This window comes from Pempheris klunzingeri, chromosome 7 (assembly GCF_042242105.1).
Source record: "Pempheris klunzingeri isolate RE-2024b chromosome 7, fPemKlu1.hap1, whole genome shotgun sequence".
NCBI classification, from domain to species: Eukaryota; Metazoa; Chordata; class Actinopteri; order Acropomatiformes; family Pempheridae; genus Pempheris; species Pempheris klunzingeri.
In genome coordinates, this window is record NC_092018.1 from 3,231,157 (window position 1) to 3,287,077 (window position 55,921).

The following is a 55,921-nucleotide window of genomic DNA, read 5'->3' on the forward strand; positions in this document are numbered from 1 at the left end:
TCATCATCATCATCATCACATCCGATAGCTCTCGTGTGTTTGCTGTGACATTTTCAGAGTCAGCGGTTGACAGAAACTGTCTGTGTCTGAGTTCAGAGATGGAAACGAGAAGCTGCAGTGTGTTAAAGAACATCTCTAAACCTCCTGGCTCCACACAAACAACAACTTTTGAGAGGCCGAGGGGCGGCGGTGGTGTTGGGATGAGGGAGGGGGGGGGATCAATCATCTCTTTGAGTTTAACACTCGTGTATTTCTGACATTTTACAGAACATCAACAACTATCGTCTCCGTCTCCGGGGCCACAAAGTGTTTGAGCCCACTGTCAATTACAGAGGCAAATTAAAATAAGACACCAGCTTACTGCAGGTTATTCATGATTTGTGCTCTGAGTGCGTCGGCCCTCCGGGGACAAACAGTGTGAAGGCCAAACAAACACTTTAACAAGGTACCGCTGCTGTTTTCATGCTCAGAATCAACAAAATCGACTGTGTGACAGAGGAGCTAAATGCCAAACGGCTGCTTAAGAGCAAAACTGCTGCTGCTGCTGGAGGTCTGGTCACTTCCTCAGCAGCAGGGTACAAACTGCACTGCTGCCCCCAGCTGCCCCCACCAGAGAACTGCACACCAGAGGAACACAGCAAACGTCTCAGCTCTCTCACTTCGCAGGAAAAATACGGCCAAAAGTCACTGTGGTGTAAAGATGAATCCATCCTGACGGGACGATGGAGCTCAGTCAGAATAATCTCTGACATCTGTCATGGAAGCAGATTTTTTTATTGATTTGTTAGATTCTTTTTTTTAAAAAAAAACGTGATTGTGTGTTTTGATTTCTTTTATTTTATATTTCTGGAATTGGTTTTTACTTTCTTTGTTTTTGTCCAGTTCACGTATTTGTCTGCTGCTGTAAAAACATTTGGTTTGATTTTACAAGTGATTCTAATTTGGTATTTGTTTAAATTTGTAGTTAAAATAAAGCCAAGAGGGTAAAATCTATTCTACACAACCGACTAGTGCAGCGTATGAAGAGCTTAGTGGGTAAAAACATGTGAATTATACGACTGAAGCAGCAAAAACGCTGAGAAAGATTTGTGAAAAAGGCAAAAACGTAAATATAAAAGTGAAAACAGATAAACGGAGTAAATGTTTAGAACTTTTCATCTTTACTTGTGTGTTTATGTTTCATTTTACTGCCTGACTTTAGTCACAATTATATATTAAAAAAAAAAAATTATTTGTGTTTTTGCATTCAAGCAGATGCTAAATTAAGTGGAGATTGTTAATTTGAATATAGCACAGCATAAAATAGTACAATATAATAACAGTATAATATAATATATATGTATATACGCACAGGATATATATATATATTTATATTTATGTATGTTACATCTATGTATATGTTAATATATAATAATCATAACTTCATACACATCAGACATCATTTCTGTCAAACTCTGGTACAGAAACACGTATTAGGATTAAAACACCTTTCATAACTCTATCTGCACTAATTCACACTCTTTATTTATGGCTATTTATGTGTGTGTGTGTGTGTGTGTGTGTGCTCTCAAAGAAAGAAACACAGTTTTAGGTGAGCTGCTGTATCCATTGTCGTTGAATATCAAAGCTCTGACTTCTCTTTTGGTCCCAACAACAGCAGAGTTATGTTGAAAAGGTTAGAATAAAGAACGGAGGGATGAGGAACACCAGTCGGTTCTGTTTCCACAGACTGGTGATGATCAACAGTTTGGTCTTTTCTCTCTTCATCTCTTTTAAGTGATCTAACTACAACAGATGTTCAGCTTCCAGTCCTCCGCTGCCTCTCAGTATTGATGTTATCTGTTCACCTGCCAATATCGCTGCTGAATTATAAACACTGGGCTCACAACACCAACACTGAACTTCACTAACAGTCGAGGGGCTCAAACAGGAACAAAAGATCTCATCAAAAATACAATAAAGGCCGTTTGTGTAACGACTTCAGATCCTCTTATACATGATACACCAGATAACAGCTGAACAAGTCATTCTCATTTTCTCATCATAAATAAATGCAGCATTATTAAAAGCAGCAGGTTGGTGATATGATTGGCTCACAAACACAATAAAAATCTACTTTACTATCCAGAATATCTTATATTATCTTAATTTCCTGCACATCTTCATACCAAACTCACAGAATAAGTTGATTTCTGAAGACTCCCAATGCGTTTTATCTATCTATCTATCTATATTTAAACATATATATATATCTATATATATATAAACTGCAGTAAAGCCACAGTTCTATCAGCGCCCTCTACAGGACGTCAAGCAAATAGCTTATCTTCCTTCACATCTTTTACTTTAGTAAAAACAGCCATAAAACTGTCTAAAACTAAAAATACTCTGTTACAGGTAAATATATCTATATTATAGCACAGGATTCTAATTATTGATGCATTCATATGTTCGTTTTAAGGACTTTCTACACTTTATTCTGGGTGACTGAAGTTGTAATCACATTAATAATGATGATAATAATGACGGACGACACTGTGAAAACAAAACGCTGATACATCGTCTGGACCGAGGCCAGATCTTTATTTTCATTTTCAAATGTAATTCATCACATTTCTCTCTATGATCGTTCACAAAACGCCCTCCGCTGCAGGTAAAGGCTCAGTGCCACAAATGAGCTGCATTAAGTTTGGAGGATTTGTGCAGGTTCATAATGTGAATGAGAATATTTCAATGTTTTTCCTTTTTAATTTCAAATCCGTCCCCTGGAGCTGGATCAGCAGGTCAGCTCGACACATTTTTGAGATTTAGTGGTTGTGCAAGTGGGCTCCTGTGTTATTACCCATAACACCCTTCTCTGTGTGGGCCTGACATTTATCTGCCTGATCTAAACTGTAAATCTAAGAACAAGGAGGTGTCAGGAGCATCCAGGCAGACGCTCTGAGCTCTTGAGCTCCAGGAGGCGCTACAGAGTCCCTGTGGCAACTAAAGCTATATGTAAGAAGTCCTTTATCCCAAGTGCATCTCGATTCAGCAGGAGACCGAAGAGACACGGACCTGAACTGTTGAATGTGTCATTTAGAAGTGTTTGTTTTCTTACTACCTCCTAATGGAGGATGGTTTTTAGCAGCACCAGTTAGGTTCAGTTGGTTCCAGGGTTTTTTCCTCTTTTCACTTGAAGAAAAATCCACGTGAACGAACCTGCGTCTCTACAAACCACGTGAGGACACTCACCTACAGGGAGGAGGTCCTGCGTTCTGTAGGTAAGTTAACATGGACACGCTCTGCCGCGTCCCACAATGCAAAGCGCACCTGGCTCACACTTGCCACCGCAGACAAACTGCTCCAGAGCTCGTCGGAGCGAGACCCCCTCCTGAGAAGGGTCGTTCTGGTCGGCACCCACAGAGAGAACGACTGCTGTGGTCACACCTGCAGCAGTGAGGAGAACACGTGCTCGGCTGTAAACACCCTTAAAGACGAGGTTCTGATCCTAGACTGAGGCCTGTGCTGGACCACCCAGGTTCTCCTTCCTGGATGAATCCTGTTCAAACTTCTAGGCCGCCTTTAATCTGGAACCTGAACCTGAACCTGCGCTAAAGAGAAGGACACTTACTGAACGAGAGAAGATCAGGGAGGTTGAAGTTTTGGGTCGTGACGCGATGAAGAACGTGGAAAGGCAGAGTTTTCGTTCGGAAAACAACCTGAAAGACTTCCTATCGATGTGCCGCGCGCTCTCTCGTCTTCCTGTTGAGGCCAAAATGCAAATGCTGAGTTTGATCTGCATGTGAATGACGTCTCGTGTCCGTCTGAAGGCCTCCGTGGAAGACGAATGGTGTTTATCAGCCAGTCTGGACTCAGGACACCGTCTAATTACTTTTTTTCTTAAAGGTTGTATTTATTAGTATCCATCATCGCTGTTGTTACATCAATTAATGCTGTTGACGGGCTGAAGAATTGTCACCCTAAACCTCCTCTCCTTGCCTCCCCCCCCCCCCCTCTCCATCCTTCACAGGCAGAAGAACCTCCTCTCCTGTCTTTGGCATTAAAGGCCTGTCATCCCAGCATGCCGCCGGGCCCCCGGCCCTCGCCCAGCGGTGTCAATTAAATTTGATTGACTGAGTAAAAGAAGCACACAAATAAGCCAAAACAACAGACACAAAAATCTATACATGACTCCTCCATCCCTCCCTCTCCTCCCTCTCCTCCCCCTCCTCCCCTCCACTCCGGCTGTCAAATCAAGCGCTTGTCTCGTCCGTTTTCGTGGCGTGTGCCGCGGACATCCGCCGTGAGATAACCGCTTCTGTGTGTGTGTGTGTGTGTGCGGGTGTGTGTGTGTGTGTGTGAGCATCAGCACCGGCCAAACGCACCGCTCATCCCGCCCGCCCCGCCCGCCTCGCCCCAACACCCCCTCCATCCACACAGAGCGAACCAATTAGCGGCTGTGGAGCCTGGACCACGCTGCAGAGCAGAGGCCCCTGGGTATCGACTCAAACTGTTGTCCAATAAATGAGGTCTAATTTATCAGTTTAACTTCACCCCCCCCACAAACACACACACACACACACACACACACACACACACACACACACACACACACACACACACACACACACACACCCCCCTGAAAGAAAGGCAGGAAAGAGGAAAAGAGAGGGAGGGAAAAAGATAAAACAAATAGCTCTTGTTTTTCTGTTTGGAAAACGCTGATAAATCCTGCACTCTTCAGATATCAGCTCCTCCTCTCTCTGTGGATTGTTTTAATAATGGTGATCCAGGAAGCTCATGTTTCATATTCACTGCAGTGATTGAGGGACACTATTAGAGCAAAGCCCATTAAGCTCCGTGGGGAAGCAGCAGACCCTGCGTGGGAACCATCAAAGGCCAATTTGCTGCCCAAACACCATAAATCCTGCGCTGTTAAGTGACTGTTTTTGATGCCACTGAGACGCGCTGAAATAAATATACGCTCCGTTATGTATTGTCCATTAAATTACCAGAGAGCACAATTTACACGCAACATCCATCTCGATCAGCGGTGGTCAAAAATGGGGTCCGGGGACCTGCAGAGGGCCTCTGGCGCGTCGGAAGAGGTCTCAGTGAAAGTGAAAACCTCCTCAGTCGTCACTGGACGGGCCTGAAGTTTACAAAACTTGGCTTCAAACTTTCTAATCAGTCCAGTTTACTAGAAGTAAAAAAAACAATCTGAGCTTATAGGAACCAGCATCTCATCTGGTTTTTCATCTTCCAACACATTTGTTTTTTGGTTCGCGATCCGTCTCGTCAAACGTGGCATCTGACGACACGCTGAATATGTCAGCGTGTCGTCAACACCGAAGCCACCGGAAGGCAGTTTTATACATTCAGCACCTTTCAGACACGAGGCAGGTCAGAGTGCTTCAACAGGGACGTAAAACACAAGAAACACAAGACGCAGAAACATTAAATTTACATGTAAAAGATAATAAAAGCGCAAGAAAATGAACAGTTAAAGCTGAAGAGAAGATGCATTAAAAGGATAAATAACTATAGATTACAAGAAAGTTATGTAGCTCTACTGATGGACAGCCACAGTAAACAGTGATGTTTAACAGTTCCAGCAGAGCTCAGGTGTTCCACAGGTATGAGCAGACCTGCACCAGGTGACCTGAGGCGTGTGGACACCTCATGACGTAGTCGTTTGCTGAGCTACTGATCTTAAACACAGCATTTGTTTTTTTACTGAAGGGAATAATTTCAAGACACAAAACCAAAAGTTGTTTTAGCTAAAAAAGAGGCTGAATATTTGCTCTGATTTGAATCAGTGAAGTGATTCCTAAATACTTCTACCGAGGACCTTTATCAGCAGAATTGAAGACAAACTACAGGTCGGACTCTTGGTGAAACCTGGTGGAGCCTATAAATGAATAAGTGACTGATGTGGTGCAGCTGAACAGACTTCTTATATAAACATATCCAGACATTTAGAATGGTTGCATCTTCAGATTTGCTGTTTTTTGACTCAAATGCTTCCTGAAAAGATCAAAACTAGTGAAGTAAAACTAATGAAACCATAATGAACAGGAGTATGATGGATGCTGCTTCAGGGTCAAACAACAAAGATCTCCCTCATCGTGAAACTCTTCATGCAACAAGTTCAGTTTAAAAGAGACGGATCAACATTTGTTCGCTCAAGGTAACAATTTATTTCAGTTTGACTTCACAACAGCTTAAACAGCAGAAGAGCAGCCGTCTGTCTCTGTACACGCTGGTTAGTAACGTTAGAAAAACAGATTCAGGTCAGACAGACGCTCTCCAACATTCACTGACAGTTTCTGTTTCTTCGTTTGTTTGTTTGAGAGCGAACATCCGCAACACCGTCCACCTCAAGAGTTCATTAAATACAACCAAACAGGTGGAGTTCAGTTCGACGGAGCAGTTATAATGAAGACACTTCAAATAAAATAAAATAAAATTAGAAAAAACATTCTCATCAGCACAAACTGACCCACAGACACAAAAACTGATTGTTTTGGCAAAGAGCAACATTTGGAGACCACAACTGTTCTTCTGGGAAGAACTAATTAAATAACTGATTATAAAGGAAAATATGCAGAGTGCTTTTTTTATTTTAGTTTGTTGTGTTGAGTTTTTTTTTAAAAAACTGAAAAACAGCTCTATTTTCCAGGTTAATATTTATTTCTATTCTTTACTATTGGAAAAGTTTTACATTTTCTTTAAATATGTTAAATTATTTGCTTGCTGGACGACAAATTTGACAGTTTTGCACTTTTAATTGAGCAGCTGTTTCCTGGCTGGAGGTCTGTATTCTTACAATGATGTGTCACCAAACTGCTGACTGGGTGATGATGGTTTCTGAGCTGGGACCAGTTGGCGGGGAGTAAAGATGGAAGACTTATAACACAGCCCACGTGTTTTCTTTCTCCTCAGCTCTTGGAAGTAGTAAAAAGTGACAGCAGTTTAAAGGAACAGTCCAACATAAAGCCACTTTCAGAACCACCTCTGTCAAAGGCGCTCACTCTGAAGCGCCTGTGTCCTCTGACAAAGTTTTATTCATACGAGACCGGCCAGCGCCCCAAGATGAGAATGAAACAGAAGAAGAGTAGAAGAACAATATGGAGGGGAGGATGGCTGGGGAGATAATGTTCAGTAAAGTCTGACAAAACAATAAAACGTTACTCCAGAAACAGCCAGAAATCGGTCAGCTGCAGTGGACACTGCTAATCTAGACAACAGTCAACACCTTGTGTTTGTCTCTTCCCTGTTTCAACACGACAACGTCACAAAGCTGGGTTTGGGAAGAACAACACATCCGACACATTTAGGATAAAGCGGAACACCAGAAGTGGCCGACCGTGTCGTGCATGTGTGCTGAAGGAACTACTGATGACCTTCTCATCCGACTCCCACAGGGACACAGACTCTAGAACAAGAGCAGCAGCAGCCAAAGAGTGTGAAAACCTAAAAACAGCTCTTTGTAAACCAGGTGAGTCGCCTGCACTGCAGAATCTCACTGATCCAAACTACACGGACTGATGTGTCCCGTACTTCAGTTTGGATCGGGAACATTCTGCTGCATCGAAACCAGGAAGAAGTATTTGGTATTAATGTAAACACACATCAAAACAATGGCAGATGTGATCCGGTTTCTCCCAAAGCGGGACATTTCACCTCTGGTTTTCATTCTGGGAAATGAAATTAGGTGTGGATATTCTCCTAATGATTCTGGAGAAACATTTTTATTGCCAATACCATATAAGTCCTACCTAAACTGTCCTGCCATGTTTGTTCTAGTAAACTGCAGGGTGTAATAAACCCTGCTGCCTCTTGGGGTCGCTAGTGAGGCTTTAGTGTTTGTATTCACCATCAAATCTCCAGAAAACACAATTACAATCATGTCTTCAAACCGATCAGTCGATTACAACATGAAAACGTATAAAGAAGCTTTAATAAAACTACAATGAACAAGACTGTAACCATGTGCACCTTCTGTCTGACATTATCTTCCATAACGACTCTTCTGTCTCTGTGGAACTACTTGTGCGTCAAATTACAGTAGATCAGTTATATTTAATAACCGTGATCGTCTCTCCTGCCAACACCTTCTGCTGACGGGACCAATAAGCTCAGTTTACCGGCCCCAAATGTGGCACTAAGTTTTACGTCTCTTTCTTTTGCTGCACGAGGTGGCAGGCAGCTAGTAAACGCTCTCTCTCTCTCTCCCCTCCACAGTGACGCCACCCATAGTTCTAACTAATTAACTTTAATTAAATGTTTGAACCTAAGGAGAGTTCATCTGCAAACACGAGGCTCAGAAAATCAGCCATGAAACACTTTCTGCTGTGGAGGATTTAGTCGTTTCTGCTAGATTTCAATTCACACATCAGTTCTGAGCAGCATGAATTTGTCCCGCTGGATAAGAGCATCAGATAACAGCCGTAGTCTTCTAGTTTCAAGCTTTCAGACAGTTTGTCAATGTTCAAAATCTCCTGTAAGCTGCAGTAAAATCTCTGGAATGACAAGTTTAACCTCATGTCTCTACTCCTCCTCCTCCTCCTCCTTCTTCCTCTTAAAGTTCATATGATCGGCCGGCTCGTCGGCCGCTGTAGAAGGTGCATACTTAAACCTTCCCGTCTCAAACACGTCACACGACTAACATCTACTTCATGCCAAAAATACTGCATAGATTAAAAAAAACATGGAAATGAAAACAAGGTGTGGAATATGATGTAAAAAGAAGAAAGACAAATTAAATACTACTATATATACAGTGGTTCTTAAACTATTTGTTGTGCTGGTGCACGTCAACCACGTGCATGATTATAACCACATTTGTTAAATTTTAAATCATATAACTGTGTGCATAAACATAAATACTTCATCTTTAGTGTAGTTCAGAGTACAGTAACAGAGCGGCAGAGAACTAGAAACCTTTAACCTCCACGTGGAAACACTTTTAGCAGACTGGGAAGGTTCTGTCATCAAACTAAACGTGACGAGACTAAGAAGATGTACAAAGTCCTATTATGGAGATGTGAGGTTTCTGCAGGACGGCGGTTATTAATACACGTTCATCTTTCAACAAAAACAATTGCATCATTACGCACACAGGTTGATTTTGTAGTTGTTCTCGGCTCTGAATGACAGCATCCAACGCATTTTTTTAACTAAATGACAGACAATAACACGGTCGAGATACTTTTGCTTTTGTCTTTCAGTCCTTCAGTTGTATAAAAACCATCAAAGGTCAAACGTCTGAGGCAGAGAACGTGAGAAATCTTGTGGGAAGTGTGGCGTAAAAACGTCGGCACTGTATTTAAAACACTGGACAAACAAAAATACAACTTTTGAGTATGAAAGTTTCTTGCTGACAGTGAGAATTAATCTTAATTCACAGGTACATTTTTTTTTTTTTTTTTTCCAGAGCTGACACTCAATGACAACTGAGGAAACTACAGCGATTCATAAAAGCTGTCAAACTCCAGACGTTTATTTTACTGACTAGTTTAATAGAAAACCAGTGGCAGTAATGTGAACTGAGGATTGGGGATAACAGAGGACAGATGCTGACTTTTCTCATCCTGAGTCAGATCAACAAAGTCTCCTGCTTCAGTGTGAGCGGGACAAACTGGCAGGACGACAGGCCGTAAACACTCGGTCCAATTAAGCACACTTTGTGTTTACAAGACCTGGTCCACTTGTAATCAGCCGGGGGGGGGGGCTGCATCCAAACTAAACACTAAAATTAGACAAAGTCAGCTTTTCCACCACTGTCATTTGGACCAAATAAAGTAAATGGAGCTGGAGGTATAACTTCAGGTATTTTCCTGAAACGATCAAAGGCTTTTTTAAACATGTTGGAAATAAACTCTCGTCTAAAACCTACTATGAATAATGGATGGGATTTTGGGATTAATAGGTTTTGACTTTTGGCACTACAGCTCCCATGATACTTTGGGTGATGTAAACAGGAAGTATGTCTATAATGTGACACGATGTGTGTGTGTGTGTTCAGTTTTATCAATCAGGTAAATTCGCTGTAAGTTTCTCACGTCCGCTGCCTCGGATCATCTCGTGCTCTCTGCCCTTCAGTAGGCACTGGGTGGTCAAACGTTACTGGTTTTGCTCTTGCCCCTGGCTCCTGCTCCTGGGCTGCCTTTACTCTCCGGCTTCCTGCCAGGTGAGTTCTGACAGGTGGACAGTTTCACAGCAGAGCCCGACGGACCGCTGCTGCTGTTGTTGTTGCTGTGGTTTGTGTTTCCGCTCAGTGTCTCCATGATGGAGCGGAAAGCCCCAAATGGTCGCTTGCTTTCAGAGCTTCCTGTTGGAGTCCTCTCCTTCCCATGATGCCCTTTGGTCTGCTCCGCCTCCTGATTGGAGCTCTTGTGGACCTGCTCGTCGAAGGTGACCCTCAGTTTGAGGTTCTGAGAGGTCTTCCTGCGAGATGAGGGTGACTTCAGGGCGCTCTTGGGGCTGGTGGCAGCTTTCTGGCCATTAGCGGCATCGTGGAAGTCGCTGGAAGCATCTGGTGTTTTACCGTCCGCGGCCTCAGGGTCGCTGGAGGTGGGCGAGGGGTTGTAACCGATGCTGTCCACCGACTTTGACCCGCTAAAAGAAAACGCCAGCTTCTTCTCAGCTGTGGCAGAGGAGGAGGAGGTGGGGAGGTGCTTCTTCATCATCAGGTTAAGGTGGTTGGACACTGGCTCCTCCTCTGTGATCGGCAGGTGGGACGGCCTCTCAGGTCGTAGTGCATTCGAGGCCGAGGCCCCTTGATTTTTACCTTCCTCTGGTGGATAACCGTCCGAATCCGATTCACTAAGAGAGCGCTGCATGATCTGTTTGAGTCTCGCTAGTTTGAGCTCTCTCCTCTCCACCAGCCCCGTCCTGCGGGGCCCCGTGGCCCCGGGGACACAGGGGCCCTCTCTGCCCAAACCACCCGCCGGAGGCGGCCTCTCCCTGGAACACAGCGTGTCCGACATGTCCTTACCCAGCAGCTGCCGCAGCACCGAGTCTGGACCCGGTGCCACCCCTCCCTGACGAACCAACCACTGGCCATCGCCCGGAGTCCCCTCTGCTGTCAACATCATCTCTGGCCACGCCTCCACTGGGGGCTGATGGGAGCTGGAGGCCAAAGATTGAGACACAAATGATCCTTAACTTTTGCATGTTTAGCATTTATCTTGTCTTTAATCAGTACTACTGTTACTATCCAGAAAACACTCACTGCACACTACCTCACCTGGAAACTGCTGTAAATGCTTCTTTCAATGTCTTTGACTGCTGCTGCTCATATCAGAGGCTCTGAGTAACAGTTCTTCTCAGTGGACGTTCACATTATCGCTCTCAGAAGCTCAGATTAGCGTATTCTTGTGGGGAGTGACAACTATCGCTGTGGTAACTATTCTATCAGACTCACTCCCCTGATCTCAGCTCCTCTCATTCTGTGGTCTTTTAGTGGTCACAAAGGACGGGGGGGGGGGGCATATCCACATTTTAAGCATCATAAAATATCACATCTCAAGACTCCTGAGAGCCATAGTTGTGCTGGTAAAATACCAATTCAGAGACTGAGTGTGTAAAGTGTGTCAGTGTGTGTTACCTGGGTGACCTGGAGGGTGTCCCCTCTGCCTTGTTGGGGTCCATCAGTCTCTGCAGTTGTTTCTGCAGAGCCATCCTCTCCGTCGCATGTCTGCGTGACAAACAACACACACGACAGGATTAACTCTAACTAACGCTGACACACCTCCACCTGAATCAGTTCCGGTGTAGACGGAGGCTGTTCTGCAAAGTGTGCAGGTGGGAGGAGAGGAGCGAGCAGGCACGGCTTTTAGTCAAATTAGTTCCTGTTACTTTGGTTTAAAATGAACCATAGACATTTCAGAACTTCGTCTGTTTATTATTCATCCACCGACATGCTGCGACTACGTGTGGAAGCTAAAACAAATCAATATTTACTCCAATAACTTCATAAAATCAGAATGAGAAATGACGTAACCACACAATCCAAACTAAAACAGCATCTGTAACTTAAATACTGTTACTCACTCATTGAGCTGTTTGGTGAGTTTAACAACCTGCGAGGCCAAGGACATGCACGTTTCCACGACGACCAGGTATCGAGCGCAGGTGGTGTGTCCCTGCCGCTCGGCACTCTGGGAAGGCCTCTCCCCCTGCTGGTTCTGGACCGTCACGTTGGAGCCGTACTCCACCAGAGTCTGGAAACAGACAAAGGGACTTAAACCTTTACTGCGCTGACATGCTGATGCTCGTTTCTACGTCAGGATCCAAAACAGAATCATCAATATTTCCAGGATCAGCTCCGTTATTAGTACTTCTCCATCTGTGCGGTCCAGAGCGGTCCCCACAGTGCAGACTTGGCTCCGCTGAGAAAAAAGCAGCTATTTTATCTGGAACAGATCATTAACTACTAGTATTTTGATTGTCGGCCCGGCTAGCCAACAGGAAGCAGACAAGACTGATAACATCCGCCTCTCCTTCAGCAGGGTGTGCCGCCGAGCAGGAATCAAAAACACTCAGCTTCCACTGCAGGAAAATGAGCTTCAGATTGTAAAACACATATAAAATAAATTACAAGTAGGAGCGGAGCAACCGAAGCAGGATGTTCCTGAAAAACGGAAAGTCTCTGTTATTCCACCAGCCTGGAAAAATAAGGGTATAAGAGCTGCCATTTACATTGTGTGACACATAGAAATAATAATAATAACAGTAAAATCATGTTCTGTATTACTGAGCGGGGCTCTATCGGCGCTCCATTAGTCTAAAAACTCGAGTGGATTTATGTGACTTGATGATTTCCTCCACAGGATGTGTGATGGGAGATCAGCTGATGTATAAATAAGCAAACACGCCATAATTAGGAGTTCAGAGCTTCGAGCCTTTTTTTTTTTTATTTGTCACTCAAAACGATGAGACTGATCAACAGTTTCTCAGAAGGTGACAGTGAGTGTGAGTGTCCAGCAGCACACACCTGTATACAGGTGAGGTGTCCGTACTGAGCCGCTACGTGGACCGCCGTGTTTCCATTCTGGTCGACCTCGTCCAGAGAGATGGCCTGTTCCTGCATGAACTGAAGCAGCCACAGCAAGACTTTCTCCTGGAGACAGACAGGCAGACAGACAGGCAGAGAGGCAGAGAGACAGGCAGAGAGAGACAGACAGAGAGAGAGAGAGACAGAGAGAGAGACAGGCAGACAGGCAGAGAGAGAGAGACAGACAGAGAAAGAGAGAGAGACAGACAGAGAGAGAGAGAGACACACACACACACACACACACAGACAAACAGACAGACAGGCAGACAGGCAGAGAGAGAGAGAGAGAGACAGACAGACAGAGAGACAGACAGAGAGAGAGACACACACAGACAGAGAGAAAGAGACAGAGAAAGAGAGACAGACAGAGAGAGAGACAGAGAGAGACAGACAGACAGAGAGAGAGACAGACAGACAGACAGAAAGAGATGGAGAGAGAGAGACAGACAAACAGATGGAGAGACAGACAGACAGACAGAGATTGTTTGTCAAACAAGTCGCTCAGCCTCTCCAGTCTTCTCCAGTACAGACACTCATCAGTACACTTTTTCCTTCATATTCTATCGGGTTTCAACTTTTCCAGACTTTTAAAGGACCAGTGGATATTCTAGTGATTGTTGGTATGTTTGTACTTACATGAATGAGTGTGTGAGTGTGTGTGTGTGTGTGTGTGTGTGTGTGTGTGTGTGTGTGTGTGTGTGTGTGTTACCTGTCCATAGCGGGCAGCGTAGTGGATCAGACTGGGATGTTCTCTAGTGCAGCTCAGCTCTGCAATGGCCTCGGTCTCACTCACCATCCACCTCACACACTCTAGATGACCGTTCTGCAACACACACACACAACACACACACACACAGTTGACATGTTTCTGTAGGGACCAGGTGGTTGGAAATCTACCAAGCCATTAATCTGAGTGAGTAAACAAGAGGCTTGTTGATCAGAGCCAGGCAGGACTCGGCTGCCCGGCTTGTCTCTAGATAACACACTTCCTGTCTGGCAGCCAATCAAGAAGCTGCTTTCCACTGCAGGGCAAACAAAGCAGCACCTCCTCAGCATTCACAACGTCCACTTTGCTCAGTTTCAATCCAGGACTCTAACGTAGCTAATGTAAATGTTAGGTCATTTTATCAAAAACCTCCATCTTGATCCTTTATGACCTCACTGACCAGTTTTCTGCATGTCCTTGTTAGCTTGCAGATGTTTTCTTAAGGCCTAATTGTTCCACCTGTTGGTGCAAAATGGAGGAAATTAAGCAGCCGTTTTGCCATTTTAAACTGCACAGGAGCCAGTATATTCAAATGAGGTCAGGTGAAGGTGAAGCACAGTAAATATCTACTGAATTTTTTTAATACTAAATAGAAAAAGATTCCTCGTGGATTTAGGATTCCAGAGACATTTTAAACTTCCCAGTTTCTCTTTATCTGATACACAGCCCGACTGTTTCACTACATAATAATACACTGGAGTACTTTATACCTTTCAACATAATGCAATTTGTAATTTTTGTAAAAATATCACTGATGGCCGATCTGTTATATTGGATTGGATCAGATGGTTAAAAAGGCCAGTGAGTGCAGCTGACAGCATCTATGGTCACTCAAAAATGGGATTTGGAGTAATTTGGAGAGATTGTCTTTGAGTTTAAGTGACTAAAATACTGAGTTACAAACTAATTCTTGAGTAAGAAACAGTTGTATACATACATACATCCCTTTTTTTGGGTATCTCCAAGATCAAGGCTGAAATGATTAATCTGAAGCCGAAGTTTCTGAGGCACACGAGTTAAAAGTAGAGAAGCAGAGCGAGGAACTGGTTGGATTTCTCCCATATTATTTCAAAAACGTCAACTATTATCATTCAGTTACACCATTTATCATCACGAGGATCTGCAGAGTATTCAATTCTGATTTGTTTTTAGTTTAGAGTAACAGTTTTCTACAGACAGACCTTGACTCCCAGACCGGCGGGGGTGAGCTGCTGGTTGTTGCGCTCGTTGAGGCCGTCCTCCCCCATCAGAGAGGTGAGATGCTGCAGACAGTCAGCGTGACCCTGACAGGCCGAGATGTGCAGAAGGTTGTTCCCGTCCTCATCTCTGATCAGCTCCAGGTTGTCTGCCGCCAGGTGAGGCTGCAGGAGGAGGAGAGGAGGTGAGGAGGAGAAGGGAGAGGGAGATAAAGCGTAAGATGATGACCATCCGCTCACCAGCAAAGAGATCTGTCCTTCTCTGACGATGTTGATGATGTTCTGGTTCTTCTTGGTCTCCTCATCCACCTCCACTCCTGCTCCTCCAAACCCCCTCGGCCCACCGCCTCCACCTCCTCCACCTCCTCCTCCTCCTCCTCCTCCTCCTCCGGGTCCAGGGGCCCAGGGCTTGGAGGCGTCCTGTCTGCCAATGCTGCACCCTGGCAGGGGGTAATTCATCCCCGGGCCCCCTGGAGGCTCCACGCTCGGCCTCTGGCTCTGGGAGTCTGGGTAGACGCGCGCAGACAGCAGCTTGTCTGGAAGCAGCATCACATCACATCACATCACATCGTGTCATACCTCTACACAACGTAATGACAGTGTTTTTGTCCACCACAAAATTGTAAGAAGAAGAAAAGCGGACGGTATTTTTAGATCCTACCAGCGTCAGAGAAAGAAGAGAGGGAGGAGGAGCAGCTGAGGAGTCCGGGAGAGAGCAACTCCGACTGGTAGCCTCCTCCAGCCGGTGAGCGATGGAGGTGGTGGAGGTCTGGATCCATAGACTTGGACTTCCTCAGGTCAGACCACTTCACCGGAGACAGAACACAATACTGCAAAACACATGAATTATACCTGAGTGTCATAACATTACAGCTGATTAAATAACACACTAGTAATTATATTTATTAAGGAAGCCAGAGGAAAACTATTGACATGTTTATCAGATAAACCATTTTATTAATTATCGTAAATCTCATTATTAAAAACGTGTTTGTTGGAGCGTTACGACCACCTGTGGGTCAGCGGGTTAGTGTCACACCAGTGGAAGCCTAAAAGTTCACAGAGAACTTCTTCTAGTAAATAGAAACACCAGAGGCAAACAAAAAGGTTCCATAAACATATAAATACACTATCAATATACTTTATACAGTTCAAATATATTTTAATATTTCTGGAAAATGGCCAATTGCAATAGTTCACACTAGTATTACAGTTGAAATTGCAATTCTTCTTCTTCTATAGACACTTCTACCAATTTAGCAAGATATCACTGACAGTATACTCGACAGTGAGACACTGTCAGGCCTTTACGTGCAGCGTAACTGGTGCACTGGTGGTTTCAGCGGCGACATCACTACTAAAACCACCAATCAGCATCGGGCACAACAGTCTGCTATGATTTTAGCAGCAGAGGGACCCACAAAGTGTACCTGAGTCTGTGAGCTGCTGCTGCCCAGGCTCAGAGGCTCGTTGTGGGATAAAGTGGAGCTCTTCAGCCCTCCTCCCCGGGTCCTCTCCAGGGTGCCTCCACCCAGGTTGCTCCCCGTCGCTGAGCGCTTGTCGTGGGGGACGCGAGGCAGCGTGGACATCTGCTGACTGGACTTGATGTAAGGCACGTCCAAGATCTCGTCCATGTCCAGATCGTAGTGCTCCAGCTCCCCGAACAGAGCCTGGGGGTTGGTCCCTCCGACACCACCACCACCACCACCACCACCACCACCACCACCCAGGCCCTTCGCCTTCCCTCCCGGCCCGTCAGAGGAGGTGGAGGCGTGAGTTGGTTTGTCAGAGCTGGTGTCATCTTTACTGCTCTCCCCCAGCTCCCCCAGCCCCTGGCTCTGGACTTTACCGTCAGAGTCAGAGTCGGTGGTCTCCGGTTGGTGTTTGAGAGGGGAGACCCTCTTCACCGGCCGGAACTTACTGTGGACCTCAGCGAGCCCCGTGGGTTTGATTCCCCCGCCGCTGTGGGAGGAAACTCCACGACTCCAGTTGATGGCTGGAGCTGCAGGAGGAACAAAACAGGTGCGTGTAAATAATAAACCCAGCTGAAGCTCCCATGTCTAACAAGCAGAAGAGGATCCAGTATTCATTGTGTTTAACAGTAATGAAGCCACCTGGTCTCTCCTCGGCCGGGCCATCACTCCTCCTGGACAACTCTGGGATGCTTTTCAGAGACGTCACAGAATACTATTGGATGAGAGAAAACGGCACAAAAAAAGAAAGAAAGATTGGGAGATAATTGAGAGAAAATTGCACACAGCAGTTGAGCAGCTGTGCGAAGCAGTTATATTTAGATATTAGTTAATTACTGTTCTACATACAGACAGATTGTAACATGAAGCAGCCGTACAGCAAGTTACAGCTCTGTAGATGAACAGTTTCCATGTTCCTCTACCTTCATGAACATTTTATTAACTTTATGTTCAAACTGAACAGAACTTTCTAAGATTTATTCTTCTTTGATTTAAATAGGGTTGATAAAATATTAATATCACCACAAAAAACTGGACATTAAAACCTCAGTGTAGGTTTATTGCAGGACTGTTTTTTTAGACAGCCTCATTCAGATTGTTCCATTTAGGCTGTTTGTTAGATAAATGCATGCAGCTACTAAAGCTGTGGTTTTCCACACATTATTCTAGGTAGCTGTAAGATGCCTCCTAGAGACTCTAAATTAAAATACTCCTTCACTGATCCATAGGGTCGGGCCATTTTCAGTGGGCTCTATTATCAGTTAGGGAGGTGTAGTATTTGTATCATACTGACCACTGAATCATCAGAGAAGTCAATCTCATCCAGGTCCAGGTATTCAGGAGCCTCCATCTTCACACCACATCATCAGCCTCACAACCAGCTGCAGACAACAAACACATAACAACTTTATGGGAACAGGTTACTTGGAATAAATCTATGACATTCAAAAAAGTGTAACTGTAAATCATTTGTAGCTTCTGAACCTGAAGACGTCAACAGACACTTTGGTAACCTCTGAATCACTAAAGCCTTAAGAGCCTTTGTTTGAACCTGCTCTGTAGCAGCATCATATCCATAAATATGAGGAAGAAAACACACTTTTGGGTCTTAATGTTGCAGTGATATGATCAGCAGGAATAAAACACAGGAAGTAGCTGCAGGAAACAGTCCTGGTAAAAACTTAAAGCTTTTTCTAACTGAGATAACAAACTGCTGCTCGCTGAAGAAAAGAGGAAACTGTGGAAATAACAAATGTGACTCTTATTTTAAAAAGGAGGATTTTCACTCTCGCCTGCAAACAAAGGCTGCATGTAAAAGTCAAATCCTTCTCTGCTCAGCCCTCAAACTGGGGGGGGGGGCTTATAAGTGTTGAAGCTGTGGCTGAGCTGTGATCAAAGGCAACAAACAGCGGGATAATCAGGACTAATCAGAGGGCAGCGTGACTCGCAGCGCGCGCAAGGATTTAGAGATGCAGTGTGCGACCTGAACCAACACTGGAGCAGGAACGGGCCGCGCTGACGGACGCCGAGCTCGGAAACAAAGTTTGCAAATCACTGAGACTACTGAGCGTCTTTGTTGTTATGAAGCTGCAGATAATAGTGACACAGTAGAATGAGTGCCTCGTGGTCGTAAGCCTCCGCCAACCAGTCAGCAGTCAACAGCTTCCATTGATGTGTGTGAGGACCAGACTATTCCTCTACTGAGTTATTGAGTAGATATTTAGGTTTCCTATTTTGGGATTTAGATATTATTCTGTTTTTTTTGTAACATTTTATCAGCACATTCTTCTGATGTATTTCTGCTTTTTAACTGCACTGTTAAAATCCCTCTGACTCACAGCCGTGAACGTCAGCAGCGTTAGTCATCTTAGTGTGCTTACGTGTATTTAGACACTCCACCACCATAAACGTTCCCAACCTGGGGGTCCCGGCCGCCACCGTGGGTCGGCAAAGCCAAATGGGGGGGGGTTGTGAGACCTTCTTGATTTTAAGGGGTGTGAGAAAACGTAGGAAATATACAGTAGGCCTGTATTTTAGAGGAAAATTAAATGAAATTGTTCATTTTTAAGTTTAGATTATTATTTAAGAGCTCAGTGACAAGCTGAACACCAGCTGTATTCACACTCTCTGCTAGACAGCCACGTCCTGCAGTAGAAAAGAGCTTATCGAACAATGGCCATGTGTCAGGGAGAGGAAAACAGTGAATTTGTCAAAAAAGAAGTTTGTATGGTGGTTAGAAATAAAAAAAAAAAAACTGAGACGGAGAGGAAATAGTTTGAGAACTGTGTAAGCATTCCTAAAAAAAAAGAAAACAGGGAAACTCATCTCTGAGGGAATATTCACAGAAAATAATAATAATAATTCTAATAATCAGTCAATTAATCAACAGAAAGTCAATCTGCAACGATGTCTCATCTAGAAAAACACCAAACATCTTCTCCAATGTGAAGATTCACTGACACTCTTTTGGGTTTTTGGCTGCTGGTCGGACAAAAGAAGAAGACTGAAGATGTTTGGCTCTGGGAAAGTGCGCCGGGCTGTTTTTCTTTCATTCCTGAGAAACGATCCACAGATTGATCGATGATCAGCTCGCTGTACCGACAGTCCAGACCGAGCTCTCTCGTCCACGTGTGATGATGATGATGATGATGATGATGATGATGGTCCTCTGTACCGACATGCATGCTGACCTGAGATCTGAACAGCAACCTCAGAGGTGTTCGGGGTTATTTTCAGGCTCCCTGTGCGTTAAATTCGGTTCCTTTAGGTCGTGAAATGAAATAAACTTCCATTCACAGTGGCAGGAAGTTGAGAAAGCAGCAAACTGTGGAGCTTTCATGTCAGAGCGGAGCCGTTTTCAGACTGTGTGGGAGTGACCGCAGAACTAAACTGGTCAAAATAAAACCTCTGATTGCAGCTTTGAGAAACAGTCCAGCCTAACATCCTTGATAACAACAGTTCAGGCCTGAAAAACAGACATCAGAAATAAGGCTGACTCAAAAAACAAGGCGGACGTCTGCTTTCTCTGTTTATGTGAACAGCTGACGAGTCCAAATCCTTCCAGGCAGCGAGACGCAGAAAACAATCTGAGAGATGAAATGTTGTTTTGGAGCAAAGTCAAGAAACACGGACGGCAGTTTTCAGGAGGAATGTGAAACAGATTCGATTACTGTTTCTACACAGTGAAATCAGATATACGTTTCTTCACGTTCTGCTCAGCCCCATCAAAATCCACCTTCCAACAACTTCTCATTTACACGTTGCATCTGCAGTAACAATACAAATGTAAAAAAAAATAAAAAAAAGGATTATCATGGCTGTAGGAGCAGTTAGCGTTGGAAAGTCCTCCAAAGTAGGTCTTCACAGGTCCATCTGAGACCTGTACAGCTCTATTATGGTCGACAGGGTCCACGTCGGGTCCCTTTCTGTCACCGCAGGTCCCAGGTCTGTTTATCATTACGTGGAATAACCAAGTGGATCGGAGGAGACCTGAGATCAGCGCTGAACACCAGAGAGACACAAATGAGACTCTTTCTGTTACTCTGTTTGTTTTGTATCCAACATGTTAAACAGTTTTAGCAGTTTTTCAGGTCCATGAAACATTATTAGATTATTACTTAATCTTCTGTGTGTGCACTCTATAGCTACTGTTTATTTATCTGCTTTCTTTTTCTATTCATCTATCTATCTATTTTTTTAAGAATCCTGAAGCAGCATTGAAGGCAAAAGGGCAAAGCAAGAATTCTATTGTGCGGTGAAACTTGTTTTTATGTGTACGTATGACAATAAAACGACCCCAACCCCGTCTCTGATGTCCGACATGTGCTGCTCAGGTAAAACCTGGTTGGTACACGATGAGGTCCAAACGTCTGAGAGCACTTTGAAAATCTCTGTCATCTCTGTCGAGGAACAAATCTCCGTGTCAACAGTTTTCACGGTGACCATTTCTTGGGCAGAAAGCATTTTTCCACTGAAATATTACAGTGAATTCTGTGGATTATCCCTAATAATGTGGAAAGTTTCTGGAAAGAGACGTTGCTGTCGATACAGAAACAGATAACCACTGGACAGAAGAGAAAAGATGTTGTGTCTTTGGTCATTTGAGTGAACTGTTCTTTCTGAGCAACTTTTCAACACACAGTACCAGTTTACCACTAGACATGTACCGATTTAAAACTTAAAAACCTATCTGAATATTTCTTGTGCTTGTTTGATCCACTGACAGGCTCAGAGTGTTATTCTAAGTGTGTGACAGCATCATGGAAAGGATCCCTACAGAGAGAGACCTGGAAGATCCTTTTGGTTTAACCACAAACAGCCGTTCTAGCGCTCTCTGCACACACACCAGACTACATTCACTAAAACACTAATTTTACCTCAGAGAACACAGGAGTTGCTGGTCTGCTGCTGCCTTCTTTAACCCTTCAGAGGGGTAAAGTGGCGTTTCTTACTACTTTTCATTTTACCTTTGTGTTTCCCATTCAAACTGCTTAGCTTGCCTTTCTTTGTGTCTTTCTCTTCAGCACAACCTCACCTATGTGATTCTACAAGTATTTATTTATTCTGACATAATATATGGACACACTGGATGTAAAAGTGCAAAAGAAACACAAAATCCGAGCAGGAACTAGTTGGATCTTTGGAGGATCGGGGGTCTGCACGGACACCTCCTCTTGTTCGTCTTCAGGCGCAGCATCCACTTCATCCTCTGAAAGGAGTCTTCCTCACAATCAGAACGTTCTTCCCCACATTCAGCATCTTCTAACTCGTAGAAGAGCTGTAGTGCGCGACTTCGGCTCTTCATAACTTTAGTCTTAATAGGCCGATCGACAAAATTCAAACACTTGTAAAAAGTTTGAAGTGTCCGCTTTGCGTGCTTGTGTCACAGCTTTACGTTTTCAAACGTGCGACATGTGACTTTGAAGCCGTGTGGCGGTCCTAGACTCCGAAGGGTTAATTAGTTTGTGATTTGGGATGTTACACAAATACTGTTTCACACCTGAACTCACCCTCTCTGCTCCTCTGGTGAGAGGCTAAGCTGCATGTTCTGCACGAGTTACTTGAGAACAAATGTTTAGACACACGTTGTGCACATAGTGACAGAAAAACCAGATAACCACTGATAGATACTGACTTTCTTTATGTCACAGCCTTGAGTTTTTCCTCCAGCACCGTAAGCGTCCGTCATCCTCACCGTTAGCCAGCTACAAGCTGTAATTCAGACTGCATGAAAACCTGATTACAGGCATTAAGACCTGCAAACTGGACGGTGGCCAGTTTAAATCTGATTAGTGTTGGTCACACAGCGCGCTGGGTTCACTCACTTGTTTGGCTGTCGCTTGATTACAGAGCAGAAGGTGTTAGATGTCACATCTTTCAGTGCCAGCTATTGATTTGTGTCATTTTGATCAGGATTAGTCAGGAAACTCACACCTTTTTTTACTGTTCTTACTAAATAGTGTCATCTAAATCAACATTAATTCAGAATATTCTTAGGTTTCAGTTTGACTGCCTTACTTTAGACTGGACACACATTTTCCAAACTATGTAGAAACTCTGTCAGCTGATCTTGGAGCTTTTTAAATGACAAGCTGAGCAGTGAAAGTAGTAAAGTTAAGACAGGTGATGGCAGCAGCAGCTTTAACTTGAGCTGTATGATTATATAATCATCTTGTGTGAGAGGCTGCAGAGTTATAATGTCCGCTTTTAATGGCACACATGTGGGGAGGAAGGAGAAACTCATGCAGGCTGATGGAAGCACCACAAAATCACATTTTCAGCCCAACATGTGTGCGGTTCTCCCTGTAATTAAAGAGGAATGTTTGATACTAGGCAGCAAAGACACTTCCAGCTGGCCACCAAGGCTCTTATCTCTGTTTCTCAGGTGAAAACAGAGGATGAGGAGAGACTTTAGCTCGTGAAGCAGCAGGAGGCTAATTAGCTAACGTTAAGCTAGCTGGCTAATCAGCATCCAGGGAAGCTAACGGGGAAGCTAGCTGAGTTAGCCGAGGCAGCTTGGAAAATCGGGTCAAAACACAAAGCGCAGGTAAAAACCCGGCACAAAGAGCCGTTTCCTCCCGGTAAACGGACGGTTTTGGGGGTACGGTACCTTGTCGAAGTCGGGCGGCTGGCTCCGGGGGGAGAGGAGGGGGCTGGTAGAGCTAGCCGAGCCGCTAGCTGGATGGTACCTCGGATCCAGCTGTTTTTTTTCTCCCCTTCTGTCGCCTCGATGTCTTGAAAAGCACAAAGACTTTGACATATGGGCTGCACAGACAGGCCAGGAGAGGAGGGCTCACTCCCTGCACACTTCCGAGAACCATTTTCAATCGGCAGGAAAGGAGGAGAGAACTACAACTCAGTGCTAATGAGTAATAAAAACACATTTAGTCCAGAGCAATATTGTAATGCTCACATATCATTAGAGCAGATGATCAATCAATAGAATTATACCAGTAAACATTAAAGTGATTAATGCTCATTAATGCATCAATAATTATAGTCCAGTAATATAAAATGCACGATTCTGCAAATAAGCTATTCTGCATAATACTTTCTATTAGAATAAAATAAATAACAATAATAATAATAATAATAATAATAAATTTTATTTATAGGCGCCTCTCATAACACAGATAAAAATAAACAGTGAAAAAACAGTTAAAAGTTGTAACAGTTTAAAAAACAAAAAAGGTGGGGGAGATAAAATAAAATAGAAAAAAATAGAATAGAATAAAATAAAATAAAATAAAATAAAATAGAATAGAATAGAATAGAATAGAATAGAATGAAATAAAATAAAATAGAATAGAATGCCTTTATTGTCATTGTTCACAGGACACAATCACATTTGGGCTTTCACTTTAAGGTGCATGGCAAACATACAATAAACTATAATGTACATTATGTACAAATATACATTATTTTGATACTGTAAATATATTTTGATGCTTGCAGTGCATTCATGTACTTTTACTCCAGAAGATTTTGAATGCCGGTCTGTCTGGTCCGAGAGAAACAAAACAATGTAATCTAATCTGAGTTTGTTTTACTTCAAAATCAGATGTTGGAAATATTGCACTTTACACTAAAAACTGACTCAGTCACAAAAAGATTTTGAGTTCACTGATATAATTTTTTTTTTTTATCTTTAAACATCTCAAAATGCTTTTAATGTAAAAAAAAAAGAAATGCATTTAGCACATTCAGCATTACAGACACAGTATCACACACACACACTTATAACTGAAAATGAGAATAATCCATTTTTTCTTCCTTTTGCCAAACTACACTTAAGAAAAAAACACTTTCACTTTTCAAACTGCGATATTTTTGTTCTTTGTCTTATAAATATTTATCCCAATGAGCCCGTTGTGATGATTTACCATCCAGTATACTACTTAACAACATTTATTCCAGTCCTGTCGAGGGTAAAGCTGCAGGTTCTGACTCTTGACTCAGACTCAGATTTTCCTTCTTTGTTTCAGCTGAACCATCTTTACAATAGACGATCTTTGAAGCTCACACAGAGGAAGTGGGCCCGTTATCCTTAGAATAAAAACTACAATAAAAAAACACTCTCTCCTGATCAGGACTCATTTCTTATCATTATCATCTGGAAATTAATGCATGGATGGAATCATAGAGTTTTTTTTTTCTATTTATCATGATCTATGTGTTCTTATCTTGTCTAAATGTTTTAACGTCTTAAAATCAAACCTACTTGCTTTTAAAACACCGTGTAGAACATTGTGGGTTTGGACTGAAGCTCTGGTTATCTTCTCAGCATTATCACCAATAATAATATTCACTATAATAAGATGGGAAGTGAATGCAGTTATTAGTTTTACTATGAGTGGTGGCACAAATGTAGTTTCCCACATCGTGTAAATGGCTTCTCATTGTTATTTTATTGTAGGAAAAAGTCCTAATTCTAGTTACTATGTACATCATATTTTATTTATCTGACTGTGTTCATATCCAAGCATCAGACTCAGTGTCAGTGGGCTGGATTCACCCTTCACAATCAGACATTTGCCATCATATATCCAGTTACATAACTTTCAGTCTGACAGAGAAGTCTATAAATGTTCTCTGTGTTTCCGTAATAACAGCCTCTGCACCTCTTTCTCGGCCCGCTGCGGTTAAAACGTCGATCAGCTCACTGCAATGTGTTCAGTGCCATCCAGTGGCTCACTGTGAAACTGTTTAAACTGTTTAAACGGGCCTCTGACAGCCACAATCCGCTTTATTAGCCAAGTATGTGAAAACATACAAGGAATGGGACTCTGGCTTCAAGTGTTATGCACAGAACAATAGAAATATGGATTAATAATGGACTTATTCTATATAATTTTAAAAAATCTGTTTGATTAAATTAGTAGGGAATAATAGTAGACACACAAATAAAAACAAACAAATAAAATAAAGATACGATGGATGAGTCATGCAGTAAAATCTTCCCCGTCAGTGTTTTCCTTTTCTATCTGATGTGTCTGGATTAATATTATTGTTGCATTAATGCGCACGTTTAATTTTACTGCTGTGGATGTTTAAGGTTGAGCTCATTTCAGCTACTTTAGAATCTGCAGCAGTGCATCATGGTCTATAAGGTCATCGTGCTCTGTGTCGATGCATTTTCCAGCTGATCGAAAGAGTAAAAAGTGACATTTCATCCTCCTTTGGACGTTTGGAGAGACATTTAGTGGACAGGAAGTGAATGAAACACAAGCATAGTGGAGTAGAAAGCACGGGACTTCCAAGATGGAGTAGAAGCACAAAAGCTGCATAAATGGGAAAGTAAAGTATAAGTACCTCAAAATAAATGAGTAAATGTACTTGGTTACTTACTTTAAAGATACTCTGTGAATGACTGAATGACATACACACTCATACATACATAAGTATGTAAGGATATATTTAAGAAGTACCACATCCTGTCACTGTGATGAAAACTGCTACTTCTAAACAGCAGAAACTTTCTGTGGGAGTGCAGGAGAAATGGTCTCTTGCATGTTGAAACTGACACGCAGTTCATGTTTTCCATAACGTCGTGCTGAAATGCACGATGATAAAGCACAAACCCTGCTGTTTGAGGTGCTGAGGAGAGTTAAACATGTTGTGGAAAGATGAGAGGTTATTGAAGGGTCATGGAGGCCGACACAGAGACACACGGGAGACCCAGATTGCTTATGTTGTAGTAATGTTTACTGATGATCAGGAGACGTGACGCCATCAATTCTGAGGGTCCTGTCTTCCCGTTAGGTATACACTACTCACTAAAAGTCAGGGATATTCAGCTTTCAGGTGAGATTACAGGATGAACCTAAAACACATTCTAACCTTTCCAGGTGAACTTAATGTGACCTTCTCTAAACCTTTGAATGCACATGTCCAACTGTTCAGTGTCTCAGTACTTTCTGCACCAGCTGCTGTTCTCTAACAAGAAGCTTAACAGCAACATTCACAACAGGTTTGATCCATGAATCCACCAATACATTTCCTGCTTCAGTTAGAATTGGTATTTAAACAGTCCTCCTCATCCTGCTGTTCACATTCTGACATCATGAGACCAAGATGACACCTAACAGTTGATCAGCAGCACCTCAACACTGGAGGCTTCAAACAGGAAGTCCTCAGACGGAGGTGTTCACTGAGCTTAGAGGGTCACAGAGTGTCATCAGGAGGTTGGAACAGTGATACAGAGACTGGAAGAGTCACAGAAAGGAGAGGAGTGGACGTCCTTTGGCCACGTCCCAATTTATTGAGACTGCAAATGTTTTGTTGTGGTATACCTACCACTGTTGGTAGATTTTCTTTTAATAAATTGTTTAAGATAAATAAAATCACCAGTGCATGCTTCTACTTAAACGCCCTACTTTCATGATATAATATCACTGTAGCATTCACTTTTTACATTTTCCATATATTTCACCTGAAAGTCTAATATCCCTAACTTTTAGTGAGTAGTGTATTTAACACTCATACACACTTAAGTATGTAAGTATAGATTTAAGAAGTACCACCTTGACTAGCACAGAGAGCTCTAGCATATCTTGCAGTGTCTGTCTGTAGGAAAGCCATATTGAGGCACGATAAGACCTTGACCTGTGGAGGTTAAAGGGAGCTACTCTAACCTATAGCATAATTTAGGGTGTCGTCAGCTAACAGCTGATAGGAGGCATGTTGTAAGGGGAAAGGCTCATTTTTCCCCTCACAGAAAAGATTGAACAAAAAAACCACGGAGACCAGCTTCCTGTTTCAGCGCTCCAGCTCTTTAATTGTGCATCACAGATTAGTTTTTCTTTCCAGAATAAAGTTGTGCTGAATGCATTCTTGTCATAACACACTCTGTCTCCTCTTGTTAAAAGGACGAAGAGGATTGTGTTTACGTCACTCGTCTCTTCGCGCCCGGTGGCGTTGCAGCAAAGCAGAGAATTAAAAGGCGTGATTACACGTGACACAAAGACAGCTGGATGTGCAGACACACACACACACACGGTATCACATCACCGTCTGTGTGTGTGTGTGTGTGTGTGTGTGTGTCAGCTCAGGAGCTATTACAGGTCACTGGCACAGACAGATGCGTGTAGATGGGAACACGCCTCATCAGCCCAGCAGTTGTTATCTGTCAACACAGGAAATGAGGAGTCAGCAAACAAAAAATGTTGCTAAATCTAATAAAGATGAATTCAGAGACTTTCTTTCTAACTCTAACTCCTCTGCAGACATCGGGATGAACACAGACAATGCGTTGTTATTTACCTCCATGATTAATCAACTGACAAGACTCTTCGCCATTTACATTGTCGGGCTGCCCGTCACACCACAATGAGAATTCGAAGTGAGAGCCGTCGCTCCAGAACCAAGCATCATGCTAGAAGACGGGATGGAAAAGAAAAGACGTAGAAGTTTAAGAAGCGTCACTCTATCTTCTGATCAGTCGGTGTCACCCCGTGGAATGACGGCTCACCTTTTGGCAGTCAGAGGCTCCGGTCCATGCTTGTGTAAAACGCTGAGTGGCTTTCTGGATCATCGCCTGGACGAACTGATACTCCTCCATACTGTGCAGCGATGCAAGGTGTGCTTTCATGGAGTGACAGTTTTTCTAGAGGGGAGACGAACACATAACCTGTAGCGGCCGTGTGCTCCACCAGCAGGAGGGTGGAGGTGTGAGGTGTGAGGTAACGGAGGCTCCTTCAGTGTTCACACGTGGAAGTCACTCAGAGGTTAACCTCACCTTTGCCCCGTTGTCTCTGCTGACATTGGCAGCTTGAATCAAGAGGTTTTGTCTTTGATTCATTTATATGTTATTGTTAGCTTGTTAGCATTTAGCTCAAAGCTGTGCCTAATTACAGCCTGTCAGAGCCGTTAGCCGTTAGCACAGGAATCACAGGATAGCACCACCATGTGTCCACTTATTGTTTTCACTCATGACTCCTAAAACATGTCTTGATTTAAGGCCCCACACATTCCCACCATTAGATATTCCACAATTTCATTTTTCACAACTTCTTGAATTTTTACCAAATTTGTAACAAATCACTTGCTGATAATCTTAACAGTCATTTCATTAAATCATTTGCAAAAACAAATATCTCTTAATTTTCCTCAATTATGTTTTTGTTTTTTTTAATGAACCCCCCCGCCAATGAAACTGGTGTCTCATTTCTCATTTTGAGGACTGCTGCCGTCTGTTTTTGCAAATGAAAGGTACATGTCAACGTGTCCTCCGACGGCAGGACAAAGTGTAGAAGTGTTTCACTGAATCCAAAACATCCGGATTACCTCAGCGTTGGCCCAGGTTAAGACCCTCGGGATGAATGTGAAGCAGCGACCATTGAACTCGCTCCCTCCGGGACATGGGGGGTCAGGAGGGGCTTGGTCTGTGGCAGCGTACATGAAGACAAACTGAGAATTGTGGGGGATGTAATAAAACTAAAGCATTTAACAGTGTGAAAGGAGTAGTCGTAGTCCTAAAGTCATAAATGAATCATTAGTTATTATTATTGTGCACCACCATTTAAAATGATACATCATATCGGGTAGTTAAGTAATCCCTCAGTAATACTTCTTCTTACTTCATTCCACAATACCTAGTAACTACTGAATACCACCTTAGCTGGGGACGAGACGATTCATTAATTATCAGGTTGCTCCTGATTCATTGAGCAGCACATTGTAAAGCGTCCTGTCATCTTGACTCATTAGGCCCTACATAAAGTACAACTATAGTATCATTAACACTACTTCTGCCACCGCTACTTAGAATAAATGTCAGTAAAATAAACTTCAAAAATAATTGAAGCCTTTATTCGTGGCTATATCATTCATTATTACCTTATTCTAGAGTCTAAAAAGTGGCTAAATGATTGTCTCACAGTCTGGAAACAAGATACTGAGACAATATGGACATAATCTGCTTGCTGGTGTAGTTTGCTGCTCACATAAATGGCAGCCTGGTGACTGAAGAAAGACAAGATTGAGTTGCATCTAAGAAAACCTGAATCTGAGTTCATGGAATCTGACACGAGTCAAGCATGAAATAAGCATCACTCTTTTGCCCGTTTCTTGATTTGTGATGCATCTGCAAAGAAATCATTACAAAGCCAAAGTGTTGAAGTTGGCCAGCTTGTGCTGCAGCCACCGTGCCTGCAGGGAAGGAGAGTTACGTGTTCACTGCCTGCGCTGGCCTGACCTCCGTGGAACCACAGGAACAGTGGTTTCATACCAAGTAACGCTATAAACTACACAGTCGCAGCTTGATACTCACCATCAGCTCTGGCCAGAGCCACCATGGTACAAACAAGTAGAGACAAAGTCAGCATCTTTGTGGTGGAGACGATGATTTAGCTGGAAAAAAAGGAAAAAGACAGCTTACAAATGATGCTGAAGGGAGCTGAAGTGAGCAGAGCAGCCACAGCACGATGTGGAGAGAGCGAGGAGAGAAGAGTCGTAGCCAACCTGCTGAGGAATGATCTTCTCCTGTCGTCCTGTGTGGCGCTACCCAACAAGAGAAGACACCAGCCGTTATATACACTTACTTATCTCGATGAGTGTCATCACACGTTTTTTTTTTTTTTTTTTTATATATAAAGCTTATCAGTTTGACTGTGGTCAACAAATCAAAGTGCACCACATCCCACACTCTTGGTTTTTCAAAAGCAAACATGTGATGAATCATGGAAGCTGTTTGCACATTAATCCAACAGCCCAGGTACTCCAGCAGATTCATCCGACATAACGAGCGCCTCCTTTTCCTCCTCAATAAGCTGATGTGACAACGGCAAAGAGCGCCATGTGCAGCGGGCTTCATTTGACTGTGGAGAGACGCACATGGCACAGCTACCGGCTTAAAGGCCCGTTCACATCTTCACATCTGCATTCAAAAGGTAAAACATCTGCCAGTGTAGTCCATTAGTTTGAACTGGAATCCCCTCAGTCTCTGGATTTGCTTGTGCAGCGTACAGTCGTCCAAGAGCAAGCTTTTAGCAACAGCTATCTCACAAAGACGAGCGAGGACATTTTCTTTTGTGACTTTGGGTCTGAACTCAGAGTTGCACTTGCACAGACCATCTTATGTGCAGCAACCATAACTGACTCTAAGTTCATATAACCACTTTGAATCCAAGCCGAGTTTTGAAATACGAAAGCCTTCATCTATAAAACTCTTGTGAACCCTGTTTGACCAAAACAACTTTTGCTCTCCTGTATTCGCTCCACCACCAGCTTAAAAAAGTGGCCCCTAATTGCTGATATCTGATGCTTACTGATATTTACATGAGGGGAAGAACATGAACTAAGCTTTTAATTTGCCTTTATTACCATCAGTTAGAATTAACTTTGAACCTCAGCTTTTAAACTAAAATGGACTAAAAGTGATAAATAAATATGTGTACTGGAAAAATCCAGACAAGCATGTGAGTCAGCCTCAAATATTGGCTCTAAGCAATGTTGAGTAATTATGTGGGGGATAGACATCAGGACACAGGCAGGGCAAAGCAAGATATCTTTATTTACCCTCCAACATATTGGGTCTTAGCCCACATGTTGAGTGGGCAGAACTGACAACAGCACAAGGACACAGACAACATTTCCATATCAGATTCGGTCCTGTATGTGGAGCGCGTACATGTAAGACATCGTGTCCCTTGTGTGTCAATGTCGAGTTCACAACCTGTGTCTGCTGCCACAAACACATCAGATACTCCAAGTTCAGAAACCAAACGACCAATTCTGCGGTTTAATTTGGAGAATTTGTTGATTAAGACCAAATCAGTATGTGGAGTTTGCATGTTGTCCTCGTTCTAACACATGCAGGTTAACTGGTGACTCTAAATGGCTCGTAGGTGTGAGTGTGAATGGTTTCTGTCTCTATGATTTACTGGTGACCAGTCCAGGGTGTGCCCCACCTCTGTCAGCTGGGATTGGCTCCGGCCCCCCATGACCCTTACAGATAAGCAGTACAGACAATGGATGGATGGATGGATGGACTTATCTTAGATTTATTTTTTAAATATTGCTACTTACACGAGCCCTTTTCCTGCTTAATTGACTGATCTAAATCTGAGGATTAAAACAGCTGCATGGTGCCAGCTTGGATGTGGGTAGGCACGCTTAAAAAAACAGCAGCGTGGGATGGTGTGCCCTTTGATTTGTTGACAAACTGATGAGCTCCACAAACAAGGCATAAACAGATAAGAATACCACGATGAAGTGTGTATAAAAGCTGGTGTTGTCTCCTGTTGAGCAGCTCCACACAGCACAACCACGGGCTGAAACTGACCACTCTTCACACAGGTTTGCTTGCTCTCTCCACGTCTTCTCTCCTTCCTCGTGCACCTCAGCTCTCTCGGACCGTCACTGAGCCGTCTCTTTCCTTTCACAGCTAAATCATCGTCTTCGATATCCGCACCACCATGCTGACTGTGTCGCTACTCGTTTGTGTCATGGTTGCTCTGTCTAGAGCTGATGGTGAGTATCAGAACAGGTACAGTAGAATAGAGAGTAGACGAAAAATAGACCGTAAGTGCCAAGAAGTAGGTATTGTACAGTTTAAATATTGTCTTTGGGGTGTATACTTTCAAGCTCTTGCCTCTGAGCCTCTTTAACTCCTCCCTGCAAGCCGACTCATCGCCCTCAGTGATCAGCCCGGCCCGTTGGTGCACAGTCATGGGCGTGCAGGGAGAAGAGGAGGGGGCACAGGACACAGCCTTGTGGAGCCCCTGTGCTGGGTGACAACGCGGGAGAGTAGTGGGGGCCCAACCTGACTGACTACATGAATAGATAGAACAAATGATTAATAACAACTACTCTAACTTCCCTCAACAAGCAGACTAGAAGAACAAATGATTGATAAGTGACGAGGCCGAAGTCAGCAGATTGTAGTGGCTCAGTATTATCACATTCCTCACACCCTTGTTTGTCTTCATAGGCGATGTCGAAGCCTCTGTTGCCCCCACCGACGCACATGCTTCTGTTGCCCCCACCGACGCACATGCCTCTGTTGCCCCCACCGACGCACATGCCTCTGTTGCCCCCACTGACGCACATGCCTCTGTTGCCCCTACTGAGTCATCTGCCTCCGTTGCCCCCTCTGCCCCTGCTAATTCCAGCGAAGATCTGTGGCAAGCCTCCCGTGGTCACAGTTACCTCTTCGTTCAGACACCCTTGAGCTGGGCTGAGGCCGAGGTAATGATGACGTTTTGGATTTAGTGAAACGCTAAAGTTCATTTTGCTGGTGTTAACTTACAAAGTCAACTAATCAGCATTTTCCTCTGATCTGCCGTTTCTTGTTATCCATAACAGTTTAGCTCATGCCGACGGAAATGTCATTAATTTTTGCAGATATTTGGCCACAAACCAAAGTTTTAGACAAATTGAAATGTTGAGCTGGTTACTGCAAATCATCCTGATCTTCTCATCAATGCACCAAAGATGTGATATAACTCTGAATAAGTTCCATGTTTTAACAGCCACACATCACATCTGTCTGTCTGTCTGTCTGTCTGTCTGTTCACCCCCTCCCTCTCTAGCAAAACTGTCTGAATAAAACAGCACACCTTGCGTCGGTGCAGACTTTCGATGAGTATCAGTTCATTCAGGGGATGATACAAACAATCACTCTGGGTTTTCCAGAAACATGGCTTGGAGCCTCTAACTGCCAACAGGTGAGTTACCGCTGCAAAAGCTCCAACAGATTACTGATAGAATGACACGTCAACCTGTGCATTTCACTTTTCTATCCTGTCCTCTAGGAAGACACTTGGCTCTGGAGCGATGGCTCTCATTTCGAGCATTCTTTGTGGTGCGTCATGAAACCTGACAAAGAAGAAGGCCACAATTGTCTACAGATGAATTATGGAGGTAAATCCCAGCACATTATTTACACTGATGTCATGTTACAACAAAATGAAATGACTAAAGTTATGAATAACTATCTTGGCTGTTCAAATCACAAGCGATGAATGATGAAAGGATGATAAAGAACACAAATTGTCCTGTTTAGCAACATTTTTTTTTAAAAAGTTGTTGGCATTTCACGTGTATCTTCCACTACTGGATTGATTACAGACACATTTTGGAGGTAAATCACAAAACATTATTGAGCCTGATGAGCGGAGTAAAAGTGAAAGAAACAGTTAAATGACAAACATCATAAACAACTTCTTTAGATTTCAGCTCACACGTCTGTAGAGAACACGGTACAAAGTCTTCTGTGGCTCTGGAGGAGCTCTGCAAAGAGCTTTAGAAGGCAGAGCTAGTCTCCACCTGTGCATACTGTATGTGAAGTGCATACAGGCGATTAGCAGATTTACTGTTTACCATGTTTTCCCACTTTTTTCATGGCCAACATTAACGTGCCAAACTACCTCCACATGCTTACCATCGTAGTCCACGATAACACAACACAAAAGTTTCTCTCACAATGCTGCAAACAAATCTGGAGTTGTAGAAATTGATTGCCAGAGAAGATGATAAAGAACACAATCTGATCTTTGCCATCATTTCACTCCGTATTATTTCTTCTCGACTTCATAAAATCATTTACTGACAATTAACAATACCTTTTAATACGGTCTGTTATCTTCTATTACTCTTGTGTCCAGTCCACACGTAATGTTCTCCTCCTTCAGTGTCACTGATGTTATTTCTGTTGAGATGTTGACCCTCTGACTGGCTCCTGTGTTTCTTCCGTTCATAGCAAACAGCTGCTGGGACAATACCAACTGTACCCTCGCACTCCCATCTGTGTGCGCCAAATAGTGACAGCTCCCGAGCCGACACACAGACATGATGTATCAGCACCTGATGGATGTGCGACAGTGTGCAAGTCTGCACACTCACCTGTCTTTGTGTCCTCAGTCTCATGTGTAATCACACCTTTGATTCTCTGCCTCGCTGTGAAGGTCCCGAAGGTGGAAGCGACACAAGACCTGTAATGAAAGGTGTTATGTAAAGAATCCTGAAAATTCACCTTTGATGCACAATTAAAGAGCTGGAGTGCTGAAACAAGCTGGTCTTTGACTTTGTGTTTGTTTTTCCTGCCTCTTGCCAGCACCTCAAACAGCAGATTTTGTATTTAGATTATTGTGTTGCACAATATTCTGATCAATATTTACTGTGTCAGTGTGTCACAAGCAGGACACATTTTCACAGCACACAGTGTGTGCACAGTCCCAAAAGTGGGTCACACATTTGTTTCCCCTCATCCATCTAACCCTCTAATGTAATATTCATGGTGTGAAAAATAATCTGCTGCCACTGACTCTACGACTGCTATAGATCATTCATGAGTACTTGACTCGAAGATGTCAGTACACCCTGATGGAGTACATAACATTAAAAAAAAAGGTAAACATTTCATGTTTTCTCAGTTGTGAGATCACATCAAGGAGAAGTCATCAAAGTTCATGCTGAAAAAAGGAAAGTTTCACCACTCAGAGTGACGTTGGAATTTTTGACCACAACAGTCTAATATCACCAGCAAAGCTCCTCAGATGTGGTTAAAAAAAGGCAAAAACAAACAAACATTTCTCCCAATAATATTACCAAATAGCATATTTGTTATAAATAGTACAAACACATGACATTTCTTCTCAGACGTTCCAGTATAATGAAGCGTATTTAATGTTGGATACACTTTCAGCTTTGTGCCAAACAAATACGTCGTGCATCCTTCCAGCAGCGTCATGAACAATACAGAGTAAGAGACGCACATTTCACATGCCTTGTTGTGTTTGAATTTAGATGGGAAAAAAAGACACTGTACTATCTCTGCTAACACTTAAAAGCTGTGAAAAGACATCCGTTGTCTGTTGCTGGATGTAGTGCGCTCTTTAACGTGGCCAAATGTGAGTTTGCCGTGGCTACAGTGTCTTAGCTCGGCCGTTTGGTGGGAAATCATTTCACTAAATTTGACTTGTGCTCAAGCAGCAGCAGTAAAGAGGAACTTTCGGGGAGGAAGGTGAGAGAAAATAGTTTTTCAGTCCGACGTGACCTGAGCTAAACCTGAAAAAAACCACTCTGGCCAGCTGGCATCCTTCCATTATTTATTCTTCTCATGAACTCCACTCCCTCTCTCTGCTGCCAGTCCACCGATACAAACCTTGCACCAGCACACCCCACCTATGAGTACCATGTGGTTCAGAGCCGCTTGCAGGCCCCACAAAATGAACCATTACGTGACGTGGTCATGATCCTCCTCCAGGTCTGCAGAGGACAAACTCCCATAATCCCTCCAGCATCCTGAACAGTACGGACCTAGTTTATTGTCCTACACTGGAGACAAAATCCACATGGCCTGTCTCTTCTCTGAAATTGAGTTGTGTATACAGATCTGTTGGCTCATTTATTAAGATGCATACCAGATACCTGTGTGCTGTGGTAACAAAACTATAAACACACAGAAGAGAGGTAAATCATTGTTTGAAAAGCCACTATTTATCTGATCTTTCATTGCGACACTTTTCGCACAGCAAACACCCTCACTTGATAAACATTGACAATGCGTGGATGAATCCATCTTCCATTTTCAGCTGCCGTATCCGTGTCCGAGATCAAATCACATGAAAGCAGCTGAGCGTCCTGCTCTGTTCCTGGAGGGCACAGGTATGCAGAGTGTTCAGTCAGTGTTTTGAGTGTGAGTAGATCCATGACAGCGGCATGGCGCTACATTTCTAGGTGCACGCACAACACAGTCAATTTCCCCTCTTATGCAGGTCCAGATCGCAGGCCGAGCAAATTCTCTCCCGAACCACGAACTTGAGCCCCTCCTGTGGGATGCCGCGGTGTTGGATGCACAGTAAAATCCCTCCATAGTACTCTGGCTCTACAGTGTCTACCTCCACGGGAAGGTGACGCTGGTGCTGCTGGAACTTCCTTATCTGCCCCCCAATTAAAGGCCAATTAAGTCTACGCTCAATCTCTAAGGATGAGCCCAAACCAGCCTGTGAAGGAAACCTGTTTCAGCCACTAGTTCCCCAGGAGTTAGTCTGTAAATCAGCTGATACTTTGGTGTTGGGTACAGACGCTCACACACTGCATGTTGCCCTGACTCCTGAGCAACACCTCAAAATACTTGAACTACACTTGGGCTGGCAAAGCAATCCACCAGAGAGTACTGGGATCTCAGAGTTTGAAGAAGTGACATTCAGACTGAGCAGCGAACCGTTCCTGTTCTTGCTGCAGGGCAAGGCCTGATTAGGCCATCAAAACCACATTAAGAGCCAAACGCAGAGGTTCAGTCCTGAGGTCACCACACCGGCCTCTGTGCACAAACCCCGGTAGCACCCATGTTTTACCCGGGTTAAGGATTCAGTTATTGCTTTGTTTATACAAGGACTGAAAGGTTTATTCTGAGGAATTTTATTGTCATAGCAGTGAACAAATGTTTTCTCTCAGGAGGTATCAAATTCTACTTTGACTGTTTGTATTCAGCAGCTGTTAAATAAGCTTTGGGCAATATGTGCCACTGAATGAGGGCGTTATTGAACACTTCCAATTAGTAATACAATTCATTTTAAAACACATCTCCCATCCTGTATCCTTGACTAAAATGTAAACAAAGTAGATAAGGAACTGTATATAAGAGCTTGGTCTTTGTCTCGTTCAGCAGCTCCACACAGCAAGGCTGAAGATACACCGAGGAGATCATGAATCATCTTCTTTAATATCTGCATCAGCTTCACCATGAAGATTCTGGCTGTGTCTGCACTTCTTTGTGCAATGATGGCTCTGACTAGAGCTGCTGGTGAGTATTACAATGTATGTAGAGTGCACTGTGTCATACATATTCATATACATAAATATATGTAAATAAGCATGTATATTGAAATGGACGACTGAAGTCAACCACTGCTATGTTAATCTGTCCAGCACTTCCAGATGCGGAGACCGGCTATGAGACCGGTGAGTGGACGTTTTTTCTTATTTGTAGCTTAAATAAAAAGACACTTTTACACTTCTTCATGCTCTCCTGTTCAGCTGCAGGAACGTGGTGTTAAACCTGATTGTTCTGTTAGGGGTACTACAGACCACTTAACATTGTTTTACCTGCTTTTTATTTCATCCTAATTTTATGACAAATTGTTACAGACATGATGCTGAACAACATGGTCCTGCTTGATGTCTTGGAGACTATCTTTACTTTTTATACACTCTGCATTTGTAAAAGATATTGACAGTACTTTTAATGCCGTGCTTTTATTCTGACTGACTGACTACATGAATAGATAGAACAAATGATTAATAACAACTACTCTAACTTCCCTCAACAAGCAGACTAGAAGAACAAACGATTTATAAGTGATGAGGCCGAAGTCAGCAGATTGTAGTGGCTCAGTATTATCACATTCCTCACACCCTTGTTTGTCTTCATAGGCGATGTCGAAGCCTCTGTTGCCCCCACCGACCCACCTGTTGCCAGCAAAGGTCCGTGGCAAGCCTTCCATGATTCTCTGTTTCACTGTGAAGATCCTGAAGGTGAAGCGAAACACCTGTAATGAAAGGACAATCAAGGTGTTATGTAAAGAATCCTGAAAATTCACCTTTGATGCACAGAGCTGGAGTGCTGAAACAAGCTGGTCTTTGACTTTGTGTTTGTTTTTCCTGCCTCTTGCCAGCACCTCAAACAGCAGATTTTGTATTTAGATTATTGTTTTGCACAATATTCTGATCAATATTTACTGTGTCAGTGTGTCACATTTTCACAGCACACAGTGTGTGCACAGTTCCAAAAGTGGGTCACACATTTGTTTCCCCTCATCCATCTAACCCTCTAATGTAATATTCATGGTGTGAAAAATAATCTGCTGCCACTGACTCTACGACTGCTATAGATCATTCATGGGTACTTGACTCGAAGATGTCAGTACACCCTGATGGAGTACATAACATTAAAAAAAAAAGGTAAACATTTCATGTTTTCTCAGTTGTGAGATCACATCAAGGAGAAGTCATCAAAGTTCATGCTGAAAAAAAGTTTCACTACTCAGAGTGACGTTGGATTTTTTGACCACAACAGTCTAATATCACCAGCAAAGCTCCTCAGATGTGGTTAAAAAAAAGGCAAAATTTTTTTACTCTTGAGCAGAGAATATTTTTTTTTATTCTGTTTTACAGGGAGTTTACCTCTCTTTACCTCTGGATGTGACTTTACTACATATGATAAGATGCTGTACATTTCTTTGACTTTACTAGAGACTCATTATCTATTTGTCTTTGTTTGTCTTCAGGAAAGCATCATGTTGTCAAGAGATCTACATCTTGTCCCTGTGGTTGGACTGAGAACTATGATCGTTGTTTCTTCTATGTCTCCAGAAAAATGAGGTGGCCTGAGGCTGAGGTAATCAGGGGGGTTTAGATTCAGCACAAAAGGTTTTGACACAAATCTGTTCGTGTTGACTTTGATGCTTGGATTTATTTCTGCCTCGGTGAAACCACTTGGTCTGCTTATCTCCACTGTAGAAAAACTGTAATTCCATGAACGGAAACCTGGCATCTGTACGCAGCATTGAGGAGTACCAGGCCATTCAGAGGGTGATACTGACCGCCACTAACGCGAACGGAAATGCATGGATTGGAGGCTCTGATGCACAACAGGTATGCACATAAAGCTCTTGGCGCCGTGCATGAAGACAGCAGTCGCCACACATTCGTTTGCAGGGTAGCTAACATCTTAAAAGTTAGGCAAACTGAAAATGGCCATAAGTGACCCCCTTCCACCAAATAGTAACCTGCTGATTACCTTAACAATGATGTCATACATGAACAAAGAGATGTAATGGGGCAGTAAGCTCCATCAGTTTGAGTTTGAGGTTTCATGTTTAGTAGCGTTTTCATATTCTGTCCTGTTTCCCAGGAGCATGTTTGGTTCTGGAGCGATGGAACGCCCTTCACATATTTGAACTGGTGCAGAGGACAGCCTGATAACAAGTACAACCAGAACTGTATGCAAATGAATTATGGAGGTAAATCACCAAAATCATTTCCCTTGATAGCATAATGTATGAGAGCAACGGTCAGCTGAATTGAAGTAAATATCCAGGTAAAATATAGATAATGAACAAACAAAGCCTTCAAATGACACATTTATAGCGAGGAAACTGGTTTGGGCTTATTCAAACCAGACACCGGCCTGCAAAACACATCATAATAACTCATAAATCATCATTATTTAGTTATTTACCATGTATATATGGAAGTTGACATACAACAGTCAACTATTTCTGCCTGTAACTGTGTGTGGTGATATTATAATAAAGGACAAAATGTTTCCCCCCATGTAAATAGTCTATACGTATAGTGACGTGATCGTGGCCTCTTAAAGATTTGGACTGACCCCTGTGTTTTTGGTACTTACAGATCACAAGTGCTGGGATGATGTGGGTTGTACTCACACTCTTCCATCTGTCTGCGCCAAGAAAATGTGATGATTCCTGGGTTGACACAGTGGAATATGAAATACCTGTCCAAAGCATAAACACTGGTTTTCAGTCTCATATATACCCTGAAGCCTCCGGATCTCATTTCACGTCTTTATTTCCTTCCTATCGCTGCAACGCTACTTTAGAAACAAAGCCACATGTGACCTTGTGAACTTTTAGGCCTTGTGCCTTTAATAAGTGAATGCATTGAATGCTTTAAGCATGACTTTATTCTGCAGGCAACTGTTCTTTAAATAAAAGTCTCAAGTATTGAAAGAAGCTGTTGTTGTTCTCCTGTTATTTAGTAATACTGTACACTGTCATGTTTGTCAGTGCCAACTGCTTTCTGGCGGAGAGTTAGATGAGAAGATTGGCACCACTCTCTTATGTGTTGGTCAAGCATGCGGCTACACTCAGCATCCGTTAGCTTAGCTTAGCTTAGCTTAGCTTAGCTTAGCGTAAAGACTGGAAACGGGCAAAAGCAGCAAGTCCACCAACCAGCATCTACATCTGGCTGTGATGAGGACTTTTCTTCTCATTTTGTTGTTTTTCAACGATTTTACCAACCAAAGTGATCAGTTATTGTTTAGAAGTACACACAGTATCAATATCTGTGTGAAATACTACAGTCCTGCATTCAGAGAGGTATTTATGTAAAGGTATTTAAGTATTATTAGTAGTACTGAAAGCAAGAACACTCAGTGAAATGTGTTTTCTTTTTAAATCGGGTGTTTCTGGATGGATGTCATTAATGTGGCTGCTGTATTTTAGTGGCAGAGATCTTTAAGGTTGAGCTCATTTTAACTACTTTATGTACTGATGGGTAGTTTCTACAGCAACCGGATTTAAGATCATCACATATTTGTAGTTTTACAGCTCCTCCAAGAGAGATTTAAATATCTAGTTTGATTAATACTGCAGCTAATAAAAATGGCTTCATTTTCTATTTTCAATTCAAGTCCTATCAACTTATTTTAGATACTATAACATGTCATGATACTGTCAGACAGAACTAAAGAGATTAGACGAACATAACGATCAAATAAAATGGAATAAACTACTCACTCAGCGCACGCAGGAACAAAGGAGAAGCAGTGAATGAACCCAGGACACCCGGTGCACCTGTGGGAGCTGGCTGATTAGCACACCTGTACCTGCTGACGGGGGGGTGCTCTCATTCTCAGATCTCATTGTGTGACAATATCCCCTTTGAGGTTTAAAAGTGGGCCCAGGAACATCCTGCTGTGTTGAAGAAGACTGTAAACGAGCAAAGAGACCATGAACTCATCAGGAAAGTGTATTAAATCAAGAGATGCATGGGCCCATTCTCCCATTGACTTCCATCCAATCAGACTTCTGTTTGGAGCCAGTGGAGTCTTTGCTGGACATTAGAGAGAAAGCAGCTTTAAGCTTAAAGCGTTGGTCTCATTTTTCAGGCCTGTGAGCTGCAGCCACTTCTTTCTTCAGCCTTGTGCACACTGGTCTGAAGTGTCACCACACATCAGTCCTCTATAAACACCTGGAGGGTCTCTGAGTGTCAGTCAAACCACGACATTGTGTGTTTTTGATCATTATTTGTCCTTTGTTCTAGTCAGGTAGATGATTCCTTTAATGGTCGCTGTCTGCAGTAGAAAAAGTGTTGCTTCAGCCTTTACAACAAGCCTTTTACAGATAATTATTTTGTTTCCATTCAGATGAAAAAAAAAAAAAAAGCACATAAAGCAGGCGAAGGGGAAAACAAGCACGTGACAGCTGGGTTGACATTCAAGCAAACTTTATTAAAGTGATATGAAGCAGTAATGCAGGTTGATAACATGAGATGTGAGCTCGCCTATATACAGCTCCGCAGGCATGTGTGGTTAGTACAAGTACACACACTGTGTACTCAGAATACACACTCACAGCGTTCACCGACAGATACGCACACATTAGTTTGTCTCTGTCTGACTTCTAGCAGGATCTCCACCAGCAGCTCATCTTGTGTCCCTCTGGTAAGGCTTTTTGAATAAATTCAAGTTTGGGGGCACAAAACGGCTCAAAGTAAAAACACCTTTAGCACCAAAGATTTACTCCACAGCACCGGTAATGTAACAGAAACTGTGCACGAACATTAAAACATTAAATTAATTAACTAAAATGTCAGATATATCATGTAACGTATAAAAGAAGTAGCTCAGGGGGAACATGCGCGGAAGAAACTTAACTATCATTCTGTGATCACGACAAAGTGGTTTTGCCAGCTGAGATTAAGGAAAGAGAAGTTCTCTGTATTATACTAAAATAAAATCATTTTCTTGGCATCAAAAGTTGTTTTGTGATCTCAATAAAACAAACTTACTGAAACATTACAAAAAAAAAACCTCGAAAAGAAAAAGAAAAGGAAAAAGTCACTAGAAAAGAAAAGAAAAAGCAAAAAACTAGAATATAAAAGCTGAAATTGTGTGGAAGTTACCATGTGGAACAGTTTGGAAAAACAGAAAACTGCCTCCTGGTCAAAAGTAGCATCTTTTTATATTTAACGTAAAGACTAAATCTGCAGGATCATTAAAATGTAAGTAACCAGGAACTCCAGCTGTTGGAAAAGTGGAAAGTGGGAAATATCAAGTAAATTATTTGGTTGGAAGGTTGCACCACTAAACTCAAACTTAGGCTTAGCTTAGTTCTAAAGGGTTTTCTAAGCTTCTCATCTTATTAAAAGTTCTAAATTAGTTGTTATAAATGTGGCTTTCCACCTCCAGGTGTCACTAAAACCTGACATTTGATCAAAAAGCTGGTTTTTATTGTCATAAACTGGTGAGATTTTAAATCCTGTTTTAAAAAACAGCACCTAATGTGAGACTTAATAAGATGAGAATATGATAAATCAGATATTTGACATTAATTCTAATCTTTGTAAATGCTACTGACTCTGAAACACCCTGAATACAGGTATAAATAAAAGGTACAACAGATCGGCAGGTAAGTTTAGTCACTGGTTCATTATTCTCTCTGGAAGTGAACGTACAGCTTCGGGTCGTTTCCTAATAACTAATCACTACAGTCGTTATTAGGCCACCGGACGTAGTGAATTACTGGTTTGAATCGAGTTATTAAGGTTTTAGAAAATACTTTACACACAAACCTATTGATGGTTTACAAACAGAACATCTACCCCCCTCAACAGTCTCCATTAATACAGACATGAACCTCTGTAAAGTGTGTAGGTGATTAATGCTCCCTCTGACTTCAGGCCTCAGGCTTCAGGCTGACTAAAAGAACCCGGCTGAGCTGTTTTATGATCCCTTTTTTTCTTTATTCTGCTTATAATTAGAATTATTTACGTCACTTTGTAACTTTGAGCTTCTTTCTTCTGTAGCGTCGCCCGTCTCCTCCGTTTGGGTTCCTTTCCAAGCTCACGTGGCAGAATTCACTTCAGTGGCTGCAAGAAACAACCGAACAACAGAATCAACCACTGATTGACTGTGTTGATCATTAAATATGGGCAGGTAATGTTCAGTCCTATTAAAGGATTAAAGGATGAGTCATATTAAAGGGAGACACAAGGTTTTCAGAATAGTTTATTATAGTTACTTAAACTAAAAGTAGGTGTTAAAAAACACTTTGTTTAACTGAAATAAGAGTAAGAAACTAGATTTAAACAATACTGTGTACTTACAAAACTCATTAAAATAGAAAAAAATATATACAGGAAATGTCTTTAGTTTTAGTTTTCATCAATTTTTTCACATTTTTCGACACGACCAGCCCGAGGAGGCGTTAGTACATTCGTTTAATGAGACTGGGATCATGTCGACATGACGGAGAGTCAAAATGTAAAACTAACTGTGAAGTTCTTCTATCTGCCACTGACATTAATAAAAACTGTCTAAATCTAAAACTAAGCACTTTTGAACGATGAAAACTAAAGTGAGATGAGCAAAACTCTACTAACTCTGGAACAGAATTGGTTGCATCAGTGGGATTTATTCAGTATAATAAAAGGGTCTCTGACTTGGACTGCTGTCAGTGGAGGAACTGCTGCTTTCATAAAACAAATAAATAAAATGAAAGATCGAAATCTAAAACACTTTAAACTCAGGTGAACCCTTAAAGGTGGGGGGGCATTTTACTCTGAAGGTTTAAGGTAGAAAATCAGGTCAAGATTTGCCCACAAATTCAGACGGTTTTATCAGATTGAACAATAAGTGTGTTGAAAGTGTGATTTAAAAATGTATAAATTACCAATAAAACAACACTAAACCTTAAATTTACAAGGTCACAACTAGTAGTGTTTACAGTAAACCAGTAGAGAAGCTCGAAGCTCGAACTGCAGGGGAACAGGAAGTGTTTCTTACGATGTCATGGTGCATCCGGAGACGTGAGCGGCCGTGCCGGTGTACTGCACGTCACAACGGACCACGTTGTTGTTAAAGTTGGACTCTGGAACCTGCTGCCTCGGGTTTACGGTCACCTGCCGGGGCAACATGACGTGATACTGACATGAGCGCACGAGGTCTCTTCTCCTGACGCACAAAGACATTCATTAATAATAGCAGTTTGTATCAAATGTTACTCCAACGGGGAAATGGTGCACTGGTTGGGGACTACTTTATGCAGCGGATGAATCCATGTTTGGAGCTCTAGTGAGTTAGTAAAAAGGAAAATCTGATTTGACACCAGTCTAGATTAAAAACTGCTCTTCAGCTGGATGAAAGCGAACTGTGAAAACACAGAAACAGACCTTGAGGATGTATTTTCCAGGAGAGACGTCAGTGATGTCGATCCACTGACAGTCAATGTCAGCGTTGTAGGTGTCATAGCAACCTGGACTCAGACCCTACACACACACACACACACACACACACACACACACCAGTTTACTGAATGCATTAATACCTAAATGTTAACATGAGTTGATCTTAGTATTACTTTTTACTTTATTATTGATCATTGATCATTTCTGCTTTTGGTCTTAGCCAGTGGTGGACTGTAACTGAGTACATTTACTCATGTACAGTACTTAAGTAAAAAAAAAATTTAAGTATCAGATTTTACGCTGTTTTTTACTTCAACTACTACGTTTATCTGACAGATTAAGTTACTACTTACTTTACATACTATGATTTTACATGCAAAACATGTGAAGAATTTAAAAGAATTGTGACGAATTATAAAAAATGTCAACGATTAGTCGAGGAATTAATCAGCTGATTAATCGTTTATTTCATGTTTTCAGTTTTTCAAACGTGACAATGTGTGGCGTTTATTCATCTTCAATGACTGAATGAATCATTTTGAGGTCGAGCTTGTTGGTTGGACATTCGAAGACATTTGAAGGTGTCACATTAAACTTAAAGTCTAATTCTAACATTTTACAAACACAACAAGAAAATCGACTAATCTACAAAATAACCATCAGATTAATCCGTAATGAAAATAAGCATCAGATTAGATGAGACGGAGAACAAGTGCTGATGACGTCAGCCGTGTGTGTGTGTGTGTGTGTGTGTGTGTGTACCTGAGTGTGTGAGGTGCAGGCGAAGCGGCGGTAGTACCCCGGGTCACAGGACGTGTCCTCCAGACAGAAGCTTGCCTTGTGGCCCTCAGCCACCGCCGTCTGACTGTGGACGTCCAGCAGCTCGTACAGGCTGAACTCGTCCATGCTGTGGAAGTGACTGAGCCACAGCAACAGCAGCACAGCAGGGACAGAAATCAATCAATCAATCAATCAATCAATCTTTCCATAAAGAGCAGGTCAGGACCAAACTGTATTAGGAGAGACACCCAACGATTCAGGAATTCACTTATGTGACACTTGTGTGTCTTCTACTGGCCACCTACTTGTGGCAGCTGTGCCACTCCCAGGCATATCGAGGTTTACTGGGCAGGAAGTCGGCTGTTCCCTGGTTCTTCACCCTCTGAGGAAACCTCAACAAAACCCTGGTGTCATAATCCTGAGAATAAGCCGAGGAGCTGGAGGAGAGGAGAGGAGAGGAGAGGAGAGGAGAGGAGAGGAGACAAGGAGGAGAAGGGATCGTTTTCAGGTATAATATTCATTCTTTTCAAATTTTGACATGTTTAAGACTTTAAATCTGAATCTGAATGTGACCAAATGTGGAAAGCACATAGCTCTCTGTGCAGCTGCAGTGTGGTCAGGATTTGGACTGGAGAGACTGTGCTTATGGCAAACTCTTCCTTAACTGCAGAAATTGTCTGTGGTTGGAAACAAACTCGAGCCTCCATCATCAAAGTCAGATCTGCAGCTCAGGCAGCAGAAAGACATTTAAATAACAAGTTCAGGTGTTTTGGAAGAGTTAAACTGTTAGACTCAGAGTCTGGTGCAGGCTGGTGTTATCGTACGAGGCCAGGCAGTTCTCCTCAGCAGCGCAGCGCAGGTTGTACATGGGCATTCTCTGCACGTAGGTGGCGATCTGGATGTAGTACGGATCAGGAACCAGATCAGGGAGACCTGCAAACAGGACAGGAACACGTTCAGACCACAGCCGGAGACAGAGAGAGCTCTGATCTCTGACCTCTCTCTCTGTTTGACTCTGGCTCTTCTGGTTTTGTTGTGCTAGAAAAACAGACTCCTGCCCCCTGCTGGTGTGGAGAGTTGCTCCCTCTCACACAGCTACAGATGTGCATCTCACCAGCAGTTGTGGAGTGCACATTCAAAGTACTTGCTCTTCCATCCCGTGCAGCTTCATGCTTTTACTCCGCTGCTTTAGTTACTTTACACATTTACACGTTTTCACCACCTTGATTTTGAATATTTTTGGGACAAACTGGATCATTAAGTCTTCTTTTGAAGGTTTAGAAACTCTCCTGCGTCCTTACATAAGAAAACTATTTCAAACCCTCTTGGATCAGTTGGAAAAGTCATCGTCACAAAGATGGAGGCTGTTTTTCTCCTGACAAATTGACTAAATTAACACATGATGATCTTATTGTAGGCCATGATGCTTTGTTGTAAACTGAACTACCCAACGCTACATGAAGACGGTGAAATTAGCACAACCTTAAACACCCACAGCAGCAATGTAGAAACAGCAGGAATCAAAGGAAAACACTGACAGGGAACATTTCACTGCACCATTACCACGTTTAGCTGATAACATTGAAATGCTTTTACTCAAGTACAGCTTTGAATGTGGGACTTTTACTTGTAGTGGAGTATATTTCCCCTGCTGACCAGTTGGCTGTTGGTGTTTTTTTTTTTTTTTAGTTCAGCTTAGTGTGTCAGAGTCTCTAGTCTTGGTCGGCCATGCAGTCAGCATCATAATGATAAACTGATAAGTCAGATATGAAACAAAGCTTCTTCTTCTTCTTAGGCCTGCTGTAAGAGCCAAGAACGGATTTAAAACCTGGTAAACTGAACTTAAATACAGGCCTGTTTTCCTTTGTTTAAGAGAATATTGAGGGACTGAGCCACAGGAATAATTACCCAATAAAAACTGGCATTTAGACCCCAGAGCTGCATGTCCTCTTACAGATTCATGGAGGATAAAACCTCTGATGACTGGAAGAGAAACTTTTTACTGAGCATTTGAGATTGTAGCTATAACAATTGTTGCTGAGAAGAGAAAATACTATTAGATTAGCTTTTTTTTTTTAACTTTTGAGGGGGACTTAATAAGAGTAAATGGTTGTTTTCATACCGTTCTGGTGGTAGCTGGTGCCGTACCCGTGCCGGGGCGCAGCCCTGGGTCTGGGCCTGTAGTAGGAGTTGTAGTAGTTATAATAGGGATAATAGTTAGAGGCCTTGTACGGGTTGTACGGATCGTCTCCGACCATCATGTCCTCCCTCCTGACCGGGGCAGACTCTCCGTCGCTGCCGGACGGCCGCTGCTGCTGACGCGTCATTGCGCGCAATTGCGCAGCGCTGCTGGCGGCGGGGACCCGCGGGGAGCCCCGGGAGGCGGCTGGGACCGTGTCGTTAGCGCTGCTGACCACCACCACGGGGTTACCGCGGCGGGGCGACCCCGCCTGCCTCCTGCCGGACGGCCGGTACTGAGAGCCGCGGCTCAGGATGCTGAAAACCTGCCCGTTGTGTTGCCATGTCAACCCCCGCCGGAGCGCATCATCACCATCACCTGCTGCCCCCTGAGCGCGAGCCTCGTCCAGAAAACTACAGAGGAAACATAAATGTGCAAAAGACAGCAGCAAGGCGTCAGGAGAGAGTTCCTTCATGGCTCCAAATAAATATTTTAATATCCTACAGAACAGAAACGTTGTTCGTCCAACACAGCTGAGTTTCTCTCAAGTGTTGCAGCTCCGCATCCACGACTGCTGCTGTGGAGAGAGAGAGAGGGAGAGAGAGAGAGAGGGGAGGGTGGGAGTACACAGAGAGAGAGAGAGAGAGAGAGAGAGAGAGAGAGAGAGCCAGGTTGGAAGTTATTTAAGATGCAGGTTTTGGGTTTGGCCTTTGTCATCAGGACCAACAACTACATTAAAGCTGTAGATCTCCAATAAGCTGCCACTTCTGTCTTTGGTGGATTTAAATCACATCTCCACAGTGCACAAAAGAACTCTTCCATAAAAACATGTTAAAGTAATGAATAAAAGTGTTTTCACACAAAAAAAAGATGCTTCAAAGAATCCTAAACATGAAGTTTCCGGCCCTCTCAACAATATCTGACTGTTCACACTTTGTCCTGAGAAGTGATTTGAAATGAATATTTTTTTGTTGAGACTTTTATTTTATATGTTTCAGGCTTCACACAAACACAGTTTACATCTCAGCCAAAGCCGAAACCACAGCCGCAGCTGAGGAGGAAAACATGAGCCTCGGATCAAAAACAATGATGTTCAGAATTTCAGATGTCAGGTTGTCCATAAAAGCAGAATGATAAAGTCACTTTTCTTAAAAATAAACATCCTAACTGTTGACTGTGATGAATTTTATCTGCAGGAAGCTTCAAATCTCTGCAGACACATTTTCTTGCAAAACAACTGAATCCAACAGCCGCACGGATGGAAGGAAGTAAAGATGTGTTGCTGTTGTTCCTGTACTAAAGCAGCAGTATGGTCCCTGCAGACTGCAGCTAAGTCAATGCTTTTCTTTCTAAAGTCTAAGTCCTGAGCCTTTGTTTTCTCTTCACAGGACGGGGTGTAATTAGAGCGATGCTTTGGCCTCATATCTGTCCTGCCCCAGTCTAATTATCTCTGTGGTCAGAGAGCATTTCATACCAAAAGCTAAAGAACTGAGAGTCAAAACTACATCTAGAGGGCTCAGACTGCACAAAACGAGCCTGTGAGGCAGCAGTGCAGGAAGTATCTTCAGTAAAAGTACTAATACCACACTGTAAAAATACCCTGATACAAGTAGACGTCCTGTTACTTAAACAAAAGTGTCACCAATCAGTAGTAAAAGAAAAAGTACTCAGTAGAGGAAAATGTCCCCTGTGACTGTTGTACTATTATATATTAACATTAGGTCATAATTCCTCATGAAAAAGCCGGATCTTACTGGTGGAGTCGGTTTATGTGGAGCTCAGTTTGATTTATTCTGTATCGGACTGCAGCTGATGACAACAGTCGGAACCTCCAATTAAAAATACATTAAAATGATCAAAAATAATTAAAGTCAAAGCAACAAATCGTCATATTTGAGAAGCTGGAGCCATGAAATGTTTTAAATGAATGATTATCAAGGTAGTTTCTGTTAATCAGCAGTCCTCTCAGCCGTGGGCCCTCTACTACTACTACTACTACTACTACTACTACTACCACCACCACTACCACCACTACCACCACTACTACTACCACTACCACTACCACTACCACTACCACTACCACTACTACTACCACTACTACCACTACTACTACCACTACTACTACCACTACTACTACTACCACCACTACTACTACTACCACTATTACCACTACTACTACTACTACTTCTACCACCACCACTACTACTACCACCACTACTACCACTACTACTACTACTAGTACTGGTTTTTTTAAATTCAGAACAGAGCAGCACATTTCATCGACTCTTTGAGTTAGTTTGACTGAAGCTGTCTGATCACTGTAGTGGACTATAAGCTTCGATAGTGGAGTAGAAGTACAGTGTTTAAGTAAATCTGTAATCTGTACATTATATTCCTTCAGGTTATTCACTACATTTTTTGGAAGTTCCATGATCATCATTTTTTACATCTCAGACCAAAAAACATGGCCTCTTTTCCAGTGGTGTCAGGTTCCCGGTAAAGTATCAGCAAGCTGTGCCTGTAGGTCTCCGTGTTCAGAGGTGCTGCAATCCATTCAAGATGCTTTTGTTTGGTTTTATTGGAGAAATGACGCCCCCCCGCCCCCAAACCCCCCCCACCCTGCTGAGGACTCTGCTTTGAAAAAGCTGAAATTGAAGCACTTACCAACTGAGAAGTTTCCTTCTCTCAGAGAACTGTAAAACACACAGCCTGCCACCCACATGCTGCACACACACACACACACACACATACACACACACACACACACACACAGCTCCACCACTATGCTTTTTAACTGATCTATACATTTTTTCTGGTGCTCAGGACATGTCAGATGATGTAGATCACATATTTTTTCAGTGGACAATCCTTTTCTCCCCTTTGGCTAACAAAGCAGAATATTAAGCAACAACATAATGAAATGTCAAAATATACGCATATATATATATATAAAAAAGACGAATAGGAGCAACCTCAAGAACCTGCAGGCCATTAAAGACTATCAGTAACAGCATTTAAAGTTTCTGCAGGAAGCACAGAGAAAGTATAAAATACTATACTGTAGCACCAGCAGTTAGATATTAACCTACAATAGTAGCGTGACATAGACGACCAGTTTGGTCCTGACTGACAACTACTGCTTCTAATACTCCTGCTTCTACTGGATGGATGTTGGTCAGACGTCCATGGTCCCCAGAGGATGAACTGTAATAACTTTGGTGATCCATCCTGTAGCGCCATCATGAGGTCCAATCATTTGTCCAAAACTTTAATTTATGGCCAAAATATGTATCTGAGAAACCAGTAACACTCCCATCAGCCTCAGCTGCACTTTGTGTTTGGAGCTAATTAGAAAATGTCCTCTTGCTGACATGCTAAACTCACATTACAGGAGCTGTTTTCCTCCCTGCCTGAGGGTGGCGTTGCCCTGTTTGTCGTGTGTCTGAATTGCAGGTGGTGCCTCCGGATTGGCTGAGGACCTGATGGCGTCCATCTTAAAGAGGGGCACCTGTGGAGACACCCCTGCTCCTTTTCTCCTTCTGAGCTCTCAGTGGGACCCTGCTGAAACATCTCTTGATTTGACGTTTTGCTGTGCCCTTCGGTTGTAAAAGGTGGTCGTCGAGGGGAGAAGCCGTTTTCCTTTTTGATTCCTTCTCCCCCTGTGTTTTCCGTTAGGTAGTTAGGTAACAGGCCTGTATTTTCTTTGGTTAGGTCATTTAGCTGATGTGTTTAATAAGATGTTTTGTTTATTGTTTTGGCCGGATCCCACCCTGAAGCTACTCCTTAATAAAACCACCCTGTTTTTGAACTGCATCCGTTGTGCTATGGGTCATCCTGGAGAGCAAAGAAAGAGGGGAGTCATCTCTTTGGCGTTGCGCCCAGGTTCCCCTAGGGTGTAGGGTGTAACGATGGGAAACATGATGGGCCTGTTAGACATCAGCCTGTCAGCACTGTGTTGGACGTATTATATGAAGTGGATACTGAAGGCAGAAGGGCGCCTGTCCTTGCACCAGGTGAGGGAATCGCTCAGCTGGTGCATATCCTGAAAAAGTTTCCACCCATCTTCTGGTTTAAGTCCGGGACTATCCTGCTAACTGAATATGTGCATTGGTGCTCCTCCTGTCATGCCTCGGGCCCAGCTGGTGATTGGCTCAGAAAAAAAGTAGATTTTTTTGGGAGGCTTTGTAAAAGTTTTCTAAAAACTTTTAGATGATTTTAGATGATTGACCACGTTTCTAACTGGAGGTTTTACAGATGTTTCTTTCACTGTGGTGGCTTGTAAAGAAAATGCATTTCAGGCCAAAGCTGATTTTTGGTTGCTGTCGGCGAGACTGAGAGGAAAAACGAGAAGATATCTACTTCTTACAACACATCCATGATGTTGGCATGTTGGCATTAGCAATTAGCTCGGAGCAGTAAACTGTAAACTCATCATGTCGTTAAGAGTTTAAAACACTGATCATACTTATAATTCACTATAATGTGTTATTATAATCAACTTCGTTAAAACAAGGGTGCTGATCTGGAACTAGATGTATTTAGAAGCGCAGGGAGAAGACAAAATAAGAGAGGAGCTCCTCAGAAGGAGACGGAATAACAGCATGTTACTGGATGAGCCATGTTTGGACCCTGAGCATGTTTACAGTTTGTTGTCTTGTTGCTGAATGGACATGTTGTTGTTGTTGTTGTTTTTCTCCCCCACAGTTCTGTAATGAAGCCGCCCCCTGAAGGAAGAGCTGCAGCATGTGCTAACTATCAGGTGCTTCATCCACTGTGATGACTGTAATTGTATCTACTTATCTGCCGCTGCTCGTATCAGGCTCAGGGAAGGAAGTTGAACGTCTAGACGTCAGGGTGTACAGTGGTGGATCTGTGTTGGTAAGTTGTGAGCTTAAAATGTATCACCAATGACTCCTTTGAGTGCTGAAGATCCTTATTTCTGTCTCCCTGTTTAGTAATTCATCCCATCGTTCATAGTCGTGCTTTCAGTCGTGTACAATCACCTGAAACTAAAGGATGATCGTGTTTTCATTACTTTAAAATGAGCCCTTCACATGTTCACAGGGAGCAGGTCCTCTTCCGCTGGAGCTGCCATGTTTCTACGGTAGCCCAGAAGAGACAAATGGGGCTTTTTATGTTGGAGTGGCGGCTTTTGGATGTTGTAATGCAAATGCTCCAAAAAAGAGGAGGGATATCATTTTGTCTTCTGAGGAGTTTGAGAACCCAAATTTTGACAAATGGAGGATCGCACTTTTTATTTAGCACAAGAAAAAGCAGCAGGAGCACGAATCCTCATTGACCTCTGTAGCTCCTCCTACACGCTTGGCAAGGGGGCGGGGGGGAATTAGTTGGATGCAATCTGCCACACAGTCCCACATACTGCACCTTTCAGTAGAGACATTTGGAGGTGTTGGACAAATCCACGATAACAGTCCCTGTTGGAGCCAACTAAGAAATTTGAGTTGTATTTGGATCATGCATTGTTAATTATATATATTTTTTTGATTGATAATAATTTGAAACTTTAGATTTAGGGAAACGTTACATTGCTAGAATTAATCTGAAAGTATCATCTCCTTCCTCCTCCCCCTCCCGCCTTATAATCAGGTGACAGGAGACAGCCGAGGGATTCAAACAGACAAACAGATTTATGACCACAGGTCTTAGAATTTGAGTTGTTCTTTTGATTGTTTAATTATTTTGATGGAAAAGTCAACCTCAGAGAGTTTTTTTTGTTGACGTAATTTTCAATAAATGTACTTCAAGGAACGGATTACAAGGATCTCTGAGTGTGCTTTTGTTTGAGTCCTGACTCCAGCTCTCCGCACTTTAAATTAGCAAAGTTTCAAAGATGAAAACTATTCTTTCAAGACCTGCTCATTCAAAAGCGTTTGGGATGCTCTCATTTTGGGCCAAACAAATGGCTGCACTTCTAGAGAGAACTGGAGGATATCCATCATTCTGCACAGTGAAAGTTTTCAATGTCAACATCCCGTGGCCATTAGAGGAACTGCAGCTTAACACGCTCATTTCTGCCCTCAGCGGTCGTAGTTGCAAATTTTAGATATTTATCTGCAACTGAGGGCTTCTTCAGAGTCCATTTACTGTTAATTCATGTTTTTTGTGACTGTACAACTGTGTTTATGCAGCCAATACGAAATACTAAAACTGTAAATACACTGATGAATCCTTTAAGTTGAATTCGGCCATGGATGACACCAGATATCACCCAGGTTCTGTGTCGCTGGAGAAACGCTAACGCTCCGCTGTTTCGTCCAGTAGCAGCAGGTAGCCGCGCTGCTAGCACACGTGTGCGCGGTTGAACCGATTCCATCATGTCGAAGGAAAAAGTGATCAAGCTGAACAAGAGCTCCTTTTTTTTTTATGACATTTGTGTAAAGATCAAAGGCAGACAGACTTTATCGCAGCGCTCTGCACTTCTGTTTCCAATGAGAAGCAGGTGTCGGCCCGATCTGAGCCTTTTAAACAGCTCCATAATGAGGGCTGGCCGCCTGGAGGGGCCTCCTGCACACAGGACACATAAAGAGCCATGGAAACACCAGACACAATAGCACTACTTTCATCACCACCATCAGCATCATCATCATCGTGTGTGTGTGTGTGTGTGTGTGTGTAAAACAATGGTTGAAAGAAGAGATTTTTTGATACGACCACATTGTCACATACTTTACAGTCCAGTTAGTTTGAGAGAGACGACGTGAGTGGATGTATGAAGGGGTTTGCTGAGTAGGCCTGTCTTACAGAACCCTGCACAGTCCGGCCTGTAAAAAGGTGTTAAAGACTTCACGTTGTACAGTGATGTCGGTGAACGCTACACCTGCATTCGGCAAATTAGACACGTGACTTATCTTAAGTCCAGCCATGTGTGCAAACTACAGCATGCTCAGCTGCAGGAGTTAAAAGCGGTCTTATCGAGAGGTTAGACAGCGAGCTGAAAACTGGTCCCTGAATGTGACACAGCAGACCCACGAGCTCATAAACAGCTTGGTTACAAACTTCTCCCTGTCTGCAGTCTTTGTGTCCATCTCCTCACACCACTCTGGGAGAGGAGAAACCACCATATTCTAAAAGTCTGGATGATTAAAGGTCCCATATTCTGCCCCTTTTTTCATGTTTTGTGTTGGTACGTCCTACCAGAACAGCTTTACCTGGTTTAATTTTCAGAAAACACATCATGCTTCTCATGGCAGACATGGCTGCTGCAGCTGTTTTGGGAGAACGGAACAGTTAACATGCTTTGCTCTCGCTTTCGACATCTGCTGCCGTTAGAGAGCAGCGAGGTGGACTCAGTGGGTGAGGACAGTCAGCCTGTTGAAGGTCGGGAGGAGGTCACATGTCCTTCAGATCCTATTATGGCATCATAAAAGGAGCAAAATCTTAACGACCTGTTTTCACACACATTTACTGAAAGATGGAACAAGAGAAAAAGACAGAGGACGGTCTTTTCTCTTAGTTTGGTGTCTCTAGGAACAGCGAGGACACATATTTATGTTGAAAAGACATTAAAAAGTGCATTTTGCATAATATGGGACCTTTAAGAGACTAACTTCTTTGTGGTCTAGCTGTTTCGTTCATTCACACACATATAAAAATGTTTAAAATACAATATATGAGTTGCTCCGGTCTCCAGGAAGAATATTACAGGACATATAGAATACACAATCTGAATCTGTGAATAAGATTTGGTGAAAAATAAAAGGGATGTTAAAAAACACAGACAGAGACATAGTTTAGCGTGATTGACAGCAATGCACCCCATAAACAAACACTATTATCAATAGTTAGGTATTATTAGAAGAAGTAAATACTCGTGATCTGACTCGTGTGGTTGCTCAGGCTGGATGCTGGGGTGTTTGTTCTCTGCAGAGACTCTGCACGCCTGCAGCACACCCACACAGGTGATCCTAAGTATGTTCATTACATGAGTCTACATGAGTCTCACTCTTATTCTAACACGGAGTCAACATGGACCATCCTAACTCTGCCAGAATGAGTGAAAACACCTTTATTGGTATATTCTATAACTATGGAAAGACTTGTTTAGGAGTCATTTAGGAGTAAAGTGGTGAAAAATATTCCAACAATGTGGTCAAACAGTCAGTAAATCAGTCATTCATGTCGTTCAACCATAAATAGACTTATGTGCATATTTTAAATCCTGTCCTGTTCATACCACAACAATCAGAAAGAGAATAAAAACAGTGGGAGGTCTGCGTCAAGATGGGGGCTCTTGAACCCTGTAACTCTTCCTCTGTATCAGCTTTTTAATGCGTGCATGACTAGTCACTCCATCCATCAGCCCGT

General features: G+C 42.8%; 5 protein-coding genes across 6 annotated transcripts; 2 read left to right on the forward strand and 3 right to left on the reverse strand.

Annotated features, from left to right (window-relative positions):
• Window positions 1-10,103: 10,103 nt before the first annotated feature.
• sncaip (synuclein, alpha interacting protein) lies at window positions 10,104-23,130 on the reverse strand. The gene is made up of 12 exons (XM_070833899.1): window positions 23,090-23,130; window positions 17,774-17,861; window positions 17,122-17,194; window positions 16,438-17,009; window positions 15,669-15,837; window positions 15,248-15,543; window positions 14,993-15,172; window positions 13,755-13,868; window positions 12,986-13,111; window positions 12,043-12,212; window positions 11,597-11,686; window positions 10,104-11,118 (listed from the first exon to the last, which is right to left on the reverse strand). The coding sequence occupies exons 2-12, from the start codon at window positions 17,828-17,830 to the stop codon at window positions 10,104-10,106; spliced, it is 2,862 nt and encodes a 953-aa protein (XP_070690000.1). The 5' UTR covers window positions 17,831-17,861; window positions 23,090-23,130.
• Window positions 23,131-27,251: 4,121 nt separating this feature from the next.
• On the reverse strand, window positions 27,252-28,878 carry LOC139203552 (type-2 ice-structuring protein-like). The gene is made up of 4 exons (XM_070833357.1): window positions 28,765-28,878; window positions 27,950-28,084; window positions 27,742-27,853; window positions 27,252-27,604 (listed from the first exon to the last, which is right to left on the reverse strand). Exons 1-4 carry the CDS (start codon window positions 28,876-28,878, stop codon window positions 27,537-27,539), a joined length of 429 nt encoding a protein of 142 aa, XP_070689458.1. The 3' UTR covers window positions 27,252-27,536.
• Window positions 28,879-31,895: 3,017 nt separating this feature from the next.
• On the forward strand, window positions 31,896-34,455 carry LOC139203503 (type-2 ice-structuring protein-like). The gene is made up of 5 exons (XM_070833290.1): window positions 31,896-31,950; window positions 32,411-32,667; window positions 33,012-33,146; window positions 33,234-33,342; window positions 34,181-34,455. Exons 1-5 carry the CDS (start codon window positions 31,896-31,898, stop codon window positions 34,240-34,242), a joined length of 618 nt encoding a protein of 205 aa, XP_070689391.1. The 3' UTR covers window positions 34,243-34,455.
• A 2,645-nt stretch (window positions 34,456-37,100) lies between these two features.
• Window positions 37,101-39,983, forward strand: LOC139203921 (type-2 ice-structuring protein-like). 2 transcript variants are annotated; one of them, XM_070833830.1, is made up of 7 exons: window positions 37,101-37,228; window positions 37,354-37,386; window positions 37,858-37,959; window positions 38,712-38,821; window positions 38,944-39,078; window positions 39,338-39,446; window positions 39,841-39,983. In XM_070833830.1, exons 1-7 carry the CDS (start codon window positions 37,168-37,170, stop codon window positions 39,906-39,908), a joined length of 618 nt encoding a protein of 205 aa, XP_070689931.1. In that variant the 5' UTR covers window positions 37,101-37,167; the 3' UTR covers window positions 39,909-39,983. The 2 variants fall into 2 exon arrangements, with proteins under 2 accessions (XP_070689931.1, XP_070689932.1); XM_070833831.1 differs by having other exon boundaries at window positions 37,858-37,908.
• Window positions 39,984-44,232: 4,249 nt separating this feature from the next.
• LOC139204102 (protein-lysine 6-oxidase) lies at window positions 44,233-48,071 on the reverse strand. The gene is made up of 6 exons (XM_070834066.1): window positions 47,540-48,071; window positions 46,242-46,350; window positions 45,723-45,854; window positions 45,400-45,556; window positions 44,623-44,718; window positions 44,233-44,352 (listed from the first exon to the last, which is right to left on the reverse strand). Exons 1-6 carry the CDS (start codon window positions 48,069-48,071, stop codon window positions 44,233-44,235), a joined length of 1,146 nt encoding a protein of 381 aa, XP_070690167.1.
• Between the last annotated feature and the right edge of the window lie 7,850 nt (window positions 48,072-55,921).

What these genes read in the sequence shown, in the direction of transcription:
- sncaip (XM_070833899.1), bottom strand. Translation starts at nt 17,830, where the DNA reads ATGGAGGCTCCTGAATACCTGGACCTGGATGAGATTGACTTCTCTGAT. An exon ending in CCCGGCCGAGGAGAGACCAG is followed by an intron (nt 17,010 to 17,121) that starts GTGGCTTCATTA and finishes TTCCTCCTGCAG; the next exon opens with CTCCAGCCATCAACTGGAGT. An exon ending in CTCTTCTTTCTCTGACGCTG is followed by an intron (nt 15,544 to 15,668) that starts GTAGGATCTAAA and finishes TGCTGCTTCCAG; the next exon opens with ACAAGCTGCTGTCTGCGCGC.
- LOC139203552 (XM_070833357.1), bottom strand. Translation starts at nt 28,878, where the DNA reads ATGTACGCTGCCACAGACCAAGCCCCTCCTGACCCCCCATGTCCCGGA. An exon ending in GAGCCTCTGACTGCCAAAAG is followed by an intron (nt 27,854 to 27,949) that starts GTGAGCCGTCAT and finishes CCCGTCTTCTAG; the next exon opens with CATGATGCTTGGTTCTGGAG. An exon ending in TCAGTTGATTAATCATGGAG is followed by an intron (nt 27,605 to 27,741) that starts GTAAATAACAAC and finishes CTGTGTTGACAG; the next exon opens with ATAACAACTGCTGGGCTGAT.
- LOC139203503 (XM_070833290.1), top strand. Translation starts at nt 31,896, where the DNA reads ATGCTGACTGTGTCGCTACTCGTTTGTGTCATGGTTGCTCTGTCTAGA. An exon ending in GAGCCTCTAACTGCCAACAG is followed by an intron (nt 33,147 to 33,233) that starts GTGAGTTACCGC and finishes CCTGTCCTCTAG; the next exon opens with GAAGACACTTGGCTCTGGAG. An exon ending in TCTACAGATGAATTATGGAG is followed by an intron (nt 33,343 to 34,180) that starts GTAAATCCCAGC and finishes TTCCGTTCATAG; the next exon opens with CAAACAGCTGCTGGGACAAT.
- LOC139203921 (XM_070833830.1), top strand. Translation starts at nt 37,168, where the DNA reads ATGAAGATTCTGGCTGTGTCTGCACTTCTTTGTGCAATGATGGCTCTG. An exon ending in GGCTCTGACTAGAGCTGCTG is followed by an intron (nt 37,229 to 37,353) that starts GTGAGTATTACA and finishes TAATCTGTCCAG; the next exon opens with CACTTCCAGATGCGGAGACC. An exon ending in TCACTGTGAAGATCCTGAAG is followed by an intron (nt 37,960 to 38,711) that starts GTGAAGCGAAAC and finishes GTTTGTCTTCAG; the next exon opens with GAAAGCATCATGTTGTCAAG.
- LOC139204102 (XM_070834066.1), bottom strand. Translation starts at nt 48,071, where the DNA reads ATGAAGGAACTCTCTCCTGACGCCTTGCTGCTGTCTTTTGCACATTTA. An exon ending in GAGGAGAACTGCCTGGCCTC is followed by an intron (nt 45,855 to 46,241) that starts GTACGATAACAC and finishes CCTCTCCTCCAG; the next exon opens with CTCCTCGGCTTATTCTCAGG. An exon ending in GAGTGGCACAGCTGCCACAA is followed by an intron (nt 45,557 to 45,722) that starts GTAGGTGGCCAG and finishes GCTGTGGCTCAG; the next exon opens with TCACTTCCACAGCATGGACG.